The sequence below is a fragment of the Haemaphysalis longicornis genome, unplaced genomic scaffold, assembly GCF_048455015.1.
Source record: "Haemaphysalis longicornis isolate Haplotype H1 unplaced genomic scaffold, Haemaphysalis longicornis Haplotype H1 scaffold_7, whole genome shotgun sequence".
NCBI classification, from domain to species: Eukaryota; Metazoa; Arthropoda; class Arachnida; order Ixodida; family Ixodidae; genus Haemaphysalis; species Haemaphysalis longicornis.
Genome location: NW_027526422.1, coordinates 70,767,131 through 70,837,990, shown reverse-complemented (window position 1 = coordinate 70,837,990; position 70,860 = coordinate 70,767,131). Strand labels below are relative to the sequence as shown.

The 70,860-nt window shown below is 49.1% G+C and overlaps 2 protein-coding genes and 1 pseudogene across 8 annotated transcripts; 2 read left to right on the top strand and 1 right to left on the bottom strand.

Moving 5' to 3' along the window:
- Positions 1-8,712: 8,712 nt before the first annotated feature.
- Positions 8,713-10,925, bottom strand: LOC144145910 (heat shock protein 68-like). The gene has a single exon (XM_077677749.1). It carries the CDS (start codon positions 10,723-10,725, stop codon positions 8,800-8,802), a length of 1,926 nt encoding a protein of 641 aa, XP_077533875.1. The 5' UTR covers positions 10,726-10,925; the 3' UTR covers positions 8,713-8,799.
- Positions 10,926-11,698: 773 nt separating this feature from the next.
- Positions 11,699-13,932, top strand: LOC144145911 (heat shock protein 68-like; annotated as a pseudogene).
- A 28,903-nt stretch (positions 13,933-42,835) lies between these two features.
- LOC144145909 (uncharacterized) lies at positions 42,836-69,059 on the top strand. 7 transcript variants are annotated; one of them, XM_077677741.1, is made up of 8 exons: positions 42,836-43,187; positions 54,107-54,295; positions 56,364-57,526; positions 59,433-59,639; positions 61,342-61,443; positions 61,518-61,618; positions 63,917-64,039; positions 64,837-69,059. In XM_077677741.1, exons 1-3 carry the CDS (start codon positions 42,926-42,928, stop codon positions 56,912-56,914), a joined length of 1,002 nt encoding a protein of 333 aa, XP_077533867.1. In that variant the 5' UTR covers positions 42,836-42,925; the 3' UTR covers positions 56,915-57,526; positions 59,433-59,639; positions 61,342-61,443; positions 61,518-61,618; positions 63,917-64,039; positions 64,837-69,059. The 7 variants fall into 7 exon arrangements, with proteins under 7 accessions (XP_077533867.1, XP_077533869.1, XP_077533870.1 ...); XM_077677743.1 differs by having other exon boundaries at positions 61,515-61,618; XM_077677745.1 differs by lacking the exon at positions 42,836-43,187 and adding an exon at positions 53,231-53,861.
- The last annotated feature ends 1,801 nt before the right edge of the window (positions 69,060-70,860 follow it).

Here is a 70,860-nt window from a genome sequence, read left to right as displayed (position 1 = left end):
GTGCTGGCGCAGCGCCGTCATGTATGCGTTGCGAGCAGCTGTCCTTGCAGTTTTCCTTCTACAATTCTTCAAAGTCAAAAGCATACATAATGTTTTCATGTTTAGTCTTGAACCCGCGTCATCCTATCTTAGTCGCGAGCGCGCGGTCGCGATAAATGCAAGCACGCGCAGCTTGCCTGCCAAGGTCAGTTGCTGCCGTGCCTAGTCAGAGGGTAAGATAACGGCGCCGTTCCTGCCACAAGCGAGGGGGGCTTCCAACCGCCTAGCAGCTATCTGCAAGTAATCAGCTTGGTGGAAACACCTTGTTGTACAGCAATACGCTTTGAAAGCCTGCATTTCTTCATTTCTTCACCTCTCACCTCCTCCCTAGTATTGCGCTCTTTGCGTGCTGGCAAAAAAAACAGATAACCATTGGTATGTTTGTTATCAGAATAAACACGACGTTACTGCGCGTCACTCCTTTTTCTAAACATTGTACTATGCTGCCAATGATGCGGAAATATCCGGGGCTATTTTTCTTGCCCTTCTGTGCTGTGTTGGGGCAGATTTTGGCTCAACAAATTTTCGCTTCAACGAAATTTTTTGCACGTCCCGTCAATTTCGTTGTAGCAGGATTCGACTGTACTATCATGCAGTCAATGCCTGCAAGCATAGGCGTGCGCACAGGGGGGGCAGGGGGGGGGGGGGGGGGGGGGCGGCCGCCCGCCCTAATTATTTGAAGGGGGGCTCCAAATTTGCCCCATACCTTGCCGATGTAACATATGAAAGTAAAAATGTCTGCTCAGAAATATTTTGTATTGCAATTCCATCGCACTGAAATAAAAATTTTATAACCATCCCTTTTTGCACTGCGTTCGGACCGCTAGGCCTTCAGTGGGAAGATGTCGGGAGTTGCTGTGGGAGGTGGGGGCGCCGCGGTAAGACTTTGCCCCCCCCCCCAAATCGAGAACTCTGCGCATGCCTATGCCTGCAAGCACTGCAAAAAGACAATCTGTGTGGATCGGAATGACTTTGTGAACCAGAATGATTGCAATCTTTCTTTGCAATCTGGAATACAGCATAGAGTTCAGTATTCGTTAAAAAAACCACAAAACAAGCATCGAAACCGCACGATAGACTATAAGGCAGCTGTGAACAATAGGACCCCCTATGTGTTCCTGGTAAAGACTAGGTTGTCAGCTGCTTGCAAAAAGGGGTCATTCGAGGTCATTCGAGGGTGAGCGCATGCGTGAGGCTTTGCCACCAGAGAAGCTGAGTGCAAGTGACTAGCCCAGCGAGACGGCGTGGAACATTTCATACCCTCACACATCAGCATGTGTAGTGGTTTACAAGAGCTTCGCTGGGCACCCAGTTTCGCAGGGCGGGATGGCGGCCACTTTTTTATTTCATGCGTCAGCGTATTTTCCCATGATTGTGAAGCCAGCAAGCGTAGTAGTCTAACAATGTAAAAAGAGAGCATAAAAATGTGTTATTGTTACAGTGTTTACAGGACCAAGGATAGCACCGTTTCTTTTGGCCGTTGACTGAGCGTCTTCTCTACTACCAGTGGTTTGATATACACAACTCTTTTTTTATCATTTTTTTCGACAACTTGACAAAAACTTTGATTTTGATATTTTTTTTTTCACAACTATGATATATGAGAACATTTAAAAAAACTGGTGTTATTGTAAAGGCCATTAAATAATCTGCATTTTGTGTTCCTGCAATTAGTGCCTAACCAATTTTTTTTAGCAGGAAAAAAAATGTTTTCTTGGACCCCTAAAATTGGTCAATTTTCCGGCGGTAGCGAAAGAGTTAAGCAACCCACCTGAACTTCAACTTTCCCATTCTACGCACGTGGATGTTATCGGTGAAGGGTGCCTGCACTTGGTTCGAACCTTGTCACGCGTGAAATGTACTCACTGCGGGTGGTTAGCTGATCAGTAAGAACTTGTTCTCTTCCGTTCGCCTTGAGCCGCTGTTGGTAATCCGCAAAGCGTGCGTCACCCTGCCTTTGTTGTTATGGTTAGACCATGGGGAGCGTGGGCAGCGACAACTACTTGACACAGCTGCTGTGGAGAGCGTGTTTATTTCACGCTAGGTTCGCGTGAGAGAAGATAATATGAGGTGGCTGTGATCGCGAAATGAGGTGAGGTGAAGCCCGCTGCCTGAACGGAGCTAGCCGAGACGAATGCCGAGCTTGATTTTTGAAACGCGCCTGTCGCCTCAGAAGAGGTTTCGCTTGCAGCTGGCTCGATGGGGTCTGGGAGGCCGGTATAGGTGGGCACACGGGCCGCTTGATCATTTCAAAACATTTCTCGTTCCGTCGGTGAAAAATCATAAAAGTGCTAGCCAGCCTCGTCGGCCAGCTAGAGAAACGTTGTTGGGGTCGGCCATGGATTGGAGACATAAAAGCTACCATTTCCATTGTGAGAGTGTCTAGCGTTTGCCGTTTACGCTCTCGACCGCACTGGTGCTTCACTCTTTGTGACACGGTGGGTTACGTCGTGAAAATATGAACGGGAAGTGGGAGAAAGAATGCCAGCTTTATGAACTTATTTATTGGCAAATAACGCATCATTGCTCGTTGAACAAAAGCAGAGAGCTGGGAAACGTACAATCCTTCAATTAAAGTAAAATTTCATCCTGCCTTCAGTGACCCTTTAATAACCTATGCAGGTTGAATGCATCGGTGGCCTACACTGGACGAGATGACTTCGGGACAAAGCCAACCAGCCAACTGCATTCGTCATACGGAATATGCTGTAAGCACTTCACGCCACAGGATTTCATGGATCCTGCCCACACACGACTCACAAAAGTAACCGCGCCAACTGTTCTGCCAGTGTTATTGAGTTACATCAGTGGCTCCCTGCAGTGCTTCTTGCTGCCTTATTGGTGCTCCTGGTGGGTGCGGAAAATGTAGCCCATCTTTTGAACCTTGCCATCAGCACCCGGAAATAGAATGCAAGTCTCGGCCATCAGCAAGGCGTGACAACTGAAAAACCTGGCTTCGACGCAAGGGGCAAGGGTATTTTTTTATCTCTCACAAGCCTCATCCTGTTAAAACCACTCACAACAATGTGCAGCCTTCCAAATCTACTCGCAGATTACCATTGCTGTTGGCCCTAAAACTGTGAGGAAATACATCCGTCGGGCACATTTTTTCACCGCAAAGGTTGCCAAAGTGAGAAGTTGTGCTAAAAGCCCTTGCTTGACACCACATGTGTCGCCTGTTGTTGCAGCGACTTAGGTGGAAGAGAACCGTGGCGGGACCTATGGTGTCAAATGCTCTCATTACGTCCTCGACAAGGATGGCTCTATCACTGTGCCTTAGAAGTTTGTCAATACCTAGTGTAATACCTCAAAAGGCAAAACTGTAGTCGGGTGGGTTTTTTTTCTGGCCAAATGTACTCGCACTGTGGTAAATAGATGCACCTATTGTAAATGCAGTGTACTACGCCGACTGTGCTGTGTGGTAGTCCTTTTTTGTGCTTTTTGCTTTCAGGTGAAGCACAGCTCGCAAATATATGCAGTGTGCCCATGATGTGCCTCTTAAAGGAGTACTGACACGAAATTTTTATGTTATGTTTTTTTCGCTGCTATGCGTGCCTACCAGCCCACTAATTATAGAATGACAGATTAGACGGTCGAGCGCAGCTTAAACATTCATTTACGGCGTCGTTTATTCATGCCAGTTTCGGTTTCGACAAAAAAAAACGCCGAGCGGCCGCCATGACAGCATGTATCACATGGCGTCACCATTCTTGCCGTATCGCTGCCTCTCTGGAAGCGCGCGCGAGCGAGCGCACGCGCGCGCCCAGACCGACCGAGGTCTTCGCCGTCCCCACAGGCCCGGGCAGCATGACGTCAGTCCCAAAACCATGACGTGTACACACGCTCGAGCAGCGCGCGCCAACCACAGCCAGCGCGTCGGCTTCGTCACGGGAGCCCCGACGTCGGCAGTTTGGGGCACGTAGCAGATGATGTCACGTCGGCCCGCTCTGGGCTTTCTCGTGCGGGTGAAGATTAAAATGGATTTTAAATATGTTTCGCTGAACGGTTGCTGTTGAAACTTGCTGGGAGATATCTCGTGATAAAAAGGAAGCGTTTTACATAGTTATCTCAACTTTGAAATTTCGTGTCAGTACTCCTTTAAAAACAAATTGTGTTGTAATTCTTGTTGCTGTGATCGAGCAGATAAAAAGTTTATGCCATGTTGCATACACATTGGTGGTGAAGTCCACAAGCATATAGGCTAAGGCGGCATAAACATTTTTAACCTCTCTCATGGGACCTAGTGAATTGCCTGATGCGAAGTATACTCTAGTGACGTTCCTCATTGCTTGTGGCCAGGTTGTGAAAGGTTTGGACGTAAAGCACAGTAATGTCAAGATCAGTTATGCATCTGTGCGCGAAATGGTCAGAACGGGGCACGGGCACCCCAATTGTTGTCGTGTTACCTTATGGGACTATGTAATGTGTTCGCCATTATGCCGTAAACTGCATGCCTGCTTCTTACATTGAGTGTTCACATTGACTGTGGAAGACGCAAATTTGTGGGCCTTGGTGAAGCCTGAAATGTCTTGGTTCAGTGTGTACGTGAAACCTCCCTACTTGGGCCTTGGCCTTTACTGGGAAGGTAACACTTAGGGAAGCTGATCCGGCTTCTTCATTAAGAAATTGCACCCTTGGCAAAGGCCATTCTTTTTTCTTTTTTTCTGCTTGAGGGTTTTTGCATTTACGTGTTCACACAGATGTGATGTCTGTTCAATTACCACGACTGATGAGTAGTTTCCAAGAGACACTAGACCTCATTGGAGTTCATTAATTAAGCAACACCATCAAAACCTGTTCGGTGAACAGGGTGCAAGTGTTTCCCTTCTTTCACATCCCTACGGGAGAAATTTCCGCAGTAAAAAAAATTTTATCTGCAGAAATTGTGGTCATAAACCCAGTGGCCCATTGTGTATATTTTGTTATGATTGATATTTGTGTAGGACTGCAACTTCATGTATAGTCTTATTAAGATACCGTAGGTAGAAATGAAACTACAGATGGCTGATTCATTTGAATTCCCGGCGGTTTTGATTACTACGGAGGATAAATCCTTTGTGTGGTTGTGGTTCGTTTACTCGTTGCACGTTTTTTTATTTCTGGAAACCTGTTTTTCCTCTCACTACTCTCTATTGTTTCCCCGTTGTGCTATATTACTCGCTGTTTATTATTATGCATGTATTGCCGAGAATGGCGACACTTTATGTTTGTTGTTACATCTAGTACCATGCAATAAATAATTCTTCATTTATGAGGTGTCTCTTTTATGTGACTTGAAAAAATGTTGAACGCGCAATAGAACTTAAAGTCGTAACCTTCTGTAAACGGCACCTTTAAATTGCAATTTCACACTTCAAAGGCTTATTTTCTTCCTCTCAAAAAAAGCATGCAGTCACCAAGCTGGGAATGATATACGTATGCAAATAAATACTCCAACAATGGCATAAAAGGATCAGAATACCATTCCTAGGCCCGTCGCCATGAGCAGCGCTCTCGGGCCATTCAAACTACCCACTCAAATCGGTATCCGCAAAACCCAAACTGAAAGTTAGCAGTTAGTTCGGGTGGAGATGGCATTTAAAACTGCGAGCATATTTTGAAAATGCATAACTTAACTTTTCGTTTTCAGGCAGCACCAATGAACCGAAACCACAGATAGCAGTGGAGTAGCGCGACTACACGGTGACAAACAGGCCTAGCACCTAACCAGCACCGCACTCGCGTGAAAACGCACGGTAGTTTGAGGTGCGGGCAAAATTTGGATAAATTGGTACATTTCCCCAGCGGATTTTTCATAAAAAGCGCAAAAAACGAGATTCAAGCGCAGTGCATTCGTTACATCGAGGTCGCAAGCACATGGGCTTCAATGGGGCTGGCAATGGGGAATTGAAAAACTTCGTTTTAATCCAGGAATTCATCACATAAAGGTTCGTTACATCCAGGTTTAACTGTACTACTACTCTTTGTCACATTCCATGTTAAAATGGCACTTTTAACTTTCATGAAAAAGAACTCCCAGCTATGTTACACACTACTTCAATTAAAAAAAAAACTATTCAGTGGGCTTCTGAGAATCCTCATCTCTCTTTTTCGCCCCCTGCGCTTTAATTTTTTGCTTTGCAAGAGTTGACTCGTCCCACAAATCTTGAGTGGAAGCCATGGGTTGTGACTTCTGCATTTTCTATCCTTGCCATAGAGACAGTCTTTGCTGACCTGAACCACCTTAACTGTGATTTGAGTCATGACACTGCTCTACCGATTCTATGTCTGTCTTGCCAGAAGTGTAACCTGGTGTCCCTTTCGATTACATTGAAAACTAAGCTTTTTAAAGTGGACTCGGGGTTTGAGCCTGCAGGCACTATTTATCCAGGGCGCACGCTGTATTGACATATAGGTCAGACTGTTTCGTTTACATCATTAGGTTGCATTTCAGGTGCTTGCCACCTCTTTTGCAGAAGCTTATTCGGCCTTCGAGGATTTCTCTCAAATGTTACCGAGTTAAACTATCAGTACTTCGCAATAATTCGCAGTAATAACAAATGCTTGCAACACTATAAAGTTTTTGCATGGGGGTGTAGAACTGGATGTCTATCAAATGGCTCTTCAGATTCCCAACTTACTGATTCCTCGCCCATGTAAGCTAAATTTTCTTGACCAAAATACGAACAGACGCATTTTAAAATAGGTAAAACGCATTTCAGGGAAAACTTGAGCTACTTAAGTTCCGCAACAGGACAGGCGCACGTAGTACAAGAAAAATGTACTTTTGGTTCTTGAAAGCGGCTTTTTTTTTTTTTTTTTTTGAGACCTAAGTTGTGTAAAGTGAATTAAAGAAGAGTGGATACTATTTACTACTACATTTTTTTTTCTTTGTGGGATACCAAGTCTGCTTTTTTTTTAATCCCGCCGAAGTTTCAACCCTCCGTTAAAGTACAAGATGCCTGCTACTGGGGATGACTACTGATGTTAACAAAACTTCAGACAGTAATGATGAAGGGGAACCTAGGCTATTGAGGGAATCACTGTGTCCTTCATGTTGTATTGTGCTGTGAGTTAAGTAATGATCCAAAATACTACATGGACTACCATAATGCAAGTTAAAATCCCGGGGGGTGGGTGTGGAGGGGGGCAGTTTATTTCAGTATCGTCTGAAAGCATACAAAAAACGTGTACACAATAAGTGCACAATAGTATAAAATATGGAAAGCATCATGAATTGATGCATTAATTACCCCAAATTAATGGTAACTCAAACAACTGACATGCCTTTTCAGGGTCTACGGCACCCCTTTGACTACTTTTGGTATCAGTGCAAGGCTGATACTTTTTTCCATAGCATGCTCGCATGATTGGTAAAGCACAGATTGAAGGCACAAAGTCGCTATAGCTTGCTTCACTGTCTTGGAACGTGCAGAATCGTTCCGTGGCTGTTTGAGGTGAATATCCCCAACAAACGTGGCTGTCTGAAAAATCAAGATTGTCTAAAACCCGAAGACTACTGTAAACAGGTAGCTCGTGTAAAAGTTAGACCCTTCTCATTCGAATTAAAAAGGCCGAAAATTTCAGTCGCTGTGTTGGGGTAGGCTGCTTAGGTAGAATTCCAGAAGAACCAGAAGGTTGCTGACTGATGGTATTGGTAATCAGCACAACAATGAGAAATAAAAAGAATAACGTGGATGCGCAGTCAGCTTTTCACGTTCTTTTTTTCGTGCTTCTTGCTTCATCAACCTCAATTCTACCAATTAATAAGCTGGTAGCCTTAGATCTTGATGCCCAGTTACAGGTTGGAACTTCTTGATAATTCCATCCAATACGTCATGGTGAACAGTTTCAATTGTCAGCCTAATGATGTAATCCCTGGTGTGCCTCAAGGTTCACTTCTAGGTCTCTTTCTTTTCCCAATATGATTTACCTAACCATGTGCCTTGTTCAATGCATCTTTGTGCGGATGATTGCATCATTTGTCAGCAAATTAGGTTTTATGACAACTGCAGGCTACAGTGTGACTTAAATATCGTTGAATCTTCCTATAGAACATCGAAACTGGATCCTGACCATCTAAAGTGCAAAGTTATTTGTACTTCTTGGCAAGAGGCATTCGACAGAATACACACGCTAAATCATCTGCCACTGGTAATCGTGCCCTATTGTTCTCAGCATAATCTTAACATCAGACCTAACCTAGAATTTGCACATTTATTCCATCATATCATGCGCTAGGCTGTCTATGACGACCCTGCAGAACTTTAATATCTTTGAAATTAGAATACGTTGCATCTATTTGGGATCCTAGCCATACTAACTTAATTCAGCTTTTTGAACTACAAAGTCCGAATAACAGATTGCTTCATTTTCTACACCCATCTACAAGCAGCCAGTCTTACGTTATTAAGCCCAGCTCATTATTGCCACTTTTATGCCAGCACAGAATTTTTTTTTGCCTTTGCCTTAATCATCATTGGCCACACAACTGGCTAACCAGGCTGCACAAAGGAACTTACCCTGAATACTGTGGCCACACACTGTGCCTTCCTTAACATGCATTGTGTGCAAAAGCCAAATCAATGAAGACGCTTTGGGCGTTGCCGCCGATCGGGAAGAGAAGCCCGGGGCCTCAAATCTTCCACGAAAGACGCGAAACAGAGAGAGCACATTAGAAAAAAAAAACACAGTTTATTCGGACAACACAATCAAGGGGTGACGATGGCATTGTACAGTGAGTGATTTATAAATTAGTTGACTAGCTATCTCTAGGGTAGTTCAGTCCACTTCCTCCACCGTGGGTCCCGCCTGGTGCGGCGCTGAGCCGGCGTGCTTGTGTGGTGCCCCCTGCTGTTGGTGGAGCTTGCTCATGGCTGGCGAGCAGGCCTGCTGGAGCTCCCGGAGCCGGTGCTCGTACTCGTCCTTCTCGGCCAGGCCGTTGGCGTCGATCCAGGACAGGGTCTCCCGGCACTTGGAGAGCACAGACTCCTTCTCGTCGGGGGAGAGCCGGCCCGCGGGGGCCTCTTCGGCCGCCTGCTTGACCCCGTAGACGTAGGCCTCGAGCGAGTTCCTCGCGGCCACCCTCTGGCGCTGCGCCTCGTCCTCCTGCTTGAAGCGCTCAGCCTCGGCCAGCATGCGCTCGATCTCCTCCGCGGAGAGTCGGCCCTTGTCGTTGGTGATGCGGATGCTCTCCTGCTTTCCCGTGCTCGAGTCCCGTGCAGACACCTGCAGGATGCCGTTGGCGTCCAGGTCGAAGGTCACCTCGATCTGGGGCACGCCCCTCGGGGCCGGCGGGATGCCGTTCAGGTTGAACGTGCCCAGCAGGTGGTTGTCCTTGGTCAGGGCCCGCTCGCCCTCGAACACCTGGATGGTGACGGCGGGCTGGTTGTCGGCGTACGTGGTGAACGTCTTTGACGTCTTGCACGGGATGCGCGAGTTGCGCTCCACCAGGCGGGTCATGACCCCGCCCGCAGTCTCGATGCCCAGCGACAGCGGTGCCACGTCCACCAGCAGCACGTCGCGAATGGCGTCGCTCGAGTCGCCGCTCAGCACGGCCGCCTGCACCGCAGCGCCGTACGCGACCGCCTCGTCCGGATTGATGCCCATCGAGAGCTCCTTGCCGTTGAAGAAGTCGCGCAGCATCTTCTGCACGCGCGGGATCCGCGTCGATCCGCCCACGAGCACCACGTCGTGGATCTGCGACTTGTCCATCTTGGCGTCGCGCAGGGCGCGCTCCACGGGCTCCAGCGTGCTGCGGAACAGGTCCATGCACAGCTCCTCGAAGCGGGCGCGCGTCAGCTTGCTGTAGAAGTCGATGCCCTCGAACAGCGCGTCGATCTCGACGCTCGCCTCACTCGAGCTCGACAGGGTCCGCTTGGCGCGCTCGCACGCCGTGCGCAGCCGCCGCACGGCCCGGGGGTTGGCGCGCAGGTCCTTGCGGTGCTTGCGTTGAAACTCGGCCACGAAGTGCTCCACCATCCGGCTGTCAAAGTCCTCCCCGCCCAGGTGCGTGTCCCCCGCCGTGGCGCGCACCTCGAACATGGAGCCCTCGTCGATGGTCAGCACGGATACGTCGAAAGTGCCGCCGCCCAGGTCGAAGATGAGCACGTTCTTCTCGCCGCGCAGGTTCTTGTCCAGCCCGTAGGCCAGCGCGGCCGCCGTCGGCTCGTTGACGATGCGCAGCACGTTGAGGCCCGCGATGGCGCCGGCGTCCTTGGTGGCCTGCCGCTGCGAGTCGTTGAAGTAGGCCGGAACCGTGATGACCGCGTCGCGCACCGGCGCGCCCAGGTACGCCTCGGCCGTCTCCTTCATCTTGGCCAGCACCATGGCCGAGATCTCCTCCGGGTTGAAGCGCTTCCGCTCGCCCTTGAACTCGACGCTGATCTTGGGCTTGCCCGCCTCGTTCTCCACGCGGAAGGGCCAGTGGCGCAGGTCGCTCTGGATCTTGGGGTCGTCGAAGCGGCGTCCGATCAGCCGCTTGGCGTCGAACACCGTGTTCTCCGGGTTCATGGCCGCCTGCGCCTTGGCCGCGTCGCCGACCAGCCGCTCCGTGTCGGTGAAGGCCACGTAGCTGGGCGTGGTGCGGTTGCCCTGGTCGTTGGCGATGATCTCGACGCGGCCGTGCTGGAAGACACCCACGCACGAGTACGTGGTGCCCAGGTCGATGCCGATGGCCGGCACGTCAGACTTCGTTCGGCTTGGCATGATAGCTTAGTTGTCGAACTTGCGTTCTGTATGAACAGCTTTCTGTTTTGGGTCAGAAAATCTGCAGCGCTCGGCCGCGGCGCGGCATTTATACCGTTCGCGCGCTTTTCTCGACGCGCCCAGAAGCGTCGAGAACGCCACTGGCCAATGGGATTAAAGCGGGTCGGTGACGTCACGGCTCCCGCTTCGCGATTGGTCTCTTTCGGGTCGAAAGCACGAGAAAGCTCTGGCGTCGTCTGCTACGGCGACCGCAAGAAACAAAAAACAATAAAACTCGGAACTTTTGCTCATTTAATCAGTTTTTCATTGGTATCACGTTCTTTTGCGGCCGTATATTTTTCCCTTGCTAACGAACAAATATCTCTGCAAGAACAAACTTCATGCAAGGCTGCGGCAACTCCTGTTATGCACCAAAACGGGCGTGATCAAATCGAACCGTCTCAGCCGGCACATGTGCCTAGCAATCGTCTCAAGTTCCCATTCGCACCTGAGTCTCCCAAGTGCGTCTCAAGTGCGAAAGTACAGGAACCTTGAAAAGCAAATGCCGGCGCGAAGGGGAAATTTCTCCTGATATCGATGGGCTAGCTAAACAGCAGTTTTGCATGTATGATTTGGACATATTCTTTTCGCTGCGCAGTAGTTGCCCGCAGCCTTGCAAGCAAATTGACCCTTTCGGGTCAATCGTCTCAAGTTCCCCTAAGCACTTGAGGTGCGATGGGGAACTTGAGACGATTGCTAGGCACATGTGCCGGCTGAGACGGTTCGATTTGATCACGCCCGTTTTGGTGCGTAACAGGAGTTGCCGCAGCCTTGCATGAAGTTTGTTCTTGCAGAGATATTTGTTCGTTAGCAAGGGAAAAATATACGGCCGCAAAAGAACGTGATACCAATGAAAAACTGATTAAATGAGCAAAAGTTCCGAGTTTTATTGTTTTTTGTTTCTTGCGGTCGCCGTAGCAGACGACGCCAGAGCTTTCTCGTGCTTTCGACCCGAAAGAGACCAATCGCGAAGCGGGAGCCGTGACGTCACCGACCCGCTTTAATCCCATTGGCCAGTGGCGTTCTCGACGCTTCTGGGCGCGTCGAGAAAAGCGCGCGAACGGTATAAATGCCGCGCCGCGGCCGAGCGCTGCAGATTTTCTGACCCAAAACAGAAAGCTGTTCATACAGAACGCAAGTTCGACAACTAAGCTATCATGCCAAGCCGAACGAAGTCTGACGTGCCGGCCATCGGCATCGACCTGGGCACCACGTACTCGTGCGTGGGTGTCTTCCAGCACGGCCGCGTCGAGATCATCGCCAACGACCAGGGCAACCGCACCACGCCCAGCTACGTGGCCTTCACCGACACGGGCGGCTGGTCGGCGACGCGGCCAAGGCGCAGGCGGCCATGAACCCGGAGAACACGGTGTTCGACGCCAAGCGGCTGATCGGACGCCGCTTCGACGACCCCAAGATCCAGAGCGACCTGCGCCACTGGCCCTTCCGCGTGGAGAACGAGGCGGGCAAGCCCAAGATCAGCGTCGAGTTCAAGGGCGAGCGGAAGCGCTTCAACCCGGAGGAGATCTCGGCCATGGTGCTGGCCAAGATGAAGGAGACGGCCGAGGCGTACCTGGGCGCGCCGGTGCGCGACGCGGTCATCACGGTTCCGGCCTACTTCAACGACTCGCAGCGGCAGGCCACCAAGGACGCCGGCGCCATCGCGGGCCTCAACGTGCTGCGCATCGTCAACGAGCCGACGGCGGCCGCGCTGGCCTACGGGCTGGACAAGAACCTGCGCGGCGAGAAGAACGTGCTCATCTTCGACCTGGGCGGCGGCACTTTCGACGTATCCGTGCTGACCATCGACGAGGGCTCCATGTTCGAGGTGCGCGCCACGGCGGGGGACACGCACCTGGGCGGGGAGGACTTTGACAGCCGGATGGTGGAGCACTTCGTGGCCGAGTTTCAACGCAAGCACCGCAAGGACCTGCGCGCCAACCCCCGGGCCGTGCGGCGGCTGCGCACGGCGTGCGAGCGCGCCAAGCGGACCCTGTCGAGCTCGAGTGAGGCGAGCGTCGAGATCGACGCGCTGTTCGAGGGCATCGACTTCTACAGCAAGCTGACGCGCGCCCGCTTCGAGGAGCTGTGCATGGACCTGTTCCGCAGCACGCTGGAGCCCGTGGAGCGCGCCCTGCGCGACGCCAAGATGGACAAGTCGCAGATCCACGACGTGGTGCTCGTGGGCGGATCGACGCGGATCCCGCGCGTGCAGAAGATGCTGCGCGACTTCTTCAACGGCAAGGAGCTCTCGATGGGCATCAATCCGGACGAGGCGGTCGCGTACGGCGCTGCGGTGCAGGCGGCCGTGCTGAGCGGCGACTCGAGCGACGCCATTCGCGACGTGCTGCTGGTGGACGTGGCACCGCTGTCGCTGGGCATCGAGACTGCGGGCGGGGTCATGACCCGCCTGGTGGAGCGCAACTCGCGCATCCCGTGCAAGACGTCAAAGACGTTCACCACGTACGCCGACAACCAGCCCGCCGTCACCATCCAGGTGTTCGAGGGCGAGCGGGCCCTGACCAAGGACAACCACCTGCTGGGCACGTTCAACCTGAACGGCATCCCGCCGGCCCCGAGGGGCGTGCCCCAGATCGAGGTGACCTTCGACCTGGACGCCAACGGCATCCTGCAGGTGTCTGCACGGGACTCGAGCACGGGAAAGCAGGAGAGCATCCGCATCACCAACGACAAGGGCCGACTCTCCGCGGAGGAGATCGAGCGCATGCTGGCCGAGGCTGAGCGCTTCAAGCAGGAGGACGAGGCGCAGCGCCAGAGGGTGGCCGCGAGGAACTCGCTCGAGGCCTACGTCTACGGGGTCAAGCAGGCGGCCGAAGAGGCCCCCGCGGGCCGGCTCTCCCCCGACGAGAAGGAGTCTGTGCTCTCCAAGTGCCGGGAGACCCTGTCCTGGATCGACGCCAACGGCCTGGCCGAGAAGGACGAGTACGAGCACCGGCTCCGGGAGCTCCAGCAGGCCTGCTCGCCAGCCATGAGCAAGCTCCACCAACAGCAGGGGGCACCACACAAGCACGCCGGCTCAGCGCCGCACCAGGCGGGACCCACGGTGGAGGAAGTGGACTGAACTACCCTAGAGATAGCTAGTCAACTAATTTATAAATCACTCACTGTACAATGCCATCGTCACCCCTTGATTGTGTTGTCCGAATAAACTGTGTTTTTTTTTTTTTTCTAATGTGCTCTCTCTGTTTCGCGTCTTTCGTGGAAGATTTGAGGCCCCGGGCTTCTCTTCCCGATCGGCGGCAACGCCCAAAGCGTCTTCATTGATTTGGCCTTTGCACACAATGCATTTTAAAGGCACAGGGGGTTTAGTGTTCAAGGTAAGTTTTAGTTTGTAAACAAGACTGGTTGTGCCGTAGCCCTGAGTATCAGTGCGATCGTGCCTTGCAAACTATGCAGGATTGCTTCCTGTTCAGCAGACTGACCCGCTATGAGAGAATCCATGTCCAAATGTGTGCAGACGGAGAAATGGCTGTGTACAAAACAACACAGGTTGGACACATCATTGTCTGGATGGATAAGAAGTCGCGAAGTGAGAAATGTGAACAGCTTTATCTGACACAGCTTTTTGAGATAGCACTCTTGTGGTTTCTCGCAAAAATCAGCGACACGAACAAGTGCAAACACCAGTTGCAACAGCATTGGTCTTTTGAAACCGCCCACTTGAAGTGTTTTGACTGCCGTCATGGAGAGGGAAAGGACAATTACTGTGCAGCTGTGTTGTAGGATGGAGGCAATGGCATATGGAATGAAGGCAGAACCTGGTGGCTGGATTAGTTTTATGCAGAAATTATTATAGTCGGGGGTTGTCGTGCGTCCCTTGGCCGGCGTCCGCAGCGCGTCTGATGATGATTGTGGCATGATGCCCCTAGGGATTGGCCAACCAAACAATCCATCACGAGATAGCTTCGCGTTCAACCACCATCGTCATCTTCCCGTAGGGGAACCGCTGAAGAAGAAGAAGGAGAAGAAGACAAAGCTGCGAAGAGGAGGTCTGCGTGAGTTTTGGCTACCGTTATCGTCCCTTGGCCGGCGTCCGCAGCGCGTCTGATGATGATTGTGGCACGACGCCCCTAGGGATTGGCCAACCAAACAATCCATCACGAGATAGCTTCTTGTTCAACCACCATCATCATCTTCCCGTAGGGGAACCGCTGAAGAAGAAGGAGAAGAAGACAAAGCTGCGAAGAGGAGGGCTGCGTGAGTTTTGGCTACCGTTATCCTCCTCGGCCGGCGCATCTTCCCGATCTGAACCCGGTCGAAGAGCGGCTCATCGCGCCTCGACTCCCCTTCATGAGCATCAGGCGGCTGACTCGAGGAAACGGGCAGTTTGGAATCAAGGGACAGGCGGTGAACGTGCCCATCGACGTATCGAAGGTTGTGCGTTGCCTTCCTCGCATGGTACCCGAGGACGTTGCGTTCGACGTTCGCATTTCTGCATCCTCACAATCCCCCTCGGGGAGGTGGGGGGGATGATGATGATGAATAAACTTTATTGGAGACCAGGTGGGGGGGAATTTTTTTTTTTAAGATCAGTATAGTGAACTCCAAAGTAACGATGGACAGGCAAGCAGCTGCCTTCAGCTTACGTAGTGCAATAGTACAGGTTATTTGGACAGGCCTTCTGATGTTGTCAGTGCTAGTTCAAACGACGAGAAGAAAACCAGGAGTGATATTTGTATGCGCTGGAGTGCACTGGATGCACAGTCCGGTGTAATAAGAACAGTGGTGCACCTATAGCTCTGTCACTTGAAAGAAAGGTATATGCGGCACCCCCTAAAAACTAAACATCGCAAAAGAAGAGGACGAAAGAAAGTTTATCTGAAAGAACCACAGGAGGTTGGATTAAAGCGCAAACCTAGGGTGGAAGACAAATTAAGAGGGAGCGGCGGTGTTTGGATGGTCATGTAATTTGGAAAACTGACAATTACGAAGATACGGGAATACAGAAGGAGGGGAAAGCCTATAACTCGTTTGAGCGCTGTGAGATGAGAAAAGTCGTGAGACAAGAAATAATATATTGGTACAGCACTGGATTAGAGCACGAGTCTACGAGAGAGGCCTTCAGCTTCATGTTGCAGTGATGAGGAAGGGTGCGGAAATCACTCGCGAAGTTGGATGGTAGAAAAATGTCAGTTCTCTTTACCATTATTCGCGAACTATTTTGCAGAGAAGGAAACGTACTCCTTAATTTTCATCCTGAAAGCTTGTTGCTGAGCTAGTTTTCATTTTAACTTCCTGAAAAAAGGGTTAAGGTACTAAAGAGATGTAGACAAAGTGGGACACAAATAACATGTAAATCATTTGACTTGCTTCTTCCAACTCTGCTCAGTGCCCTAACCCATTTCCCCTTATTTCAATGCATATATCCGGCAAATATTTGTTAATTCATTAAAGGGTGGCAGTTGCCAATGTTTATTTTTTAATTGGCATATATATCAATTGCCAATCAGAAAAAACACCACTTGAAGGATCACTTCTAAAATGTACATGAAATACCATAGCAGAGAAAAGGATCCATAGACGTTCACTCAAATTGACGGGCGATGTGGTTGTGTGCAGAGAGTGCGCTGGTGCATACATTTTCGTTGATGAACTAAGCAGTGCAAGGACGAAACACGGAAAGCCGGTGGCATCTCTTCCCGTCCTCTTACCCGATCCCATCTTTGCACTGTTCTAGCAATTTCGCAAAGTAGAAGGTTTGTGAAGGAACTTGCGAGGCATTAGACCAAAAAAATAAGAATTGGCCAATAAAGATGTGGAAAAATTATTGCTGCTGACTTAATGAATACTTGGGCAATTAAAATGCTGGAAAAACCCTCTCCATGGTTGCAAATACGGTGAGGCCACCATGCTGAGAGAAATTTGACGCACATTTTCCACCGCAACGGTTCAAACATCATTAGCTCGGAAGGAGAGACGCCCACTCACGCATGCAAGCTAAATTTTCCCCCTTTATGAATGTACACAAGCACGAGCAGGCGAAATGGCCTTGTTACTGCTAAAGAAATAGTTGACTGGCTTCATGTGCATGCTTACCTAGCTCTCTGTTAACAAGCTTTCCACTGGGATTAGTGCATCGTGCTGTGTCTTCGTCTGTTCCCGCTTTCCTTAAGAACACCCCAAGAAAGCTGCAATCACTATCCTCAGGCTAGGTCACTCAAGGCATGGACACAAATGCCCAGTATTGACGGCACTGGAAGGCAATTTTTTTATTCTCTTCTGGCACATGTTAGGACGGAGGCCTGGCCAGCCTTTTGTAGTGTGGTCTCTCTACCTCGCAATATGCATAACGCTAGCTTTGAACAAGGCAGGCATTCATGCACACCGCGAGGAACCACCGTGGGGTCGAGCTAGTTGAGCACGCTCACGAAACTGAAACGCCGTCGCGCCAACTTAACACCGCCTCTGTTGGGAAGGTGGAGACAGGGGCGACAAAGGAATATGCCCAGGGTACGGAGGGAAGACGTTTATTTTATACTAACATTCTAGTCACATATGTTACAGTCCCAATTACACAATTTACAGTACAGGTACGTACTTCCCGTTAGGTGAAAGGGGCGATGGGGCGCCACGCGCAAGTGCACGCGTTTCGTCGGCGCAGAGCCAGTGGGCTCTCGGTCAGGGCAAATTCCGGGGTGCACGCACGTTGTGCGCGCGCGCATTGCTGTGCTGGCCAGATCGGCTCGCAGCAGCGAGGGAGACGGGGCCCATTCGCTCACAGGCGCGTACTGCACGGCGTGATCGTCGAGTGGTAGGTACGGCCTTACTATATGCAAGCGTAGGGACAACAGGAGCAGCCTTAGGCACGGGCCGCAGCCGGAAGGGCTGGTGGGCTTTCGCCGGCGCCACAGAGTGGCAGCCGGCTGGTAAAGAAAGCGTCACATACCTTCGGCCAACGCCTTCGGCGTCCTGGAAGCGTCTCCCCCGAACGGACCCCCGCGCAGGGCGCGCGTTCGCCTCCCCGGCGAGAGTCGGGTTCGGGCCTCGTTCAAACGGACCAATGAGGTGAGGTTAGCTCCGCTAACAGGGCGGAGCGCCCGCTGCGTGACAGTGTTTTATCGCCGCAACGGTCTCTGCAGGCTTCACCACGGCCGGACTGGAGCAGCGGCGAGCGCGCACTTTCATACGGCCTGCGCACCCAAGAAGGAACCAATACAGCAGATTCTTTACAGTGGGGGCGCTTCGAACCAACCCTCTGCCCTTCCAACCCGCCTTTCTGTTAGTCGACGCATCGCCTCTGGCCGAGCAGCTGTGTGTTTTTGACAGTGCGCTTCGCTGCCGGCGGGCCGCTCAGCCCGACCGGAGCGTGAATAGCAGAATCACGTTTAGCTAAGCGATAACCCTATCTCCCTCGACGGGAAATCATTCGCGTCACTGGTCGTGCCCTGTGCGCGTGCAAACCAAGGCATCATCCGAAAGGAAAAATAAAAAATAAGAAATGAAATTTCAGTCACGGAAAGTGCCGTGTTTATTTGCCTGTCTCACCATTTTCATATAATACAGTCGCTGATAAGATATGAAGGCCTCGCATATTTTTCTTCATGTGCCCCGAGTTAAAATGTTTCTTTCAATTTTTTGATTAGGCGCTTCCGAGTGATAATGTTAGGCTGTTTGACCCAATTAGACCGAAAATTCAGAAGGGGGGAGGAGTCGCCTATTTTAATGACGCACATGTAAATTTACACGGACAGGTATCGCGTGTAGCCACGGCAGGGCTAGAGCAGTGGCAAGTGCGCGCGCGCCGCCGCTCTACCTACCCCGCGCGTGCTGTAGGTCAACCGGCGAGGGTTAGGGTGCCTGAATGTTCCTCCTCGCCCGGGGCGGCGAGGAGGAACATTCAGGCACCCTAGCGAGGGTTAGAGTTCCTGTATATAGCTCCCGCAGCTCCCTGCGGGAGCTATATACAGGAACTCTAGCGAGGGTTAAGGTCCCTAAAATTACTAAGGTAGCGCCATCTTTAGATCTCGCCGCCTTTCGCCCTCGCCCGCGCTCCTCTCTTACTTCGTTTTTTGCCATTTTCTTTTTCGCCGGCGAACGCCGCGCGCCATTGGCCAAGGGAAAAGTCACGTGGTTTTGTTTTTTTTTGCACCGCCGCCGGGTCGCCTCTCCGATGCCTCGCCGGCTGGGACATTGCGCAATTCCGCCGCTGCGACGCCATTGCTGGCTTCCGAGCCACCGTCGCCACCGTGCTTCAGTACCGGCTTTATCGTAGGCGCCAGCTAATAGCAAAGTAAGAATTAGCTGCTCGTTTCGAAAAAATGTCGCACCGGTGTCGTTTTAGGTTGCTTCTCGGTGTCGATGTGTTGTGCCTTAGGCAGCGCGAATATCGTCAGGCAGGGCACAAGACTTCGTTATTCCGTCCGGGAAACGCGACGCAGAAAGGAGAAAAGTTTGGTTGCATAGATTTGAACGGGCATACTTCAGGCCGACGCTACCATCACTCTTTTGCGAGGTAAGTTTCTGAATGCTTGTTCTTGCTCTGTTAAATTCTGCGCGAGCTTGAGCGGTCACTTACGAAGAAATGCGTATTCCCTTCGCGACCGTCGTCCACGCTTTGTTCTGAGTAGGCATTGCGCGCAGCGCCGAGTTCGTCCCGTCGTAAGCTTTGGTTTGGATAAGAGGCCGTGTATTTGTCATGTGCGCGCTTAACTTCCAGCATCAATATCAGCGGCGTAGCATGTTCAGTCAGTTGTCGTAAGGTTTTCGTGACGCGAGAATTGTTCACCTGAATTCATGCTTGTTTTGGCCGACGGCAGCTTGCGTCTGACCATGTATCGTGTGCGTTCCGAGTGCGTGTACGCTCTTTTTGGCGTGAAGTCATGTTTTGTGTGTTAGCTACCCGGGTGGTATTATAATCCCGTTGTTATGACATCGGAGTGATTTGCTGCGTAATATGGGCTTGGTCGGTGCGGCGCAAATTGAGGCTGTTGCGAGAAAAAAAAATTGCGGCTAGCTAATATAGTGACCGCGCCGTTGACGTACGTTTGATGCGCAATATCTGTTATCGCTTTATTAAATTCGCGCACGTTTGAATGAGCACTTCAAATGCATATTCGCACCGTAACGGCTGTACGCCCTTTCTTCCGTGTATGCACAGAGGAACGTTAATTACGACTTACGTTTGCATTACACGTGATGCCGTACATTTGCAGTGTGCGCGCTTACTTCATCTTAGTAGTCAATGGCGCAGCGTATCCAGTCATTGCGATTTGAACCAAAACAAACTGGGCGACTATATTATTTTCAGCAGACGTATTTTTGTCCAGCAAAGCGCTTGCTAAACGGGTTTAGTGTAGCGAGTTGAGCGGACGCGGCACTGAGCAGATGCGCGAACACGAATTTGACCATGCTACGGTAGAACAGTCACTAACTCCCTTCTGCAATGCATTATTGCCTATATTTGCGGAGTGTTTGTGGCGCATCTCAAACTCGGTGGCGACATTTTTTTTTCCCTTCTCAATAGGATTATTTCACGGATCAATTTGAGCAACGGATATTGGAGAAGCTTGGCGTTAAAAAAACTAAACCCAAATGCCACTCCCAACATTTTTTCTCACGGGAAGCCACGTCAGCAGCACAAGCCACCTGCACGACGTCATTACGGACGTTTGTTCCAATAAAATATCTATTTGCTGGCACCAATTCATTTTTTTGATTTATTGTTTTCTCTTGATAATCATCGTGACATTGGTCCTCTTTCGAATTTCTTTCGGGTTTATCCCTGTGTTAGTGCAATGTACAAATCTGCCAGAATATATCCCAGCACAAAACAATTCTGTCCAGGCGCCTCCATTAATAACGGCTGTAAACGACCGCGCCCGGTGAAAAAACGTATTGCATGATTAATTAACTGCAGTAACTAGTTACATAATTTGTACCTAGAGGGACTCGATCTCTGGTTCGTATGAGAAATAAGAGGCCACAAATCTGTAATTTCAGTTTACCCGATCGATTGATCGCAGTCTTCTCTGGCGCGTATTCCCAGAATTACAAGTCTGCGTTTTTCACTAGGTTCGCACATGAACGTACGGCCGCGAGTGTAGTTTAGTGTATCCGGCTGCGAAGTCGGGGAAGCAGGGGCTTTTCACGTCGCTGTACGTGCACACACGCACAACAGCATGTGTATGTTTTTAGTCTACTCACAGCAGCCTATAACGACATGAAGGTGAAGGAAACATTTCTACAAAAACGGCAAAGCACTCTAAACTGCGCGGAATTAAGGTAGGCTGTAGGTCGTTAGTAAAAGCGGGCGCAGAGTGAACGCCGCTGAGGATACACAATTATCGCAAGAAAGGCGAGTGCAAGGACGCCAGCGCAGCGCTCGAACTACGGCATTTGCGAATGAAGCGCACTGTATACTGCCGCGAACCGTGCGCAAGACCTCTGTGCAGTGATTGCACGACCACAGTCACGCGAATGCAAGAACGGAACTACCGTAACAGAGCAGTTTGAAATGTCCACGCTCGATCCTTTCGCATTCACGAGCTATCCTGAGGTGTTACAGAATGCCGCACACGTAAACAAAAACCGCGCTGTGCGTATGCGCCAGCGGCATCCGCCCCGCAAATATCCCCTTGTAGACGAAAATATAAAACAAAACACTATCACTCAGTGCGTGTTGGTAAAACGGGGCTCTAGAAATCCTATAAATGCTACCAAAGAGCGATTTCGGCGCGAAAACAAGAGCAAACTGCAGCGAGCGCCCTGAAGCGTAGCGAGGGCGTCTGCTCTCAAGTGGCCAACAAATATGGCGGCCCCGCCGCGGAGTTAAAGGGACGGCGGCGCCGCGGGTGAGGGGAGAGAAAAAAGAGGAGGGCAGCGGAGAAGGAGGGAGCAGTTGGCGCTACCTTAGTTCTTTCAGGGACCTTAGCGAGGGTTGGTCCGCAGCGACACGAACTAGCGGCGGTCAAAGGTGGGAACTATACCCGAAGCGCAGGCCGTATGAAAGTGTGCGCCCGCCGCTCCTCCAGCCCGGCCGTGGCTTCACCTCACGCAAGAGTTTGAGAGACGGCTCGGCTCTACACAGAGGCGCCAAGACGAGCCGGAATTTCGGAGGAGAGAGGGGAAAAGCGCCGCGTGATGGCACAAACCCAGTGATCGCGCAATGGCCTGGGCGTCAGGATCCCCACACTCCCCTCTCCTTAAATGCCCTCGCCGGTCTGAGAAGAGTTGACCGGCCATCGCCCAGGCATGCAAAAGACGGCAAAGAGTAGAAAAGAATGCATGCACACGGAGGTTTCAGTCCCCAGCCCATTCAAAATGTTTACAAACTCTACCAACACTACCCCCCTCCAGCACGAATGATACATACAGCAAAACTACACGCGACACTGAGCTAGATAATACATAGTAATGGGTTACACATGCAAACACAAAATGAAGCTATTGATATTTACAATGATTACAGTTATCGCGATACTATAATAAGAACAATAATGCTAATAATATATACATGCGGTGCGATACTATGCTACATAGGGTTACAAAAAGAGAGTACACTACGACTATAAAGAATCAGGGCTAAAGAAAAGACACAGGCATGCTAGAAACTACGCTGAGCTACGAAAATAATATTTTTACAAATTGAGGAGACGCGGTTCCGCGGGGCTTGTGCAAAGTTCTACGGTTGGGAGCACGAAAGTTTTTTTTAGGGGAAACGTCCGTTGTGGTCAATCAAGAAAGGAGGATGGTGGGCACCAGCGCCGGAACGACCTCACCGTTGCGTCGACATAACAGTTCCACGAAGGGGGGTACCAGTCAGGAGGACATGCGGGTTGGGCAGCCAGCCGGCAGGTATGACGACCATGATGGCGCTGCTCAGATGTAGACCTCGCGTGGCACTCGATGGGTGCCCCGCCAAGGAGCGACGAGCGGCGCTGGTGGTGGCTGCCGCCCAGCGCGAGCGAGGCAGCTGCCGGACGGCAGCCGTGGTGCCGATGACGCATGGTGCGGTTCCGATGACACTACCATATTGTCCGCATCTGGAGAGGGCACCTCTTCCGCAGCTCGCAACTGGCCGCCAGTCCCATTCTCGTCGGCGCAGGGCAGCCCGGCTACGTTCGCCCGCCGTAGGCGGTGCACAGCAGGGGGGGGGGGGGGGGGGGGGGTGCATATTGTTGGTCCCCCGAATCAGCGCAGCTGTCCAGGGCCCGGTCAAGTTCACGAATCGCAGAGTTCAAGAAGCGGGCACCTGCGCACCCTCCACCACACCGACGAGACACCACGTGACGGCGGGCGCACCGGGCGAAGCAAAAACCACTCGCGGAAGGCACCTTGGGTTGACTGAAGCCGGCAGAGGCACACACCAAACGCACTCACGAACGCGTCCACAACACGCGCGTCACAGTGTTCGTGCCACCGGGGCCAAGTTCCTTCGCCACAACGCGGTGCGCCCCACTCGTAGCGTACGTCCGGCCCGCGTTTTCCAGGAAAACACAACCTCCCGTTGGCATTCAGTATATGGTCCCCCAAAGTCTGAGGTGCGCGCTGCTGCGTTACGCTCACGACGAACCAATGGCCGGTCATTTAAGTGGCTCCAAAGTTTTTGGGAAACTGAGTCGCTCCGTGACCTGGCCGGGCATGAAGCGGGACATTTTTCGCTATTGCCGATCCTGCCATGTCTGTCAAACGGTGAAGGCGCGCGGAGGAAAGCCGCCTGGAATGATGAAACCAATTGACAGTGTGCGCCCGTGGCAGGTAGCCACTTGCGACTTGATGGGACCTTTGCCAAGAAGCAAGCAGGGCTACACTTACCTGGTGGTAGTCGTCGACCATTTTTCGAAATGGGTCGAACTGTTCCCTCTTCGGAGGGTGACAGCGAGAGCGGTACTAGGGAAACTCCTAGAGGTCTTCAGTCGGTTCGGCTATCCCGATAGGCTGATCACGGACAACGCGTCTTATTTCACCGCTCGAGTGTTTGGAGCAACGTGCCGCTCCCTGGGAATTGAGCACCGCACTACTTCACCCTACCACCCCCAGTCCAATTTGACTGAGCGATTCAACAGAACGCTTAAGCCAATGATCGCGGCCTTCGCCGAGAGACAAAAGGATTGGGCAGACCACTTGAACGAGTTCGCGTTTGCTATCAGAACAGCAGAGAATCGTTCGACTGGTTTCTCTCCTGCCTTTCTGAATTTCGGAAGGGAGCTGGCGTGCCCGTTGACGAACGTCGTTAGCAGCCAACTCGAAGGAGAGAGGACGCGTGCGGACATTTCCGCCTACGCGTCGAAGCTTCAGGAGCGACTAAGTCATGCTGTCAAGTCAGCGAGGAAAAGTTTGGCGACAGCCAGAGCCCAGCAAAAGGCTCAATATGATCGCAAACACCGGCACCTGGAATTCCAGGTAGGCGATCTTGTCCTGAAGCGCAACCACGCTCTTAGCGACGCCAGTAAGGGCTTTTCGGCTGCCCTAGCGCCTAAGTGGCTTGGCCCGTACGTAGTCGAGAAAGTGTTGTCTCGGCTCTCGTACGTGCTGAAACAGCCCCCTTCGGGGAAAACCAGCTGTGCCCATGTCGCCGATTTGAAAGCCTACGTTTCTCGGACTGACGGTTTGGTGCAAGAGCCCACCGGTTCTGCGCGGCGACGACGAGGCATCCCCGCTGATCCAGGCTGCTCTCGGCCGGCTCATCGGTACAATCTCAGGAAGAGGTCACCTCAGTGATCATAGCACACTAAACGGCAGGCGCTTTCGCCCCCGTGCTGACTTCGCTTCTCTCAGTCTCAGTCAGCGCGGCCGCCCCGGCCGCCCCAGCCCAATCTGTGTGGTCAGTTGTCACTCCCCTCCAGGTTCCTCGCGGTGTGCATGAATGCCTGCCTTGTTCAAAGCTAGCGTTATGCATATTGCGAGGTAGAGAGACCACAAACTGGCGCCCAACGTGGGGCCGAGCTAGTTGAGCACGCTCACGAAACTGAAACGCCGTCGCGCCAACTTAACACCGCCTCTGTTGGGAAGGTGGAGACAGGGGCGACAAAGGAATATGCCCAGGGTACGGAGGGAAGACGTTTATTTTATACTAACATTCTAGTCACATATGTTACAGTCCCAATTACACAATTTACAGTACAGGTACGTACTTCCCGTTAGGTGAAAGGGGCGATGGGGCGCCACGCGCAAGTGCACGCGTTTCGTCGGCGCAGAGCCAGTGGGCTCTCGGTCAGGGCAAATTCCGGGGTGCACGCACGTTGTGCGCGCGCGCATTGCTGTGCTGGCCAGATCGGCTCGCAGCAGCGAGGGAGACGGGGCCCATTCGCTCACAGGCGCGTACTGCACGGCGTGATCGTCGAGTGGTAGGTACGGCCTTACTATATGCAAGCGTAGGGACAACAGGAGCAGCCTTAGGCACGGGCCGCAGCCGGAAGGGCTGGTGGGCTTTCGCCGGCGCCACAGAGTGGCAGCCGGCTGGTAAAGAAAGCGTCACATACCTTCGGCCAACGCCTTCGGCGTCCTGGAAGCGTCTCCCCCGAACGGACCCCCGCGCAGGGCGCGCGTTCGCCTCCCCGGCGAGAGTCGGGTTCGGGCCTCGTTCAAACGGACCAATGAGGTGAGGTTAGCTCCGCTAACAGGGCGGAGCGCCCGCTGCGTGACAGTGTTTTATCGCCGCAACGGTCTCTGCAGGCTTCACCTCACGCAAGAGTTTGAGAGACGGCTCGGCTCTACACAGAGGCGCCAAGACGAGCCGGAATTTCGGAGGAGAGAGGGGAAAAGCGCCGCGTGATGGCACAAACCCAGTGATCGCGCAATGGCCTGGGCGTCAGGATCCCCACAGTAGTCATGAACATATTCCCCTCCGTTCAACCCACTTTTCTTCCCCCTTCTTGATGAGGGTTAGAAAAAACGAGGTCAACAACAACAGAACGTTGACTGAAGTTGAAAAGGCAAAGCATGATGCTGCTTGAAGCTTGCAGCACACAATACTGTTCACGGTAAATAATTTTCCTGCTCTCCCTGTGAGATGGTTTCTGCAGGTTTGCAAGAGCTTTACCAATTCTGCTAGTTTAGAAGAAACTTCACAGCAAGAGAACTGCTTTTGTCTAGCTGTAATATCCTTTGAATTATTCTTTGATGCGCATTCATTGGTGTGTGTGAAAGTAACAATTGTCAGAGCTCGCCATTAATCATTCAGAGCCTGATTTAGTGGGGAGGAAACAAGCCTGTGCCATCTGCAATATTATGTGTTTAGCAGTTTCATTGACATTAACAACCTCATTTATGTAAAGAAGAAAAAGAAACTTACCTAAAATGCTACTTTGTGGAACACCAGAGTTCACTGACTTTGTTCCTTACCCATATTCATCAAACTGTGATCAACGTCACGGATGAGTTTGATGAACAAACTTTTCCATTAATGCCATTGATCTAACCTGCAAAGGGGGAATTTATGATTGCCATAATGAAATGCTCTCTTGAAGTCATGCAGAATATATGATATTACAACTTTCGAAGTTCATAATAGGAATTCTTTTTGGTTTAGTAGCATCAGCACCTTTGGGTTATTTTGGTGAAATTCATGTACAGATGAATTTATAATAATTATGGCAGTGAGCAAATGTTATTATGGGTGCAGAAAATCTTTTGGCATGGGAATATAAAATTTTGAAATGCAGGATGAATAGGAATATAAATTACTGTGAATTGAATATTTTCGAATACAAATATCTTTTATTTACTATATATAGAGTTTCTAAAGCCGCTAGGAAAGAAAGAAAAAGGTAGTCAGAACGTAACAGGGTGAGTGTTTATATACCGGTAAAAACATTGCTGCAAGGAATTAAAAATACTCAGCTAGGAAAAAATGGCAAAGCATGCATTGCCATGAAGAAATACCGGTTGTTCAAAATGCTGTGAATACAGGGAGTATATTCGACTGGTCAAAAAAAAAAAAAGGTCTGGGCGTGCTTGGTGGCCACTAAGATGTATTTCTGCAGGCCAACAAGTCATAACTCTTGATTCGTAACTCATGCCACTATGTTGACACGAAGCTCCGGCTTATCACTTTTACACGAGTAGTGTTCCACTTCAGCTAATTGCTATCAAACACCAGGGTTAGCATAGATATTTCGCGCACGGTTTACAAGTGTTGGGCTTTTTTAGGGGCGAAGCTCCTCTTGCTCGGGGCAAGTCCCTCGGCGCGCCGTGTCCACTAGTTCTCGAGGCGACCGCTAGAGGCGCAGCTGTGCAATAGTTCAAAGGTCGCCCGCTAGATGGCGCGCCGCCGCTCAAGGCGGCGCGTCATCTAGCGCGCCATATGGAAGGGAGTAATGGTACCAGCACTCACCTTTTCAAACGCAGTAGTGTGTGTCAAATCACATATTCAATCAGGGCTAGAAGTAAATCAGAGGGCTGTAGGTCGATTGTCATTAGGAGCACACAGTAAAACAACAAATGAGGCAGTGAAGGGAGACATGGGATGGGCATCCTTCGAAGTGAGAGAAGCACAGAGCAAAATATGTTTTGAAGAACGACTTAGAAATATGGATGATCAGAGATGGGTGGCCAAAGTGTTACGTTATCTTTACATGAAAAGCGTTGGACACACAATGGAGGAAAAGAACCAGAAGGCTCAGGACAAAGTATATGAAACCTGGAAGTGCAGGGGAAACGACCAAGACAATAAAAAATGAAGTGAAAGAAACAGAGACAACGACCTGGAAAAAGAGGATTGATGCGAAGAAGTCCTTAGATATCTACAGGATCGGGAAGCAGGAGATAACAAGGGGAAAATTATTCGATAATACCAAAGGGAGTGCATTGCTTTTTGAAGCCCGGGCGGGTTGCTTGCGGACAAAAACGCTTATCCGCAAGCCGGTACAGGAAGAACTATGCGCAGGCTGCTGGAATATTGAGCCAGAATGCATACTCGGGCGCGCGCGCTGCTGGGAGTAGGGCAAGTAGGCGTAATAAAACAGGCAAGTAGGTTGCCGACAACCGACGCTCCGATTCAAAGGGAGAGCCACTAATCATCATCATTATCGTCGTCGTTGTCATCATCATCAGCGCTTTTGGCGCCACGCCGCTAGTCATGAACACCTTGGAAGCGAAGGCAGCGGCGCGGAGAGCTCGCAACGCGGCTGCAATGCGGGCCCGCCGCCAAGACCCCGCGGTGAGAGCTCGCGAGGCCGAAGAAAGACGCCAGCGTCGGCAGCGATCGCAAGCCAGCACCAGCATCGATCCGGAGGCGGCGGCAGCGGCGAGGGCTCGCGCAGCCGAAGCAATGCGGGCTCGTCGACAAGCGGATCCCGAAGTGAGAGCCCGCGAAGCAGAGGCGGCACGCAAGCGGCGGCAAGAGAACCTCGAAGCGGAGCGGGCACGGGAAGCAGCGGTCAAGCGCCGACAGCGGTCGCGCTCTAATCCTGGTAACCCATAACGTAACTTCTAAACGGAAGTAACCTATAGAATAAAGGTTACAATGGAGCTAATCTCATATTTTCTTTATCCCAGTTCATTTCAAGGGTTACAGGCGTGAAGTTAAAAGCGGTGTAAGGGTTACGTCCCCGATTTATAGGTTACTTCAACAAAATCTGACATGTAACCTTTACGTTGTAACCTATAAAACGCCCTGTAACCTATACGCCTCGAGCGCGGCCTGTAGGGGCGCCACTGAAATCCCCCTAGCGGCCCGTTTCGAAAGCAGCCGCGGGAGTCCGCGTCCCGCTCCCCACTGCCGCCACTGCTATTGAGGCACGTTCACGACCGAGATGTACCGCTTGCGGGCGCTTTAAATCCATGTTTATGTGGAGCAGTCACTCTGTTCACAAATGGGGTGTGTTTACGAGAGCCTAAATGTTTCTGACGCGGTCTTAGTGTGTTATATTCGGTCTGTAAAAGCGCTAGGTGTGTGTCACAGGACAGCGTCGCGGAACCGGCGTATAATGGAGCTGATTGTAGTTACACTGCCCTGCGATTTACTAACAGTGTCTCTGTAACCTCCGGTTCCTCAGATGCTCATGGTACGGCTATAAACTACGATGTAAATCAGTTTTGTGCGCTTACATAATCAGCGGAGCACTCATACCTGACAGCACGCCAGTTACGTTTGCCAATATTATACCTCAGATATTGATCACCACCATTTACAAGCCAGTCTGTGTTAATTTCGGGAATATTCAACAAAAGTACGGTGGACAATGCATAATTATACTCGGGGATCAGCACACGACAGAGTCGTCTTGTCGTGAGGTGAGCGCCCGAAAACATTCATCTGCTACATATATCCTTTGCAAGTAGCGGGGAAACAGGCTTAGAATGCAATCCGCGTCTGCGACTAAATGCTTCTTCGAAATATCGTCATATGGCACAGAGAGCCTGCAGAATAAAGCAGAAACTGAAATCAGAGGGCCTTATCACATGCCACACTCTTCCAACAACACATTTCATCGCTTGTTGAACTGTCCTAATATGCGTCCGCCGTACGATCAGCTGTTCGTTGAAGTCGAAAAACAAAAGGAAAGTGAACGCGAGATTTGTGTGTGTGATTATTAAAACGTTCATTGCTTGATTCCGCTCCGCATTTGTACACAGCGTCCCCCCCCACCGATGTCTCGCGAAATAGGAGTGCATTTCGCGTATAGTTGGTCTGGTGAACCCTACCTGGCTTAAGTTTCGACGAACGTCTTTAGCATGGCAGAAGCTGCACTGTTTTTTTTTTTTTTCATTTCCGTTAAAGCTATTATGTTTCTTCCGCACTTGCACAGCATTTATTTTTCCGTGGTTTCATTAACTTGCCTTGGTTCTTGCTATAAGGCGTGTGTGAGCAAATATTTAACGACACACAGGCTTGGAATATACTTAACATTTTCGCGTGGTTTATATTCTCACATAAGTTATTGTCCGGGATTGGGTAATCACATCCCCGAAACATATTTTTCTGCGGCGTATATATTCGAAACGAAGCCGCATTCGTTGTCCACGCTGCAAAATGAAGCTAACCTCTCACTGTGCCAGTATCAGGTCTAAACGAGGCGACAGTAGAATTCATTTCTGCTTGACGTATTTGGAGGTGACAGTGGTGATATGCTGCTACCGTCGCCGACGCCCGGAAGAGCGGCGACGAAGTGCGCAGAACCGCGTCCCCCGGTAGTTCTTGCAGGCGATCGCGTACTATACGAAGACGCAGCTGCTTTTTAAGCGACCTAAACGTACTCTTTGCTTACAGACGTTACCATAAAAAAGTTTTTTTTATGGCGCGGAAAGGCGAAAAGAAGCAAAACCGAACCAAAACACTGCACGAACCCCTATCAGCCACGCAGCGCAAATCCCTTCAACGCCGAGGAGAAGCGGCGGCAGGCGGCGCAGCGATCGCGAAGCTCGAGAATCACCCCTGTAACAACGTGTCGAGTCTTTATATGATGTGTGGGCGAATGTTTCACGGTTTTACCGATAAGCATTGGAGCTTCACCCCACTCATCATCATTCACTTCGTGGAGATGACAGTTGTTTTTTTTTTTTTTTTGCATAGCTTCGGTGCCATGCGAAAAAGCCAACCTTGTAGGGCCTGCCGTGTGATGAGACCTGGAAGTTTAAATGTGCAGCAGAGCCAAATTCTATTGCTCTATTATTCGTAAATGTGGAACAGCCGAAAACTTCCACTACTCTGAACGATAAAACTGCACTGCGAATAGAATAGCAAACACTATTCCCCAAGTGTTCAAAGTTTGGAACTGCTCTGCGTGCATTAAAGGGATCCTGCAACACTCTTTGAGCAGCTGGTGCAATAAACCTGGGCGACGTTTTGATTACATTGCCAGGAATACCTGAGCCAAATACTACACGTGCACGTGAAGCGGTGAGCGCGCAAATCGCTGTGAAGGACGCGGAAAAACCAACTTCGCTCTCTTCAGTTCTCCTCATTATGCACCCCTGGCATGTCCTAAGCGACGTCACTGAGGCCATGGCTGCCCGATCGGCTGTCACTGGTCAACTTCGCGGCTAATTTCTCCCATTTCCGCCGTCGTCATCGCTGTGTACGAACCTCTTCTATGCCTGAATCTGTAGGCACAGTTTTGCTGTTTCTTTTGTGTTTTGAGTGCGCGCGGAGTTTGAGTGATGAGCTCAATACTCCCTTTCAACGGTACCACTCGCCTACACACGCTTATTGCTTCAAAAACGCCCTACCAGCCCGTGCGCGCGCTTGCGAATAGGCACCCATGCCTGCTTTTTTGTGGCACCAGACCGGAAATAGGCGCCGCCAGGTTGCGCGGAGAAAAGGAGAAAATTCCCCGGCGGAGAGAACGCTGCGAGTCGCCCCCCTCTCCGGGAGAGAGCGCGCAGCTTTCGTCGCGTTGTCCGCGGTCGAGTTGAGAGGGAACGATTATGCGTGATTTCTCATCGCGCGTAGTTTCGGATTTTCATAATTCTTGCGGGAGGAGATTGCTGGGACAATAGACTTTACCCCAAAATACAATCCTAGCAGTCGATGGTAACTGTTTCAGGGTCCTTATAACGCGCACCGCCAGTACTTCGGTAGTGCTCGAGAGTTCGACCGCGATGTCTGCCCTCTTCACGCCGACGAAGGAGCCGTAGGCGCTGTCGACAGGACGGAACAGGGCCGTTCCAGCTTATCTCTATGGTTCCAGCCACGATGCTGGTCGGCAGGTTCAGCAGGTCTTTCGGTCGGGACGTCCCCAATGCGTCCCACGGCGTCCACCGGCACGCCCTCTTGTGCCAGGATCGTAGCGCCGAGGCTGTTCACCTTTGGATTCGACGTGCGGTTTCTGACGCAGAGGCAGCTGTTCTACGATGCCTTGCTCGGTGATAGCCGGCTAGCAAATCTTCCCTGTTCTGTGGTGTAGTCGTGTAGTGGCGCCGCCGCGGATGGGGTATCATATGGTGTCGCTAGTATCGCCTCCGATGCTTGTGCACGTGGTGGGCTGTCTAGTATATTATCTCTATGCTATCCGCACTCCTAGTGCTCGTAGCACGAATGAACTGAATGAACTGTGCGCTGAGGCCGCCGAGGCCGAGCACATCTTTCACACTCCCATGGGTCGGCCGAAGAAGTATGTAACTCCCGAGGAAGAAAAAGCACAGCGCGAACGCCGTCGTGTCGCTGCTCGAGAACATGCGAAACGGCTACGATCAAACCGCGAGTATCGTGCCGAAGCCGCCGCGGCTACTACGGCAGCGAAGCGCGGAAGATCGCGAGTATCGCGCTCGTGATGTGTAGTACGCCCGGAATCGCCGCCGAAACGACCCCGGACTTCGAGTAATGGAGAACTACCAACGTCAAGCCCGCAGATCAGTGGGTGGGTGGACAACCTAGTCTAGCAAGAACATCGCAAGAAGCTAGGTCGACTCCCAGCTCCGCTGTTTCTCCAGCCTCGTACCGTGCACTTGTGCAAGCTGCGCTTTTATATTTCACCCGTCGTGTTGGTAAGCTGCTCGTGCGCTTCTAGCCTTCTCTTGAAGCAGGGGGTTTCGGCAGTTTCAGTATTCGCTGAGAGATCGACCTTTAGGTGGCGACAGCTGCTAACGGCGCTCTTGTCGGCGCCGTTCATATATGAAATGCGCAGACAAGATCGTAGTATGCTGTAGCGGCTGTTGCATAACGCGCGCTGCCAGAGACGGCGAAGTGAGCAGGTCGGTCGTGGTTTACACTGCCGTAAAAACTGGCTCAGTAGAAGAAGTTTCGAACTCCCGAGGCTCCCGAGGAAGAAGCAGCGCGGCGCGAACGCAATCGTGTCGCTGCCCGAGAACGTATGAGACGGCTACGATCCGACCGTGAGTATCGCGCCGAAGCCGCCGCGCGCAAACGGCAGCGAAGAGCGGAAGCTCTCGAGTACCGCGCTCGTGCTGTGGAGTACGGGCGGAATTGCCGGCGAAACGAGCCCGGTCTGCGAGTAGTGGAGAATCTCCAACGTGCCCGCGATTCCACGGGTGGGTGGATAGCCTAGCGTAACAAGAACCTCGCAAAATTTAACTGAAATTAGCCAAGCCGGAAGAAGCTAGGTCTATCCCCCAGCTTCGCTGTGCTGCAGCCTTGCACCCCTAGTGCAAGCTGTGCCTTTTTTTTTTTTTTTTTGGAAGTGGATATTCTGTGCTTCGTGTAAGGATACCTGTCGTGTTGGTAAAGCTGCTCATGCGCCTTTCTAAAAGGAGTACTGACATGAAATTTTGGTGTTACGTTTATTATTCGCTGCTATGCGTGCCCACCAGCCCACTAATCACAGAATGACAGATTAGACGGTCGAGCGCAGCGTGAACATTCATTTACGGCGTCGTTTTTCGTGTCAGTTTCGGTTTCGACAAAAAGTACGCCGAGCGGCTGCCATGACAGGAGGTATCACGTGACGTCACCATTCTTGCCGTATCGCTGCAGCTCTTGAAGCGCGAGCGCACGCGCGCGCCCAGACCGACCGAGGTGTTCGCCGTCCCCACAGGCCCGGGCAGCATGACGTCAGTCCCAAAACCATGACGTGTACACACGCCCGAGCAGCGCGCGCCAACCACAGGCAGCGCGTCGGCTTCGTCACGGGAGCCCCGACGTCGGCAGATATGTCATGTCGGTCCGCTCTGGGCTTTCTCGTGCGGGAGAAGATTAAAATGGATTTTAAATATGTTTCGCTGAACGGTTGCTCTTGAAACTTGCTGGGAGATATCTCCTGGTAAAAAGGAAGCGTTCTACATAGTTATCTCAGCTTTGAAATGACACGAAATTTCAAAGCTGAGATAACTATGTAGAACGCTTCCTTTTTACCAGGAGATATCTCCCAGCAAGTTTCAAGAGCAACCGTTCAGCGAAACATATTTAAAATCCATTTTAATCTTGTCAGTACTCCTTTAAAGCAAGGGGTTTCGGTATATGCTGTGTCTAAAGGTACATCGTCCCCTGATCGCAGTATCTAAAGGTGCGTTATCCCGATCCCAGAATCTAAAGTACGGAGGCCGACCCCAAAAAGCATATACGCCTAAGCCAGCACTTCCATCGTTTTGATGACTTTGGTGAACGTTTCACCTCATGGTGGTCTTTCCCTCTTCCGATGACACTGCAAGGAGAGCTGTGCTGACAGCACAGCTCTTCTTGTATATAAAAGTATCTATAAAGTATAAGTGTATATGCCTAAGCCAACGTTCTCTATGATGATGATCGTGGGTGGAAGCTTTCTCTGGGCGAAGCCCAATGTTTGCAGGAAAGTCGAGTTTGTCTTACGATGATGATTGTGGGTGACGTGAAAGATAATTGAAGCGCGAAGTTTCCTCTGATCGAAAGCCAATGTCTTCAAAGTCAATATCCAAACCGTTGCTCCCAAAATGCACTGCATGAAAGCCAACTTACTTACAATGGGATTGTACAAAGGCACATCAAGCGCTTCAAGGAAAATACGCTACCGGTGGTCGGAATCGAACCTGAGTCCCTCGCATTATGCATCCGACATCTACCTGGTTGCGCCATTCAGACATGGTCGAAGCAGTCTGGATTTCCGACTTTGAATTGGCTTGCACATGAAAAGGCTTAGCGTTTTAACCATGTGTCTCTCAAAAGAAGGGTTTCGGATTTGCTTTGATTTTCTTTTTTTAGTGTTGCATCGTGGTTTAGTGTTGAGCAGAATTAGCTTTTGGTCCACTGTCAACCAGCTTCTGTCATGCGTTGTAGGCTTTTAATAATATAGTAATCATGTATGATCGGCACACATTCCCATGCTTTCATGCATAGTTTGTACATAATAGGGTTTCTTTACATTTCTCGTTTCAGGCTCACGAGTGGAGTCCGCTTCTGCTGCAGACCGTGCTAGCAGCAAAACTTGGCCATCACTCTTGGCCGGAAAATGTGATTCACAAACGCAGTGCGCAGTGCCGCTGATGTTGAAATCGTCGCAGGCAACACTGAAGACTGTGTTAGTAAGTGTCAAAGTGCAAACACCAGTGATAAGGAAGAGAAGAGCAGGTGTGAAGTGAACTCGTTTTGTAGCAATAACAAAACAGACTTCTCTCTTTCCGTGCACTGGTGAAGTCCCATCTGATGACGCTTCTAGGCCACTGTACCAAATCAAGTGCCAAGTATGTATTCAAGGACCATACAGTTGATGAGGATGCTGGCTAACGGACAGAGGTGCCTCACTGTTATGCGTGTTTTTTTTTTTTGTCATAGTAGATCATTATTAGTCATGGCATACTGATTGAATGAAATTTCACTCGGTTGGGTTATGTATCAAACGCTTAGCCAACGCAGTAAAGCCTTGTTTTTAATTTCTGGGAACTGAGGAATAAAAATGTACAACCGAAATGCACATTAGGTGAACACGTGTTGTACTAAAAGTGTTCACCCGCCGCAGTGGCTCGGTGGCTAAGGTGTGTGCTGCTGAGCACAAGGTCGCGGGTTCGATTCCTGGCCGCGGCGGCCGCTTTTCTGTTGGAGGCGAAAAGCAAAAACACCCGTGTGTACGAGATTTCGGCAAACGTTAAAGATCCCCGGGTGGTCAAAATTAATCTGGAGCCCTCCACTACGGCGCGCCTCATCGCCTGCATTGCGTCGGCGCGTTAAACCCTGCAATCAATCAACTAAAAGTGTTCAAGACAAAACGCAATCATCTTAAAAATATTTTATTTGGTAAATGCGACAAAACTGTGGCTGCCTCCTGTTGCAAATGTTAATGGTGCTGCAAGTGATATCAGCCGCAAGAAAGAAGGGCCAGAAATGCTGCAGCGGTTCTACGAATAAATGAGCAGAATGTCAGTGCTGCTTGCCATATTCTACGACATCTGGGAAGAGAATCATTCACGCCATAAACAAACTAAGCAAAATTAAAACATTTATCACTAGGCCTAAAGTTAGCATTAATTAAAAAGTTTTTTTAATTAAAATAAAATTAAAAAGGTCTTTTAGCATTAATTAAAAAGACCCATGCCCTACAAGTTCTGCATTTTTCTGTACCAAGAACAAGAAATGACATACATTGCGGTGGCAGACACTCGATGGGGACATAAGCTACGAGTAGGGTTGCCACCTGCCCGGTTTTGGACCGGCCCGACCGGTTTTTTAAACAGTGGGCCGGTTGCCGGTCCATACTTAAAACCGGCCGTCATTGGCCGGTTTTTTGGCCCTCGTGCAGTGATTGTGTCCATTTTGGCGTTTTATAAGCGTCAATTCAACAACTAAGACGATAAATATGTGTCGACAAGCTGCGCAAAGACACGCGAGCAGAGAAAATACGTGTGCGAGCGCGCTGCCTGAGATGGAGGGGGACCTAAGGGAGGAACAAAACAACGAAACGCTGCCGCCGCGGTCAGCAATTGCGATTACCTTGCAGTGAAGCACATCTCTAAGAAAGCGCGATAATAAATGGCAGTGCATGTCAAAACCATGGTGCGTTTTTTCAACACAAATTAAACATTCTTCGTACCACGCCCCCCCCCCCCCCCCCCCCCCCCGCGAAGGGCCGGTTTTTTGGGGGGGCAAAGGTGGCAACCCTAGCTACGAGAGGCGACTCGATCAAAAAGATCTGCATAATGCTAAACACAAAAATGTCACGGTTCCTTTAGAAAGTCATGCCGTGCACAATAGATTGCAAAAATGAACATTCAGAGTAGTGAGAAAAAGCGGGCAAATGAGTCTGTACTTGCATCAAGCGGTTAACCATTACTGGCCCATTGCTATGCGGCCACATGTGCACATGCGACAGACGGCATTTTTATTTTGATTCCTTGATTTCATTGGCAAAAAAAAAATCCACAAGTGATGATTAAGTTTTCTTCATCTTAATATATAACTGTTTTATACAGAACTTTTATGGCCTGTTTTACTTTGTTATCAGTGCCCCAGTTGGCCTTGCACCATTATTAAAATCCCACCGCCATCATCCTCAGCAGAGTTGCGATACAGTAACTACGCTGCCCACGTACGGCACAATAGGGGCTTGCCTTGTCATCGTAGCTCACTCGGTGGACCTAAGTAGAGCCACACGGCGTTCCGTCGTAGCAGCTGTCGTCGCGGCGTAACCCATAGGCTTCGGAAGTCAAGGGGATTATATAGTCATAACAGTTTGAAACTCGTGAACCACTGGCGCTTGTCATACATCTCCCCGTTGTTTAGCGCAAAGAAAACTTTAGGTACGTTTGAGGAAAAATATACGTAATAAACCGGCACCGCCTGCGTTTATTTAGTTAGGAACGCTCGTTCGGTTGGATTTTCTGACAGTAAGTGAAAAAAAGTGGCAGTGCAACGCCGGCACGTGCGGGAGGAAAAGCAAGCACAAAAAGAACAGAACTCCCGCTGGTGCAGTTTCAGGCAGGGGGCGCGCGAGCACTACGAAGGCGGGAAATTTGGATCACATTGGATGGTAGCAGTGAGCGGATAACGGCGCTACGGCCCATTATGGCGAATCACTGCTCTGAACTTCCGACAGCTTTCACATTGAGTGTAACGGCTTTGATTTTTTGTTTTCATATCTGCTCTAAAGCTGTCCATGTGTGCACGCACAAAGATTTGATTGTGGGCACTGTTCAACGTGCACTCCTGGCGTAAAATTCGGCAGTCAATTACAGATGGTGCACTGCAAGCTCAGTCAGTTGCCTGGGTAACATTGACCGAACGTGAAATTGAGTGCCAAATAATGAGCAGCGCAACACGGTATGTTGCGACATGATGCTAAACTCTGCACACACAGCTTATGAGCTCTTTCTGGCAAGCAAGCAGTGACGCTCCGCTTTGTCAGCACTTGCCAAATCGAACTTTCCTTTACAAAGATTAGGCCAAATCCCCTAGCCACATGGAGATGTTGAAACTGCTGCAAGCATACTGAACATCCCCTTGATCCATTTTTCCTGCAAGTTCTGCAAAGCAAAATGGTTCTGAGCCTATCACGTGCGAGTGAGCTACACTTTGATCTCCCGCCAACAATAAGCTTCCTAATAACCCTTCTGCATCAGTGAAAGCGGCAGTGACGACTACTTTCATTACTAATTGGTTTTTCCAGTGCTGAGGAAGATGGCAGAGGGCGATTATGATAGTCAACAGTTGTAATTTCTTGGCAAAGTTTCACAGCAGGTTCACCATGCACATCTGACGAGGTGTTTCACTCCTCTACAGCGGTACTGCGTTCCACTGTCCAAATTTTGGTTCCTACTTTTTTCTGCTCAGTGCGAATAGAATGCTATAAGGGAAGAATATGCAGACTGCAGTATACCCCAGTTAGTCGCAGTCACTACACAAATGGAGGAACTTCTTCGGATACACATGCCAGGAATCAACCAAGATTAGTGTGTGCATGCTGCAAATACTTTTGTCTTCTTGCTGCCTAGCTGAACATTATTAAAAATTGCTCAACAGTATAGAGGTCAGCTTTCAGTCTTCAAGACAGTTTTGCAAAAGTGAAGCCAATGCAGCTCCATATCTTATCATTGGACTTTGCAGATGAACGAGAAAAAACCCTGATTCGTCGATAATTTGTTGTGGTACACAACTCTAGGGTATTTAGAAGCTTTATGAGTTCATTGTGTAATTGAATTAAGGCAACATTGCTTCTTGTTGCAGTCAAGGATCAAAATGGATAAGCAGGGGCGTGGCCAGAAATTTTGCTGGGGGGGGGGTAAGCGGGCTGAGATTGCACTGCGACCTCCTTACAATTTTTTAAGAGATTAAAATATGTATAATAAATACATGACTGATAGCAACGTACTTTACTTCTTGTGCACGAATTCTTGAACCCCGCGTACTGTCAAGAACAAGAAAAATAAAATATTTATTGTCTCATCTACCCCTCTCATCCATCTCTCAACACCAACGACGCACGCCTTGGGCGACCACTACAAACCCAGACATACTACAACGTATTGCTACAATGTCACCAACCATGTAACCAGGCCCATGGAACGCCCATCCTGTAAGATTCCCAACACCACACACCACCCTATCTAGGCTTGCCCCTACCACCCAAACCCCATCCCTTCCCCCTTCTTGGAGCAGTGGGAGTGCGAGCTGACCAGCTGTCTGCTAGAGATGTAGGTTAGCCTTGTGTCTTGGGCAAGAGCAGCTGCCACGACTCGCGGCTATGCGGACTATGAAGGCCACCCACAACAGCATTTTCCGCTCCAATAAAAGTTTCTCTCCTCCTCCTTCATAAAAAATGTATTCGTATGTTTCAAGAATTGTTGCTATTACTGCTTGCAATTTTCTGTTCTGTCTACATAAAAAATGAGGCAGCAGTCAGCGCACAGCAGGAAAAATACATTTGCACGAAGATATTTAGCTTATTCAGTAAAATCTCGTCAATACCGTTAAAATCGGAAATTCCAGTAATTGGGCGTTCCCCTTCAAGTAACTTCGTTATTTCGCCTTCTCAAAATGTGAGCTGCAACACTGCTTCAGGAATAGCGGATTTGTTCGGCGGCCCAAAACATGTTAAAGTCTGGAGTTTAGAAGAGGGTGACGATGGGACATTCCTTATATTCTCCCCTCCGAAGTTCACGATGAAATCGTCACCAATGCCCTTGATGCGGCAAATTAAGTATTATTAACTCTATGCTATGAAAAGGGCCGTGCGGTGTCGTGCTCCCGGCGGGTCATATACTGCAAAAGAAGCTGCGGGTGCTCTCGCTGTTCTAGAAGAATTCTGCAACGATGGATTGTCGATCGCCCGAAAACTTTGTCTTTCCGCCCAGCTACCCGCCAAAAAACAAACCAGCATCATAGACCTCTTCGCAAAGTAAAGGTACGCATAAAAGAATTGTAAATGGGCTGTTCCTGTCGTTCATTCAATAATTTGACATTAGGATAATTCGTACACTCAGTTTACTCCCTTTCACTGTATACTCTCAGAAATTGCGCGTTACAGACTGTGCAAAGCACAACGGGCTGTGTTGGAGTGTACTTACTAGTGGTACTAGCTTATTGAGTTTCTTAGTATACTCTATGGTACTAGCTGAAAGCTGCGCCGTGTGTAAACTACCGAAGCTGATGAATGATAAGGCCTGTGAAGGGGTGGGCCACGTTAGGTTTCTTTCAGGGGATCTGAGACAGGGAGTCGGGCATAGGTACTACACGCAGGGGATTATATTAGGAAGCGAAACGAACGGACATGGATTTTACACAAGGAACAATAACATGGCACTGGACGGTTCACTCAACACTAAAGCTAAAACACACGGAAAGACGAAACGTCCTACATGGGATTTGCGACGCGGCCGGGTGCTGTCGACGCGGCGGCATCGCCTCGTAGGTCGTAGCGCGATCCCTCGTCGCCCTCGCCAGTGGGAGTGATGCGGGCCCAGGCTCCGGTTGCTGCCCCGGAGCTACATACATGGACCACAGGGCACCGGCAAACTCGCACTGAAAGTCACGCCCACACCGGACGCCGAGCGGGATGCCGAGCCTCTTGTGCTGTGTCCAGAACTCGTCGTTTCGCCCGGCACTGGAGTCTTCTCTGCCAGGACCGTTCACAGCGACAGACGTTCCACCGCAGACCTTCCGCCAGATCCACGTACCAGACTTCTTTCTCTTACTCGGGCACACCGGCACATACCCCGCTCGGGATTGTCCGTGGGTCCCTCTGGTAGCTGGTACTCCTTTCCAAATGTTCGCCGGACGGCCACATCACCACAGGTCTCTTCGATCTGGCCTGCACTCTGCACGAGTTCAGAATTAGTTCAGCCAGTTCAGCGAAGGCGCCGCCACGTTGCAGAACCATTCATGCACTTTTGCCGTCTGCTTCTGCATCTCCTCCCTGGAAAGTGCAGGTAAGGTAAGGTAAGTGATTTACTGAAATAGAAAGTGGGAAAGAAGTGGACTGGAGATATTTTGAACTTATCTGGGAGTTCGGCACCATACAACCCAGTCAGGGGGAAGGGGACTCTGGGGAATGAAAGGGGATAGGTGAGAACAAATGGGGACAGAGAAAGAAAGAGATAAGGAGTTAATGCTGGCCGGTAGGCATTGGGTTACAGCCGTTTGATGAGGTCGGTCTCCTCTAGGAAGGCTGCAATACAAGTCGGAAGGCTTGCCGCCGGATGGAGTTGGGGCCCGTCAGGAAAAGTAGGTCCATCAGGGTGTGGATGGGCAGCCCGAGACGCTGCTCTCGGGGCATCGTGCTGGCGGCAGAAGCAGAGCAGGTGCTCCAGGGTCCCGGGCTCTGAGCAGTCGGCACATGTGGGCGATGACCGGCGGCCTTGTCGGTGCAAGCGGTCTGCCACTGAACTCATCGTGCACTCTCTGCACCGTCGGTAAATCCAAGAGAAAAGTGCAGGCGCCGCGCGCTGCATTCGAAAATCGAAGAGGCGAGTGCTGCACTACCTGAATGAGTGCTGCGAGTGCAGCCGTGCAGCTCTATTTTGGCGGTACCCTTTGAATCAGGTGGACGTGCACAACATACGTACTGTACACTAGCCAAGACGAAAAGCGACAGCAGTGCATGATTAACATCACAACATATAACAACTTGCAACAGTGAACTAGAATATTCTAGTTTACTGATTACATGCGCCACCTGACGGGAGTGCAAAAGATTGAGACGCGTATGCGCTGGCTGCCGTAGCCGTAGTCGCCGTAGTGGCCGTAGCTTTCCTCCATGGAGGAAAAAAAAGCTTAGGAGAGGCCCCCAGCTACCCCCGCGCATTGGCAAAAGTGTGGAGGAAGTCACGTGTTTTCGGCGGCCATTGGAAGTCCCGTTAGCAACGGCGTCCTAGCAACAGCCCGCCCGCCGTTCGCCAGTCATGGAGGAAAGGCAGCGCCTGCCTTGTCGTCCGATTGCGAAGATTGCTGCTTCGCTTTGCTGCGCTGTGGTCTTGCGGAACTCGAAAAGGATGCTGCGAGTTGCTACAGCTGCGCCGATGTGAATATGTCATTTAATTTCTACTTGCAAGTGCACCTTGTACCGCGTCAAGCTTTTGCTCCGGTCGCGATGACGACGCGCCTATTGAAGTGCAGATATCGTGAACGCGCCATCCCGTCGTACGCGCGGACACCCGTCAGGTAGATTTTCGGGAAGTGATACACGGTGTGCAGTACGTAGGCGACTTGCAACCAAACGATTCGCAACTCAATTTTTTGGTTATCGCCGCTGCAATATATGCTAGGCCGGCAATGCGCGGCAGTGCCTTTGCAACTGTTACAAGGCAGATTCCCAGTTGATATAATTCCATCGTCCTAATACCTTAGTAGGTGTCCGTCTGTTGACTGGAAGAGTGCTGGATCTGGAATCTGGATCTTTTTGTGGTCTCGCTCTGGATTTCGCTTTTCAACGCTTCATACTGCGAGGTTAGTGTATGAACGTTTTCAACTGATATCACCTTGAATTTATTGACACTGAGACAAGTTGAAACTTGGCGAAAAAACGTTTATTGACGCCACCCACCCTCTCATTTTTTTACTCAATAAAACGTTTTGCCTCCTCCTCCTCCTTCGCAAAAAATTCTATCGAAGGCACGCGAACAACGGTAAAAACATTCCACAATTTTTTAGCGTGAAATCTGCATGAAGTACTGCTTACCTATATATATATAGAACGGCCGTTTAATTGACTAGTCATCTCTGGGATTGCAGTGAAACTGCAACGCAAACTTGGGCACTTTCCAGTCCGGTAGCCGCACGGCGTTCGCCCACTGTTTGCGGCGTTCTCCATCGCTTGGGAACCTATAAACGGCGGCGACTGCAAACAAAGGATGAATGCACACCAATGTACAGCAATACTTGTCAGCGGAATGATGCACTAACCGGTGGAAAGTGACGCCCAATTCCTTGGGTACCGATCGCGACTTGCAGCCTGGCACCGAGCATTGCGGCATTGTTAGAGCGAGCCGCTTCGCAAACCTGCTGCGGCCACACTGAAGACGTCTAACAGTGTAACCGCGCGTTTAGGTTCACGGTTACGCGCTGCAAAACGGCCTTCTACCTGCCTATCAGCTGATTTCCGCCGGCTCGGCGCTGGCAGATGCAGACGACGAGAGGCGATACAGGGCGGAGGAGGCGGAGAAGGTGCACCGAGAGAGAGAGGCAAAAAGAGTCCGCCAATGGCATGGAGGGCCAATGGTCCGCCATTCGACTTACAGAAATGGCGTTTCCGGCTGCGCTGGGTGTGACGTCAGGGCCTCTCCTAAGCTTTTCTTTCCTCCATGCTTTCCTCCATGGCCGTAGGGTCCTCCCTGTTCTGTTAGGGTCCCTAGAAATACTGGTCAATGGTCATTGTCTTTACACCTGTTGTTTGCACTGCCGCTCAGCATGGCTCCGCCGATAAAGTATGTAACTCCCGAGGATCGAGAAGCGCAGCGCGAGCTCTATCGTGTCGCTGCCCGAGAACGTATGAGGCGGCTACGGTCCGACCCCGAGTATCGCGCCAAAGCCACCGCGCGTAAACGGCAGCGAAGAGTGGAAGCTCTCGAGTGCCGCGCTCGTGCTGTGGAGTACCAGAGAAACCGCCAGCGAAACGACACCGGACTTCTAGTAGTGGAGAACCTCCAACGTCATGCCCGCGAATCAACGGGTGGGTGGATAGCCTGCAGCCTAGCAACATCGCAACACGTAACAAAACTTAGCAAAGCCTAGCAAAACCTGAAGAAGTTCCACTTTTTCTCCAGCCTTGCACCACTAGTGCAAGATGTCCCAATTTTTATTATTATTATTACGCGTTCTTCTAGCTGTATTGCACGCGCCCACACTCTGCTAGCCTCGTGTCCACTCCAGGGTAGGGTGAGTGCAAATCCTCACCCCTTTCGGTGAAAGCACTCGCGGTGGAGACGCAGCGCGTTCTTTCTGGAGATCGTGATTGTGCCTACATGCAGGGGCGGATCCAGGTGCCCACTTTGTGTGTGTGTGTGTGTGTGTGTGTGTGTGTGTGTGTGTGTGTGTGTGTGTGTGCAAAAATACAGGAGGCGATGGTGTGTGTGTGTGTGTGTGGGGGGGTTCGATAATGCTGATGGGAGGGGAGGGGGAGGAGGATGCAACAAACAAAATGTCATGATTTGTTCTCAGTTGCACACGAAGTGCTTTTTATTCCAGACAACCATGTGACCAGTTGTGCTACACAGTGTTTCGAAGGCCTTCGAGTTGAATGTCATTTGACTCAAATGACACCTTTTGAGCTTTGGTTAAAATGGAATTTGAGTCGAAGGAGCACGACAACTGACCTTTGAGAGTCTCGAAGCACTCAAAGGCCTTTAGGCCTTTGAAACACGAACGGTCGTACCCTCGGGCTGCAAGCCGTAATAACAAAAGCAATTATTTACGAGTAAAACTTGGTGTTTGAAGTGCAAGATCTTAATTTTTCTCTTGTTTTCGTTCTCTGTCACTCGCTCTACGATTACGAGCTAAATTGGTACTTTAAAGTTTCAACACCGGTGGTGCGAAAAAAGACAAAAAGGAACTGGCTGCCTTGTGCATGTTTTGTGCACGCTTGTAGATCGTTATCAATTTGAGCACTAATAATTGCTATTTTGCCCATTTTAACTCTAAAATTAAATTTTCGCCAAGAATGAAACATGGAAGCAGTGGCGACACCAAAACATGGCAGGCGAACGCGGAAAATTTCAACTGCCTTTGGGAATCATCATGTAGATCGACAGAACTCCTTCCAGTTTGAATGACATTTGAAATTTGGAAGGTAATTCGACTGAAATGTCCTTCCAAACGCTCGTGTAGCACAGGTATAATAAAGGCCGACGACTGCCTTATTTGACCGACCAACGCATATGCTCCCACTTAGTGTCAATAAATAAGTGACACTACTCCCATTAAGTGAACTCCCATTAAGACGAACTCGAAGGGACCATGACGGTTTGTTCGTCTTATCAGAAGCCCTCCCCAAAAATGAATCGCGCCAACACGCCCAAGTGCATGCAAATATCTTGCTTCAAGCTGGTGAATGTAGACCTACAATGGAGCAAAAAGACAAAAACTCATTTATTTGAGTGTACAACTTGAGAGAACACTGTCTTCAAGTGCTCTTGCCTGGTTTTATCCAGTCCAAGTGGCGACGGGTAGCGTACACCCGCTACCTCAAGCAACAGCGCAGCGGAAACAGAGAGGGAACTCCTTGCTTTCTTTCCATGGAGGAAGAAAAATTTTTCTTTCCTCCATGTTTCTTTCTCGGCGGTGACGCGATGGGACTTGCGACGCGAACCGACGCAAACTCACATGGTCCCACTGAGAAACGTCATTGGTCAGGAGAGCTGCTATATTCGCAACAGGAAGTCTCCGTCGTTGCGTTTCTTTACTTTTTTATCCTCCTAGTTTTGCGCCTCTCTCCTCTAGAGCAGAGCGGTCACAAAACTCGCCCTCACTCTTTTTTTTCTTTTCTTTGCCGCTGGCTCCGCGGGTTGAAGGGTAGGAGAAGTGGTAGCTTTGATCGCGTGTCTTTTTTTCTCGCTCCCTGCCTTCCTTCCTGGCATGAATTCACTTCGAGCTGTAATTTTCTTTTAATTTTCTTTCCCTCTGGTTGCATAAATGCCCTGCTGCACCCCGCCAAGACTGCCATATTCGCAACCCAGAACTGCCAGCAGTGGTGGCCACCCCGAAAGTTGTTCCTCTTAACTGAAGAGCTCGTGCAAGGCTGTTCGTCTTAAGCGGATATTTCTTGCATTTGGTTTAAGAAAAACCAACCAAACGTTCCTACATTGTTCGGAATAAGCAAGAATTTTGCTTAACCGAGTCTGTCTTCACAGGAGTTCACTGCGATTCTTAGTTCAACAAACATTGCCGCCAGTCCAGCATCTTCGCTTTACCGCATTCCTGTCAAGTTACCCAAACACCGCAGTGCACCAGACATGTGTCTGTTGTGCCGTTTTAGATGGTGTCAGCCATGGTGCCTTTTCTTGCCGTCGGATTGCACTTGCAATCTTTTAAAACTAACTTTCCTTTAACCTATGCTTCTTGTCCCCGCTGATATACCCTCACTTGCACGCATTGAGGAGACCCGTTTCCTCATCAGAAGAACAAAACACCCTTTCGTGTAAACGTTTTCCTTTTAATAACCACATATATCAATCCACGCAGACCATGCAGCGGTGTGGGAGCGTAAAAGGCGAAACGTAGCTGGGCCGTCAAAGCCGCCACAAAGCAACCCCAGCTTGGTGTCGGTGCACCCCGACAACTGTGCAACAGCTGACGAGTTCAATCAACGGTTTTGGTACAGTCGCGACCTTCAAGACGCCAGCAGGAAGGTTATTTAATTGGCAGCAGGATGGTCAGTGCATTGGCCAAAGTTCCCCGTGGTGAGGATGTCACCTTTAACGTTTGCTATTTATACAGAGAAATCACAACGTGGTTACCTCTTAAAGGTACCTCTTTAATGTGGTTACCTCTTAAAGGTAACCACATGCAGCGACGAGCGAAGCGAAAAATGTAACTGAATGGTACAGCCAACAGGTAATGTGGGTTGCAGCGACGAGTGAAAAAATTTTTACACAGGCCGCCGTGGTGATGACAGCAACAGCAACGAACCATCGCCGTCGCTTGCGTTTGGCTGGCCAGCAGCAGCCCACAAGCGAACGACAGCGACAGAGGCTCTGAGCAGCAGTGTATAGATTTTTTTGGCTCCCCACTGTCACCCAAACTACCTGTTGGCTCTACCCATTGAGTTATGTTTTTCGCGACTGTCTTCACTATTGCTGCACGTTGAAACATACCCCAATCCCTATGGCTAAAGGCACATCAGATGGGCGTAGTGTCAGAACCCCCCCCCCCTCCCCCCCCCTTCCCTCCCAAATTTTCAACTTTTCTACATTGTGACCAGGATATTGTTAGGTGCAGGCTCTCTTTCTTTTTATTTTCTTACTGGCTGCGTATAACACCTCCAAAAAACATTTCTGGCTAGGCCGCTGACGTTGAAGGTACCCAAAACTGGGATTCTGTTGCTGTGCTTAGATACATCGGATGTACCAGGTTCAGAAAGCTAAAAGGTATGCCAGAGCAAAGAATAGAATATTAAGTCATTAACCGGTACTCTAGCTGGCTAGTCAGTGAGCAAAAGCAGTTGCCAGTTGGGTAAATATTGAAGCACAGTGCTCTCACCGTAAGTTGTTAAATGGACTGCATAGATAAATTCATACTGCCAGTCCTGGGTATGGCCAATATTCTCTGTGATCCATGTAGGCCTGATGTACCTTTCGCCCCTGGTATCCTCATACATTCACCATACATTTAGGTACAGCGATAGAATCCCGGTACCGGGTACGTCTGATGTACCTTTAGCCTCTGGGATTGGGGTACACCAGACGTACATTAATTAAGGCACAGCGCTTATACAAAGCCTTTGGTATTTGGCCACCCTTTTTTGGCTGCTCTACTGAAAAAAAGAAACCATTGTGGGGATTTCACCTGAAGTAGGAGGTTGAGAGCTCGACAAAAAAAAAAAAAAAAAAAAGGAAAGGATGACTATCCTTGAAAATGTCAGAAACAGGTTTTTGTACATTCAATGATTCTCTGGTATGCTTTTTTTAAAGAAACACTAAAGTGCGAAAGCTGGTTGGCCTGTATCGGCAGATTGGTGCGTCGCGAGTACAAATGTACCGCTCGCCGCAGCAGCAGCAGTTTTCCCATGCTACATTTTGGGACTTCAAAAACAACAACAACGATTAGACTAAAAATCAAGCCTCTTAGACTAAAAATCAGAGATTATTAGTCTAATCGACTTGAAACGGGGTGACCGAAAACTGCACTTCGCAATTTCTTGCGTATTTTCTGCACCTGCTCCCTGGCGGCAGCACGTCTTTAGAAATCTTCACTGGGATCAAGTTCCATCCATAGGCGTCCGGTCCTGGCGATAACATCACCAAGGTGCCAGCATGCCAAGTTGGCATCAAAAAACAACCGCTTTCTGATTGGCTACCAGTCTGTGCTATAAAAGTGAAAGCCAACAAGAACAAGCGCTTGGGAAGATAGCGACAGTTGAGTAAAATTGAAAATATGGCCCCGGCTTGTGCTGGGCACTTTGTGACGTGCTTTCAGTGTGATGGAAAAAAAAAATGGAAGGGTAACGAGAGTGAACCGCCTTAACTATCTATTTCTCTGGGAACTAAACATTGTTGGTAATACAACAAAGGGCAGAGAGCTACATCGTCTTTCAGTCAGAACAAAAAGTTATTCAGTCTTTAGCATCGCTTTTAAAGGCTGTTTTGTTTGCACGGCATTAGTATAGCACATGCTTTGCACCTATGCCAATGATTTTTTTTGCCAACATGTAGGTAGGGTACGACAAAACATTACAACTTCCCAATCTCATGTCCAGCACCACTTCCTTTTCATATTCAACAAAACCCTATTGACTTGGCTGCCCTACAATAGGGAAAAGGAGTTTCAAATTTTAAGCAGAGTTGTGAGGTAATTGAAAGCCCAAAATTTTGTGCGCTCGGGTAGCACAAAGATTTTGAACGTAGTACCATATCATAAAGATTTTGAACGCGTACCACGATATAATAAAGATTTAGACCGTGGCACCATATCATAAAGATTTCGAGCATCATTGTTAAAATCGTAAGCTATTCCACTCTCTGGAGGTGAATAACCAGCGAGGTGTTTAGTGCATGACGTAGAGGTGACAGAATTTAGATGGAAGGTACAATAATCCCTTGTTAACTCGAACTCGGATATCTCGAAATATTGGTTGAGTCAAAACTTTTTCTCGCCGTGCATTTACGTCCCATAGGCACTGTGTATTTGCCCCCCCCTTATCTCGAAACAGTTTTTCGGAGGACCACAGATGTCTCGAAATGTTGACAGAGGGCACGAGGCAAATTCTGCAACGGGCTGCTGATAAGGTCTCGGTTCGAGCGCTTAGCCCCCACTACGCACCAAACGTGGTCGTGACGGCAAGTTTACATGAAGAACACACTGTACAAGGCCGATGTCCCCATTGCCGGAATACTGTCCGAAACATAGATCCTTGCAATTGCTGTGGACGATGCAGCTGGTCATGCGGACGACGAGGAGCCTCGAGAAGTGCCTACAACGGCAGAAACAGGAAACATCCTGTACCTGCTTTGCAACTAGGTAGAATTTAGTGGTGGCGACCAAAATTTATGCGATGTATTCAGCAGCTTGAGAATGTTTTCCTGGGACCAGATGCGAAAGCGAAACAGGCGAGCACAACACAGTTATTTCTTGTGAAATAATAAAAATTAGTTTTTCCTAATTATTTTGCCTTTATCACGAAAGCTCCCCTGTGTAGTGGAGCTTTTGTTACCAGCGTTAGCTGTCAGTTAATTGTGACCTGGCCGCCATGCATATTTCCAGTAATTCAGTTATTTTTGCCAGCTGAATTCTGATACCTCTGAATAATTTCAAGCTGTATCCCGCACAAGTTCGCAACACACAAGGAGAGAGAGAGCAACTTTCTTCAGAAGAGCATCGGTCAGATGATTGTGTGTAACTGGTCCCTTCTAGCTTATTTGCGAGGTTCAGTGCTCAGAGCTCCTCTATAAGTATTCAAAATGTGTAGGCTTCCCGAAAGTATTTTTGAGGTTCTCTTATAATGACTCAACAGTCTAATGCTAAGAATACAGCAGCGCACACCAAGCACATAGCACAGCAGGAAATAAAGCAGCTGTTCTCTATTTCTTTCGTCGTCATTGACTTGTATCAGATTAACGTTTTTTTATGCACCGTCAAAAATGTCATACTAGGAGGTTTGGGGATGTTTGGGAGGCTCACAAAGTTCGTGTGGATATTTTCTTCAGGTTGTAAGGCATACAGCACCTTCTTCATAATTGGCCTGCCATCAGTTCTGAAGGAGGTGTAGGTGTTACATGTGATACAATAAGTGGATAAAATTATTCGCGCTTGTGCGGGAGCTCACAAGCCTTGGTCGTGGGCATGGAAGTATATGTGGCGACGAGCAATTGCTGACCAGTTGAGGTGGTTTTGAGGAAGTGCCAGCGCTAATTACTTATTTATAAACAATCAAAACATAGTTTGCCATCGAAAAAAGCCAGAGGAAAATTGAAATGTGTGCTTTTTCAGTTAGAGCGAAAAATTTTAGGGCACCTAAGCTCTCCTTATGGTGTAGTCAGTGCAAAAGCATTAGTATTGAATTGCCGAATGGATATGCTGATATTTCGCGCACCGTCTCGTTGTATTGGGGATGACGACGTGGTGGCATGTTTCACTCGCCTTGAACATGGCACTCGTTGTGCACCATCTGCTGAGGATATTAGCACTATTAGGGGCTAGTGCAATTAGTGGAAATTTGCTTTGCTGGTTGCCTAATTTGTGCTTCTGTAATTAGTGCGTTGAAATTACTCCTGATGATGGCAGTGTTTCTAAGTCAAAGGACACAAACCATTCACTGTGGCCGCCTTTAGCCAGCTGCAATCATCAAGCTGTGGTGTCCAGGGGTTCTGTGCTCGTCTCGCATGATGGAGGGGCCCTGGTCAGAATCTCTCCGAGAATTAAATTTTAGGCTGCGTATAACCTCACAGCAGCTGCGAGAATTACCTCCGGGAAATTCTCACGGCAGTTTCCATAAAAGCTGGCTGGCCTAGCTAAATTTGCTAAATAATATTATGTCCCAACGTAACCTAACGTAACATAACCTCACCAAACCTAGCGTAACCTAACCGAACGCATCCCTACCTAAATCCAACCCTACTGCAACAAACCTAACCTAACGCAGCCCAATGACACAGAACACAACCTATATTAAACGTAATTCAACCCATTCTAGAAGTCCTGTGCATCGAACTCTTGACATAGTAAAAACCAGAGTGAAAAAAGTATTAACAAAATCACGATGACTGAAAAATTCTTAAAGTTAAAAAAAAAAAAAAAACACTGCAATGTCGGACTCGAACCGGAGCCTTCTTGTTTAAGGGCAGCTGCAAACACGGCTTTTTAGGGAGTGTTTATCCCATAGAATCTCCGTGTAGCGTGCTTAACCAATGAGAGGCGACTGCCGTGAGAAATTTCTGACGGTAACCCGCCGCGGTGGCTCAGTGGCTACGGCTATGCGCTGCTGAGTACGAGGACGCGGGTTCGATTCCCAACCGCGGCCGCCGCTTTTCTGATGGAGGTGAAAAGCAAAAACGCCCATGTGTACGAGATTTCGGCACAAGTTAAAGATCCCCAGGTGGTAGAAATTAATCCAGAGCCCTCCACTACGGCGTGCCTCATAGCCTGCGTTGCATCGGCACGTTCCCTACATTCAATCAATTAATCAATCAATTTTCTGATGGTAATTCTCACGGTCGCTGGGATAATTGACACTACCTAGATTTTATTTTCAACTCGGTTAGGTACTCAGTTCACAGGGGAGTGCAGGATTGTTGACTCTACAATTAACTACAACACAGCACAAACGACGATTGACGAAAGTAGTGCACACGGGATGAATGCTGTTAATAGACGTTTTCCTGAGAGGCGTAACGGCAGTCCAAGCATTTTTGACCTGCTTTTTATTCTTTGAGCAGCCTGTTGTTTTGTGCGCCATGGACACAGGACTTTTGGCCTACATATAAAACTCATACTAATGCACGAAAAGTGACTCAGACTTTAGTGAACCTCCATCACAGCTTGTCACCCATCTGTACAAGCCAGCGGACGACGTCACCTAGTGATGCTGTTCAGCTAGTGGGAAGTTCATCCAGGCTATACACATCCCTATAATACAATTTTCCCGATTTACCCTAATTAAATGCAGCTTCCATTAAACTTGGCATCAGTCATTCCATCGTGGCAAGGATTTTATTGAAGTGAAATTGTAAATGAATTTGAAAAGGCCTTATTTGAGGTGGCATTGTGTAGTTTAACCTATGTAATTCATTGTTTGAATATTTCAAAGTCTGGGGCTTGATGAGCTCATCTGTGATAGTTGGCAGAAATATGCGATCACGCTAACAACCGGCATGACATCACGCAGACTTGCGCTAATTAAGAATTTTGTGTTTTTATTCGTTTCTGTTTGCGTGTTTTCTCGCAGCTACATCGTTCATTCATGCGAGCATTCCGCAACGATGATTAAAAGATTCTTTATTTGGGCCTGAAATTGATTGGAGTTCATCGGATCTTGCTGCGGCTCTTGCCCTGGGGCCCTATTCTCGACTCCATAAATTTACCGTGAACTGTGATTTGGCCGGAAGCTTTGTCTGATTGGCTTACAGTTTTGGTCACGTACTTCCAGTTGACAAAGCGGTTGTGTGTGCTTCGTCATTTTGGTGTTTCGTTATGTTTGTTGGCACCAGTTCTAAAGTTTACCTTATTTCACTCTACTGAAAGTGCGTATTTGTTGCCTGGCAATGAAAAACTGGACGAAACTAGACAGCATAGACCTGTCTTTGCACTTCAACAACAATACGGCTTGTATATCACGCCCTCTTTGTGATTGGCTGGGAAGACGTGACGTAATGTAAACAGTTGGCGGGAGTATTTGCGTCACACATTGGCAACTTCAGCCAGCATAAGAGGGGCGTGTTGTATACATAATCGCTTGCAAATGGCAGTTGCCGTCGCCATAAAATAGGGCAAAAAATTTCACCTACCTTCAGCGCCGTGAAACCCCCATGAATTTGCAGCAGGTGCAGTTTCGCATGTTGTGTGATTTAAAAACAGTTCTAAAAAACTGTTTTATAGCGAAAAAAATAATAGTTTTGACTATTTTGAAGTTGGCAATAACGTAGCATAAAAATAACATCCCGTATTTTGTCTTTATGTTTGGCAATGAAATACAAATTTTTGTTTGGCGTAACAGCAACATAAGAGGGCAGTACAAGCCTCTCCATTACAAAGAACCCAACGCATGGCATTTGTCCACACTCCTCCTAGTATAGCTGGGGGCCACATGCTCGAATTCAAGATAAAAATAACATAGAAATCTGACTGCTTAATGCATTACAGCGCAGACTCGAGCCTGAAGAATAAGTGAATCGCCGCCATCTGTACGCTCCGCCGTTATCAGGCGTAGCGTTCCGCTGTTCTTACCGCGTCATACACCAATGGTCAAGGCCGCCTTTCTTTCTGTGCTCACGCCAAATATAACTTGTAACATAGCACTGCTGCAGGTGATAACGCAACAAAGCTTGAATTGAAGCAGAGTGCTCAACTATATGTTAATAAAAGGATTGAAGTAAATAAATAAATACGGTAAAAAAGATTGTGTGATGTTCTTTAGCGCAGCACCCGCCTTTCGCTTGCGTTTGGATCAACGTTACCTTATTGCCTTGCGGTGTTGAACGCCAATTTTAACCTCCAGAAATGTGTTTTTCTTGTCAGCCTCAGCTACCGTCCTAATTTTTAAATAAATACCAAGTGTTTTTATATCTTTTATGCGAAACACTTGGCAGTTTGGGTGTCATCTTTATAAGCTTAGCGTCAAATTACGCTGCATGTTGTGCAGCACGTCACTGATTGCTACGTTTTGCTTACGCAAAAAACATGTTGAATTCACCGTGAATTTGTAAAGTCGAGTCCCCGTTGATCAGCTCAGGCTGAACCTAATTACTTTCGGGTCTACACTGGGTCACCGTTCCGGGTCACCGTTTCGCGCGGCCGGGCCAATTCTAATTTGCCGCGCGAAACGGTGATTGTAGGAGAGAAATGGAGCTTTCGAATGCACCTTTCTCCGTAAAAAATGCCTGTAAATCGTCCGGAAAAACGCAGAGTTTAATCTAGCAATCTAATTTAGAAATATTTACGCAGCTTCGTAGAGCTAGCGAAAGTAAGCTCACCAGACGGATGCCTCGTTTTCGGAGGAGGCGATACCGGAAGTTACCCCCAAAACGAAAACCAAAACGAAAGACGCATCGTGACATGGCGTTCGACAATGTGTTGTTTGTTGTGGTCAGCAAATCGGTGACTGCCAAGTGACTTTTTGTGACTGTCAAACTTTAAAAAAGTCTGTGGTTCAAGGTTGAGCTCAGCCACTCGCTCTTGGTCGGCCCGCAGTTTCATAGTGTCCGCCGTTCTCAGCTAGGCCTCCGCATCGAGATGGGGCGGCCCAGGAACACGCCAGAGCAGGCAGCGGCCACTCGGGAACGCAGGCGACTCCGCGAGAAAGAACGGCGCAGTCGTATGTGTGAAAACGGTGTCACTGTCGGTGCCATGGCTTCGTGCGAGCGACGTAGAGATCCCGAAGTGCGTGCACGCGAAGCGGCAAGGCGACGGGAGCGCTACCGGGAAAAGATGGAACTGGCTCGAGCAGTGGAGAAATTCGCCCTGCGTGCGACTGAACGGAGTAATTGATTCCGTACTATCGCCCAATTCTCGGTTTCGCTGACGCCGCTAATTGGCACGACGTCAGCTTTATTTGTGTGTGTGTGTGCGTGCGTGCGTGCGCGCGTGTTCTGCCAAGTAAAAATTTCAAACAGCTCATGTGGTTATGCATTGAGGGCTTTTAAGCTGAACATCAATCGAACAATCGATTCAAATTCTCGCGGTTCTTTCGAGTTTGATAAGATTTCATTGCATTCCGTGTTCCAGGTTCACGGGTGAAATCAGCATCTGCTGCGCAGTGTGCGAGCAGCAAAACCTGGCCCTCACTTTCGGCGGGAAAATGCGATTCGCAAGCACAGTGCGTGGTGCCACTGATGTTCAAATCGTCGCAGACGAAGACCGTTTTAATCAGTGCCGAAGTGCAGACACGAGCTACAAGGAAGAAACCTGCTGCAGGTTTGTAGGCTTGACTTTTTGGTTGCAGGGACAGACAGACTTCTTATTCATTTCTTCTTTTGTGCGAAAGAAGGCGTTTCTACTCGCCAGAGTGTCATACCACAGAATTGCTAAGTATGCATTTTCGGGCACTACACGTGTATGGTTTCATATAGTTGCACGGTAACTCAATTGCAGCTACTCTATTCTTATTTGGTTAAATCAATGATAATTATAGTAAATTTTTTAAATCCATCTAATTACGCTGAGTTGCGTATTTGAAATGCTGATCTAACAACCTCAGTAGTTTCCAGTGCTTTGTGATAACGTCTCCTCGTATGGATGCAGGCATACAAGGTCCACTCAGTCTTCTCTTTCTTTTGCACATTCAATACTTCCAATTTTAGTATTTGTCACGCTGATGTTTCCATATTATATTCCCCAAGGTTTTTCATGTAATCGAAATTTTGGTTCTCTGTTCCGTGGGTTGTGCTGAAGGGTTGTCGAAGTGGATGTATGGCAAAAGGTATTTCAAGTTGCCCTAACGGCACCTTGGGGTATTTCTGCTGATATTACGTTCAGGCATATGTAATGAGCATGTAAACATGGTGCACCTGATTGGCGGGTAGCAAAGCCACAATTGTTAGCCGAAGCAATCTACAACACAAGGATGTGTTTGTAATCGATCGCTTCCAGAGCTGCAGTGCTGTAAGATGTCAGTCGTAACTCAGCTTCAACTGCTATTAAGTAGCAGTACTACAGCCACACTATGCATTTTTCCCCATCAGTAGCCTGCTGCAGGCGTAGCTGTGAAGCCAGACTGTGGCTCTAGAATGCACATAACTGCTATTTCTGGTAGTCTTAGAAAACCTGACTTGTTTTTCAGTTCACTAGTCTTAAATGCGAAGTTCATTTCACAGTAATGAAGTTCTAATTTTGTACTAATTCCTTTGGTTAAAAGCTGGTTAAAAAATATTCTGTCCAAATACTTCTGTGGGTGCATTTTTCCGCATTTAACTTTTTCGTTACCACATCAATAGAACATGGGTCACCGGTGACCCGGGCGCTCCACAAGCAATTTAAAAATACGAGCACTACCTACCACGGTGGCTCAGTGGCTAAGGTGTTGTGCTGCTGAGCACGAGGATGCGGGTTCGATTCCCGGCCGCGGCAGCCGGTTTTCTGATGGAGGCGAAAAGCAAAGACGCCCGTGTGTACGAGATTTCGGCGCACGTTTAAAGGAGTACTGACACGAAATTTTTATGTTACGTTTTTTTCGCTGCTATGCGTGCCTACCAGCCCACTAATCATAGAATGACAGATTAGACGGTCGAGCGCAGCGTAAACATTCATTTATGGCGTCGTTTATTCGTGCCAGTTTCGGTTTCGACAAAAAAACGCAGAGCGGCCGCCATGACAGCATGTATGACATGGCGTCACCATTCTTGCCGTATCGCTGCCTCTCTGGAAGCGCGCGCTAGCGAGCGCACGAGCGCGCCCAGACAGGCCGAGGTCTTCGCCGTCCCCACAGGCCCGGGCAGCATGACGTCAGTCCCAAAACCATGACGTGTACACGCGCCCGAGCAGCGCGTGCCAACCACAGCCAGCGCGTCAGCTTCGTCACGGGAGCCCCGACGTCGGCAGCTTGGGGCACTAGCAGATGATGTCACGTCGGCCCGCTCTGGGCTTTCTCGTGCGGGCGAAGATTAAAATGGATTTTAAATATGTTTCGCTGAACGGTTGCTGTTGAAACTTGCTGGGAGATATCGCCTGATAAAAAGGAAGCATTTTACATAGTTATCTCAGCTTTGAAATTTCGTGTCAGTACTCCTTTAAGGTCCTCAGGTGGTCAAAAATAATCCAAAGTCCTTCAGTACGGTGCGCCTCATCACCCACGTTGCGTCGGCACGTTAAACCCTACAATAAATAAAAAATACGAGTGCCCCTATGAGCTGGTGGTGCCATGTATCACATTTTCCAGGCACTGATCTCCCATTTCTTGTGTAGTTTGTATTTTTCCCGCGCGGCGTCGATTTTTAATGGTGGTTCAAAATGTGCGGTTTGCTCCGTTTGTTTACAAACATGGCAGACAATCCGGTTGTGGGATCCGCACACATCCAAGCACATCGAAAACAGCATGCTGGAGCACCTGAGCTGATACGACCGTCCAACTGCGACCAGCTGGCTTTCCGAATGGAACTCTCCCAAGACCAAGAGAAGAGGCCACACGTTCGCACACCCCCTCAAACCAAGAAGGTTCTGCACAAACCGCTCAGACTGGAGAAGCGCAAAAGATGCAAGAAGTGCTACGATGAAAAGAAAGTCGACCTCAAGACAAATGTCATTTGTAAAACATGCAATGTGTGTTTGTGCTTTACAACAGCCAGAAACTGTTTTGCCCAGTGGCATGCCAACCTTGTGGACCTAGAGGAGAGGCCACACGTTCACACCCCCCCTAGGACCAAGAGTGTTCTGCACAAACCGTTCAGACTAGAGAAGCGCAAAAGATGCAAGAAATGCTATGATGAAAAGAAAGTCAGCCTCAAGACAAATGTCATCTGTAAAACATGCAATGTGTGTTTGTGCTTTACAACAGCCAGAAACTGTTTTGCCCAGTGGCACACCAACCTTGGGAAGTAATTTTTCCTTGTGTCTGGTAGCTTGGAGAAATGGCTCTTGTTATTTTGTTACTGTTTGACATGGTTGTGTAAACGTTTTTTTTTTTCTAAATTACGCAATTCAAAATATTTTTTTGTCTAGTAAAGTCGCACCTTATGATGTTATGGTGCCGTGTGCAACACTATACAGTTAAACCTGCCTGTAACGAACACCTATGTAACGAATTCCTAGATTTAACGGTTTTAGGGCGCGGCCGTTTCGCGGCCGTCTCTGCGCTGAGCTGCGTGGTCGGCGTAACCGAGTGAACGGTGGCAAGACTGACGTGTGAAAGAAAAAGCGAACGATGAAAGAAAGCAAAGGAGGAGAGTGTCGCGAGATTGGGAGGGGAGGGCGGTTCGCCGTGGCGGCGTGAGTAAGCACTCTCCAAAAATGTGCAGTGGGGGAGGGGAGGGGGCAGTATGCTGTGCCTGCACGAGACACTTGGTGGCGCGAAGCTTGGCAAAAACTTGAGGGGGACTTGCACGTGACTATGATGTGCGTTCGCTCAAAACGCAGTTCGCGGTCCCTTCCACAGACTCGCTTCACGCCGCTGATGCAGAGGCTCACCATAGTTGCAGTCGAGAGAACCCATGAGTGAGTGCTGCCGCAGCGCACTGCTGCTGCGCCCAAATATCGCATTAGGGAGTATTCTAATAGCTAGCCAACTTTTTTCAATTCCCCTTTGAAGCCTGTGTGTTTGCGCCCTCTGTGTAACGAAAGGTTGCGGCGGCTAACCTTGATGAAACGAAGTTGGGAAGCTGTTCAGTCATTGTTCTTAAAAATTGGCAGGAGAAATGAACTAATTTTGCGAATACTAGCACTACTGTAAGGAGGAAGCAGCAACAAAAACGTCTGAAATTACATACGTTCGAAATTCGTCATGATGATGATGATGACGAATGGAGCAGCTTGTGCTATCCTGTGGCTAACGTAGCATCCACTTTTGGTTTCGCTTGCATAGCGTGGCACCAAACCAGAATTTTTTTGTTTTGCCCGCACCGCAATCTACGGCGCGTTTCAATGTGTGAGTGCGGTTTCGTTTCGAGTCAAGTTTGAGGTGCTAGGTGGTCCCATTGGCATGTCGTCACGCGTCCCCACTGATGTCTGTGGTATCTGTTTGTTGTTGATGAGTTAATTTGGCAAAAAGCGAAAAAGTGTGTCTTTTCACGACGCTCTTGCACAATTTGAAATGCCGGCGAGAAAGAAAAATGTCGCCGCCTGGTACAGTATCCCCGCTAGCACCCTCATAACCATTTTGAGAGCGGTTAATTAAGAGCATCAAGTTCTCAAAAGGCACTCTTTCAGCGTAAGTTTAGTTCTTGAAACGCGTTTAGGCGGCGAAATGTGTCAAAAGGCAAAAGCGATACTTAAGTTATGTTTGGTAATAGGGAGTAAGTGACCTCGTTTTTTTTTAACCGCCGTGTAGTGCCTAAGCCCGTGCAAAAGTTTTTCGCAGTGAAATAAATTCATGAGGAGTGAGTTCACTTTCACTGATATCCAGCATTTTGGCTTCGTTTCTGCTTCATTCCCACGATCTCAACTCCAAACCTGCATGCAACAAAAACCTGCACGTAATAAAAAATTGCGAACTTTTGTCAACTTCTTTACATCCAGGTTTAACTGCACTTTTGCAGTCAATATTTTTTTCTTGAGCAACAATGCGACAGAAATTGTCCGTATATGTGTGGTTCAATAGCCTATTTCTTTCTCTTTTTACTCACATTTACTGTGTTTCTGTGTACGGCAAGCTTTTACAATACATAGATAAAACCGTGACACCTGGCCAAACAAGGCAGTTTCTACTGGGCAGGAAAAAAACAAAAACAAACGTGCGACTCATATTTTTTGCGCTAGGTCATTGAAACTTCCCTGTTATGTAAACGGCTGCTGTAATCAGAATATTTTTTCACTTTTACTCCTTTTATGTACTGAGCACCATTACAGATATTCTATGAAATTTCCAGTAAATGTCTTAGAATTTTTTTCGCATAATACGTTAGGATTTGTTTCAAAAGCTGACACATTTCAAAAGTATGTAACTTATATTTCAACTGATATTTATCATTACACTGTAACCATTATGTTACTTACAAAAAATGCTCACTAAAACCTACGAAAAGTCGTCTAATTTCCCACTGTAATGAAAGAGTTAAGATCGAGAGAGCTGTGAAGGTACCTTTGTGCTTGTAGCATTCGCACGACCGCAGTTGTATTTCCAGTCTTTTTTAGCCCCATCTTATGGCCTTATTGCAATCCCTGACTTTACAGCTTCCTAAGGAACGAAATATATTTGCCACAGTGTAATGAGTAGCAGGCCAACGATATTAACTAAAATAATGCCTCCTTCAGTAATGCTGTCCAGGCTGTGAGTGTTTTCGGAACAAATAAACAAACAAAATACGTTCACCATTAGCTGTCACAAAAGAAAGGGAGTACATTGCATGTGACGGGTATAAGTACTGCTCTTTGATTGCCGTACTTGTTGCATTTCTGTTGCCAGGTCTGCGGAATCGCCCAGGGGCGGAATCTGTTTCCGCATCGGACAGTGGAACGAGGAAAACTGGGGTCCGCTCACTTACAGCTGGGAAATGTGACTCCGAGACACAGTGCGTGGTGCTGCTAACGTTCAAGTCTTCGCAAGCAGCCTTGAGGGCCAAGTTGAGAAGTGTCGAAGTGCAGACGGAAGATACCAGGAAGATGCGTGCAGGTGTGCAGGCTTGACTTTTTTGGTGTCTTCGATTTGACTGCACTTGCTGTACTCATGCAGGTAGTGCAGCACTCGTTTCTCTGATTTTTGAGTGCAGCGCGTGGCACCTGCACTTTTCTCTTCGATTTACCGACAGTGCAGGGAGTGCGGGGTGAGTTCACGGCTTTTCCTGCACTTCCCATGGGGGAGGTGCAGGAGCAGACGACAAAAAAGTGCAGGACCGGTTGTGCAGTGGTGGCCCCTGCACCGAACTAATCAGGAACGCGTGCAAAAAGTGCAGGACGAATTGAAGAGACCTTTTGGTTGCCACAAGGTGGCTGCGAAAGGCATGGTGGGAGGTGAACTTTGGCTCCAATTTATCAGTGTATGTAAAAGAGGTGGGGAGCAGGCGGGGGCAGGGTCACAATGAAAATTCGACTTAAAACGCCTCCACAATGTCTAGGCTTGGGCGCGAGCTCTTTTTGTATTTTGGGGTCAAAACCACATGGTCGGAGCTCGTCTCTAGGCCTTCATTAAGGCACATCTCATATGTGAAGTGTTGCTTTGATGCATAAAACTCCAATTGCATGGTATTGCTCACCTACACAGTAATGCAGGGGTTGGCAACCTGCGGCCTGCGGGGCAATATTATGTGGCCCCAGAACGTCGTCAGAACCCCCACCTGTCACTTCCTATCTGAAGGCCGGCACACCAGTTTCGACCTCAAATGGGGTTAAACTAGGGAGACAAGAACAGAGAATTGATCGCTTCCAGTTTGCACTTAACCACATTATTGTCAATTAGTGTCGGTTTGCTGATTTGCAAAGCCCCCCTCCCCCCCCCCCCTCTCCTCATTTTCCGCCTGTCCCTCCGCTGTGTCGGCCCCTTGCAACTTGGCCCTCTACCTCAAAAAAAAAAAAAAAAAAAAAAGGTTGCCGACCCCTTCTGTAAGGGAACCTGTGCTGGACAGAGCATTTGCACAACTAAATTGGGCCTGCAGTGCTCTCTCGTGCCCTGATTAATCGCAAGACTGCTGCTTGGCCAATCAGAGACCTGTTTATGTTCTGCCATCAATCGGTGGATCCCAGGCCTGACATCCCTGCTGTTGTTAGCCAGGGCACAACCCTCAAAGAACCTCCTTCCTGGGTGAGGGTTTGCGAGCTTGGCCCCTGCCTGACGAAGCAGCGACGGCATGCAAGGAACAGAAATCACCGGTTTATTCTGGGGTAACAAATAAAAACGGCATGTGTGGAAAGATCATGCAACCCTCAATAACGCGGTGCACCGGTGGTGCAGAAAGTAATAGGTCGCTTACCTGAACACTCACGACAATGTCTGAGCCCATTGTCTCAAGCCGCACCGTGCGCACCCACCACATGTGTTGGTTAGTCAAAGCTGGGCGAAAGTTGTGGTTGCGGTTTTCTGCCCCTTGCTGGTCTCATCCTGGCCATCCGCTGCGACTGGGTTGTTTTTTCGACCCCCCCCCACACTCGTGAAAGCCGCTTTTGTGTCAGATTTAGTGGTTTTGTGCATGTTCCAGGCTTGATGTGGGCCACACACATGGCCGTTGGGCACTCACTGTTGATCACTCACACGAGGCACACGACCCTGAGAGGGCTGGCGTCCCTAGTTTGTTGAGCACTCACTGCACTGCCACACCAAACTTTGGGGCTGCGTCCCTACAACTTTCACTGTCAGTTCACCTGACTGTGTCCATGTGCAGGTGACCACCGGCTCTCTGGCGGCCATCACTTTGAAGTGCCATGATTGATCCTTGGATGCGTACCGTGGCGAGGCAAAATGGCGACTGTGGACCCTTGCAAAGGTTTGTCCAATTTCTCCTCTGGAAATCTGCAGAGACTTGACACCTCCTGTGGCTCTGTCCCTCTCCCTCAGCAGCTCTGCCTGGACACCGTACTTGAGACCGTGACACTCATTCCAGGACATTGACGACATCTATCAAGAAATGGCCATGCTGCTGCTCCTAACGAGGCCTTCAGGTATGTGGTTTTAAGAGCGAAGCACTTTAGCAAATCGTAATTTTTCATGTCGCAATCGCAATCAACGACCACACGCAGTCCGACATTTCCCCTGTATCTTTGTAGTGTTTGGCTGCGCCTGCTTAAATGCTTTTCTTGTTGAGTGGTTCATTCTAAATGATTTGGATTTGCGTTCCACTTGTTTGCTTCCCTGTGTGATCTGCATGTTCATTTGATGTTATGCCGAGTGACAAAGTTGTCGCCTTTGAAGTTCCCCGTTCTTGCATTCGTTATTGCAGTTTTATTTTGCCTTGCGAACAAAATGTGTTCCTTTGTTTGTTCTTGCACGTCATTTCCTGCAGTTGTCTAAAACTACTCCTGTTTCCCTGTTTTTGTATCGATTATGTTTGTCCGCTCCTGCCTAGGGCTTCTTAAGTGAAGCTGGCAGTACCCTGCAAATAAATAATTTTAAGCCATAATTTTGATCCTCCTGCTTAAATTGTGTTTTTTGTGACATCCATGATGACATTATCTAGAGCAGGTGTTCAAGTGAACAGTAGTGCGCTGTTCAGTCTGCAGCGAACTGCGCGACGCTTTACCGTCAGTCCTCGTAGAAGGCGCCACCATTTTGTGCAAGACTTCTGTACACCCTCGATTTGTTTCTGAATGTATTTGCACCTGGCTTGTTTTTGTTGCGGTAGGTAGTAATTGTTTCGTAAAATTGTTATGGCCGTGCCTCAGTTTCTGAACTGACAGTCAAGGCTGGTTTATTGAACATTGCGGACAGAAATAAATTATGGCGCCTACGCTTTCTTTTTAAAATTGTGAAGAACCTTCTCAAAAGTGATACTCATCAATACTTAACGTATTTTTTTTTGGGGGTCATTCATCCCGCCACAGTCACTCGCTGAACTTAACCCCATTCCAGCTGAAAAACAATGTCTTTAAGTATTTTTTTTTTTCCTAGAACAGTGAATGAATGGAATAACCTTGAGTGTCATGTTGTTGAACAAACTGATATTAACAAATTTGAAAGCCTACTTGACTCTTAAACTTTTATTTCTCGTTCACAATTGATATGTGCATAACGTGTTCTGGTTCTCGGTGTATATTGTGTGCGCTGGGCATTGATGGGTACTCTTCTTTTTGTAGTGTGTGTTGTTTCATTGCGTGTATCAGTTTCTTTTTTCTTTCTTTGTGGCCTTTGCCAGATCTTATCCACGCGCCACTGTGAATTGGCAATCAGTTCAGTCTTGTTTTTTCGCTTGTGTTATGCGTTCTTTTTGTCTGCTTTATTGTGAAATGTATCACTCTTCTTTCCACCCTACTACGACCCCTAAACTGGGGTCAGCAGTATTGTAAATAAATACTAATGGGGTATGTTTGACAGACAGGGTCACTTAAGACAATGTTGCTTATGCCATTTGGCCAGTGCCATGTGAGACAACCACAAAGCACCGCACTGCTGTGCAGCTACAACAAGCATAGTGCGCACAGTACCAACAGAAGTATGTTTACATGTACTTTCGTAACTTCCATTGTTTATTCCACCATTGTTACTGCTGTAAAACGAATGTGCACTACACTGAAGCACAAAGAGCTCGTTCTGCAAGCGTATGGCCCAGCTGCCCATAATACGTCATAGTGGGCCGCATGACCCACTAGCTCATTTTTTTCTAATTATATAGCCTATTTGAGTAAAGTTTGTGTTAAAAGTAGTGTCAGTATTATTCCAACAAGGTAATCTTTCGTATCAACCAAACTTCCATTTTGTCTGCTTGGCCCCTTTAAATCCTGAGAAAGCAGTAGGCTTCTTGAGGCTCAAGGGAAGCATGCGGAACGTGTTAACGATGGACATCTTTATGTAGATTGCGTTGGTTTTAGTAGCAGACTTCGGACTGTATACAGCATTCAGTTAAAATGGTGCACCGTGCTTAGTGCCGTTCGAGAACAAAACGTGTGGCCGTGGAAAGAGCACAAAAGCAGAGGACATGTGTGCAAGGGTGGTAAAGGTTTGCTGCCGCGTGAAAGTAGCAAAAAAAAAAAAAAGCCGGCTGGCTGGGCCAGAACAAATCTGAGGCTAATGGCATCACTCAGCCAAGTGACTACAAGTGTTGGATCTGAGCTCACCAGATGCGCTTCCCTATGTGGCCTATGCCTGTTGTAGCTTTCCTAGTGCTCCACAATATTTGTGAGGTGAAGTATGTCTATGGCAAAGAAGACTAACAGTGCTTTTATTGTGTTCATTTTTTTTCCTCTCATGCATTGCTTAACATATGCTTTTCCTTACGTTGTATGGTACGTTCTTTGCCATTTCAGGTTTGAGATGAAGGAGATGAAGAGTGCGAAGGCTAGGGTGTTCGTCTGCACACCATGAAAAGTGCCACCACTTTCGTGCTGAGAACTTCCATCATTGTGATCACCAATGTTCAGCTTCTGCAGGTAACAAGGCATGCCTAAAGCTATGTTGAGATTTGTGCTGTTGCTACTGTTTCAAGTGAAGGGCCCTCAAATATCTGCATTGAAGTTTGTGAACTCAGAAGAGGCATCCTTGAAGTTGCGATTAGTGGCTTAACTGGTGTGCAGCATGGCTGGGCTATGTATGCTCGTGTTCTGGGAAAGACCAGGACGACACAAAATATTACTATGTGAAAAGTTGCTCTAAAAACATTGCTCTAAAAAGTGCAAAACTACATTTGCAAGGGTGAACGTCAGTGGAAAATGAACATGCACAAGTGGGCAATGGCAAATCAACGAACGAGAATCTTGCGTCTAAGTCAGCCTTGTACTACACTAATTTTCACTCAATTCGCTGCCTGTATAGGTAGTTAGTTGGCAGCGAATGTGATTGAAAGGTTCTTACGTCGCTCTTTTTTTTTTTTTTTTTTTTTTTTTTATGGGCAAGTTAAAAAGCACAATGAAAGCTAGAGTTCCTGACATTCCCTCCCCTCTGCTCGCGTAAAAAAAAAAAAAAAAAACATTGTGCCTCATCTGCACAAAATTAAGGTTCTTTAATACAGAATAATCAAGCACATCTCCCCCCAAGCTTATTAGAATATGGTTGTTGCTAACCATGTAATACGTGCAGCCATTTGAGGCCTCATAAAAGCCTAATTTTTTTTACTCTTTATTTAGAGTTACAGAATTTAGTGTGTTAAAGCGTGTTCATGTTTGGGTGCCCTTTCAACACCGAACTGTTGAATCAAATTTAATGATGTGCACACACATTGTCGATGCAGGCCACCAAGGTAACAGCCCTGGTGCAAGCATTCATCGGCTGTTGCTGCTGTACCGTCAAGCTGCCGGGCACCTTTCAAGCACATGCAAGGCAGCTGCGATTAATGGGTCACCCGGTAATCTATGTTCGAAGTACAGCTAACGCAACTCCCCAACCAGGCTTCACACATGCTAGAACTTGCCAGTGCTTGTCACTTCTGCGCTCGTACTTTAAGTGTGTTTGATTTTCAACTCTAGACTGTCGCAAGCAGCTTGAGAGGCAGTTCAAATGGCAAGGGCGGTCCTTCGATTGCTTGAATACTACCTTTGACTGGTATATTGAAGATGCCACTGATTGATAGCTGCCTGACGGCTGCCGTGTATCCCAAGAGTCGTCCGTGGTTCACGAGAAATCATCACCATTAGCTAAGGGAAAAGGCACGGGATTGGCTGGGAGTCCTCTCACCAAAGTATCAGTAGTACAGTGGTGGGAATGCCCTCCAGCATTTTGGAGCAGGCAAAATCTGCTTTTGGAGCAGCCACCTCTGTATTTGGAGCAGGCACGGGCTTTTCATGAAACACACAGAGGAAGAAAATTTACTTTAATGGTCTCTCAGTTTGCATAGCAATTTCTACATAGGCAGCAAGCCCACAAAGTAAGCACAAAAATATACAAAAGTAGGGTTACGTGCAGAAGTGATGGCTCAAAAGTGAAGGATACTATGCAAACAAGCTGGGTGCAGCATGAAAACTGTTCATAGTCACAAATGCACAAGTATATAATATATATGAAAGCCCAAAATATATCACTAAGTGCTGTGAGTTTCGCACCAGCACAGCCCAAACTGAACATTATTGCACTAACAAAGACTGACCAAATGAAAAATCACTGTTTTTGAGTTATGCTCGCTTTTTCTTAGTCTTACTCATAGCCTCTAGCCATTTCAAACTAGCTGCCATTTTCTCTCTCACTTGCATCAGCAGAACTTGTCCACTTTGGATGTTACCGAAATCTTTGTTTCGCTCCACGCTCAATTAGTAGTTCCACATTTTTCAACATGCGCTCTGCATCCACAGCTTCATTTTGTGTGTCTGCTTCAGATTTTGTCGGTGCTGATTGTTCAGCGTCAGTTCGGAGCCGTTTAAGAGCCTGCTTTTCCTGTTGAATGCGTCGAGAGTATCACTTCGAAGCATTTCTCACAGCTTTTACAACATCTCTTCCAATTTAAAACTTGCAATGGTCGCAGCCATATCATTGTGCAAACGACAGGGTGTGACGAATGCCATTTATACTTTAAAGAGAGAGATACTGGACCTATCAAGGAGCGCTCTGCCATTCTGGCTGAACCCACGCTCCACATCCACATTTTCATGCGGTAAGCTGAGAAGAGCCTTCACAAGCTTTGTCAACAGGGGGTATTTTGTTTGATTCTCTGCATTCTTTCGCTCAAACACATTTTGCCAGTAGCTATCCAGCTGCCCATCTGAAGCAGCAGGTAAGGGCTCCAAGCAGAACTCTGTCACTTCACCCGAGAGAGACGACACGTCACTTGAGGGGATAATGCATATTCAGCAAGCTGCCTGAATGGGTATCCGAAATGGAAGCATGAGGCTCCAAGCATAAAAGGTGCATGAGAGCAGAGTTTTTCAGGGGAAGCTGTTTCTGAAGGTACCTGGCACACTTCATGTAGAATGTTCGTGCCCCACACCTGAATGCTTCTCTCTCTTCTCCCCTCCATGACACCATGGCTGCCTCAGTGTCTGTCCCAAGCTCGACGTTTGCCTTCCAGTTCTGAGCAGATTCTATGTTGAGCGTGACCAGTTGATGCCCGGACATGTTTTGAAAGGCATCCAACCTCGGGAACCTTCCCAAGACTTTTTTTAGTAGCGTCACACACTCTGAATGAAGAATGTGAATGCGTGGCTCACTCTTGTGGAATAATGTAAGGGACTTTGCAAAACTCTCAGCTGCGTTCTTCACAAAGAGAGCCTTCGCGTGAAATTCCTTGTTGTTCTTCTTCAAGCACTCCTTGATGCCCCCGCTACTGCGCACTGGTGCTTCGGCAGCCAAGACACTTTTGAGTGCAGGCAACTGTTCAAGCAGCCACTCCAGAGCTGGCATAAGTGACAGCCAGCGATTGCTGACGTGACACAGAAATGCAGTTTCAGGCAGTCCCAGAATGTTCTGCTGTTATTTCAGGTGACTGCTCTGTACCGATGAGTGTTTAAAGAAATAGTGTGCATTAGCTACTGCACTCTCAACTTCAACAGCAAAAGAATCTAGACCATGTGAGAAGGCATATGGAGCCAGCATTCTCCTACATCCATAAGGGAAAGATTATCATCCGCAAGTTCCTTCTTCAGTGATTTCATCATGTTTGGACCATCACTGAAGAAAGGAAAAAAAGCCCGCCCGAGGAATGTTCACAAGTGCCTCGTTAACACATTTAAAAAGTACATCTGAAGTTGCACTTCCTAAGCAAAACGAGCGCAAATGCCCCACAATGACTTCCTTTTGCACATCCGAAAAATAGCGCACAAGGACGTCGAGCTGCTGACAGCGCAGCTCAGGCAGCGGTGTTTTGTCCACAACTACACTGTAAAAAACAGCAGACTGATTCAGTTCTTTTGATACAAGGCCTTCAAAATAAGGACCAAGCACGTCTGAGACAATGTAGGATGTTTTTTTCCGACTGCATGAAAAATCCTGGGCAATATTAGAGTCTGGAAACATCGCATGGTACAAAGGTGTCGCTGTGTCCGCCCAGCAGTATGACGGTTAACACAATGTAAGAGCCAGAGCAAAACGTGCTTTGCTGGCCGTCACAGTGTCAGCATGAGACATGCTGTTGCTTGCTCTAGTGAAGTCCAGAACAGCCTGGACAGTCGGTGGCCACTTCAATGTGCCATCAGGCCCACGTAAAGCTCTGCAAAGCTCTATGTGCTTCTGGTTGCGAGAATGTCGTTTGACGGCTGCTGCTCCACGATGCAAGCAATGTATGGTTGTGCAGCACATGATCCAATAGGAATCTTCTTCTTTGTCACCTGGCCTGCACCAAAGCTCAGTGCAGTCACAATTTTCATGTTCTCGGCTTAATGTGTCTTGATTGAATTTGCTGCAACTGCCAGGAAGAAACAGGAGACTAATTACTTCATTTTGTTGCTTAGCTACTCAATCTTACAGCAGTTACGTTAACACACAGAGAAAGAAAATTATAAATATTTGAACTTGTATGCTTTTCTGGGAAACTGCTGCATGGAGGCGGTCTCATAAACTCTATAGAAACGACTTTCAAACAATGATTATGCAGTAATGCAATTTTTAGAAAAGTGTGCCCCTAAATAAGGCCAAATAGGGGATATTCAAAATATACTAATACCCTTTGAAAACCGAAAAATCGCGAAAGAATCGATTTTCGAAAAAGCCGTGTATTTCGGTTGTATATGTAATAAACTACCTTTTCTGAAATTATCAGCTCTAATTCATCGTAAAAATGGTAAAAAAAAAAAAAAAAAACTACTACATACTCAGCTGGAGCACCTCCAGAGGGGTAGACCAAACGTGAAATATACCCAAATTTCGCGAACGCCGCTGCCATGCCGTCTTCCGTAGAGCCGCCATTTTGGTCTGTTTTTGTTAGTGGATTCTCGCGCCTTCTTTTCCTGCCATTATTTTTAGTGGCCGTGGTGTGGCCGAGGCATGGTTCACTTGTGATTGGTGGGCGCACAGGGCTTTCGAGTTTCCTGCGTACCGTGTGCGAAGCCACGATTGGACCTTGCGCACGTTCCTCGAGCGAGCAAGGTGATCGGACACGACGCATTCTCAAAGCCCAATACTAAGCATAACCAAAAATTTTCTTCAAGGTAGTTTTGCAGTGCAATGAATACTACTGCAAGCAAGCAAAACAAATAGGCCTCGCTTATCTTTCTGGAGCGCGGTCACGCATCGGCAGTTGTCAGTGAATGCAGCCACCGCAAGAAACGGCCGTGGGGAACGCACGAAGAGTTGCGAGAGAGAAAGAATAGACTTTATTGGGTTCCAGCATGCGGGATTCCCTCCTGCCGCGCAGGGCGCGGGGTTCACCCTATCTCACGTTACACTAGAAGTCCTAATGTCACGCGGGCCTAGACCTCAAGGCCTTCGTGCCCCGGCACCGCTCGGGTTACTGAGGGTGTCCCCCTTTCGCCTTTGCAGCGCCAGTGCGACCTCGAGCTGCCGGACGGCCCTTCGCTGGTCTTCTGGGTCCGTAGACCCCACACGCTGTTCTACTTGCGGTGGTAACACCGGACCGTCCGCGCTGTCTGCGTCACATCCCCAGAGTATGTGAGTCAGGGTGGCTCTCGCGCTCGCGCACACACTGCACATTTCACTCACGTAGAGTTCGGGGCACACGTGTCGCGCTAGCGATGGGGTCAGCACAGTCTCGGTTTGGAGCTGGCGCAACCTCACCGCCTCCCACCGGGTAAGATCCCTGTGCGGAGGCGGGAAGCCACGCCGTTGCTCCCTGTACCACGCGAGGATGTCGCCGTAATCGAGCAGCTGCTCCTCGCCTTCTTCTTCGGTCGCCGTCGCGTCTTCGGAGGCGGGCGCGGCCGCGGTCCGGCACGTGGCGAGACCACGGGCCGCGGCATCCGCCTCCTCGTTGCGGTTCGGAGATCCTGGTATCAGGTCCCTACCCATGTGGGCCGGGAACCATTTTAGTGTCAGCCTCGACTTGGACTCGTCGCTTGCCAACGCCCTAGCAGCCGCCCCGCACACGGCTCCGCGCGAGAAGCTACGGATGGCCGTCTTGCTGTCACTGAGTATTGTCCGCACGCCCGGGGAGCGCGCCGCCAAGGCTATCGCCATCTCCTCGGCCTGGCTCGCGCTCCGCGTACGCACTCTGCATGACGTGCCGATCTTGCCCGTCGTTGCGGCGACCGCCGCCGCCACGTAGGCGTCCTTGTTCCTGACTTTGGCCACGTCCACGTAGACGGCGCCCTCGTCGTTCTGATGTTGCAGCAGCAGCGCCCTGGCTCGCGCCGCTCATCGTCCCTCGCTTTCGCCGGGACCCATGTTCTTTGGCAGCAGATACACCACCAGTCTTCGCATGGTTGACTCCGTGAGTGGAGACGTTTCGTGGTCTTGTTCCTCGGGGGAGGACAGGCCCACTCGTTCCAGCAGTCGCCTGTCGACCGCGGTGCGGCCCAGGCGTGTCAATTGAGCAGTACGTTGGGCCTCGCCGATCTCCGAGAGCATGTTGTGCGCTCCCAGAGATAGCAAGGCCGTCGTCTTGGTGCCATTGAGCAGGCCCATGGCACCCGCATACGCCTTGCGGTTGACCGCGTCGATTCGCTTCCTCTCCGCTTCCGTCCACTTGTGAAAGGCCCCCGCGTATGCTGCGTGGCTAACTGCAAAGGCCTGCAGCAGTCGCAGGAGGCTCGCTTCTCGGATTCCTCGGGACCTCGACGTGACCCTCTTGACGAGTCTCGTCGCTATCCCGATCTTCGTTACTATGTGGTTGGCTGCCGTCCCGTTCGTGCGGTGGGCGTCCACGTACATGCCCAGTACTCGGAGGCTCTGGACGTGCGGGACCGGCGTGCCGTCGCTGGCTCGGACGACTATGTTGTATTCCGCTTCTTCCGCGGCCCGCTTTCTCCATCTTCCCGGTGGTGGGAGCACCAATAACTGGGACTTCTGTGGCGAGCACTTCAGCCCCGTGTCTCTCAGCGTGGTCTCCACGGCGTCGATCGCTGCCTGCAGTCCGGCCTCGATGTCGCCGTCGCTGCCGCCCATATCGTGACGTCGTCGGCATAGATGCAGTACCGGATCTTCGGTCCAAGCGCGTCAAGGCTCTTGGCGACGTCGATCATCACGATGTTGAATAGAAGCGGGGATATCACGGACCCTTGCGGGGTTCCGACGCTTTGCGAGGAGGCGCCATCAACAAATACAGCAGCGCAGTGTACAAGACGGCAGCTATGACGTACTCCCGCTCACGAAGTGCGCTGTCCACGAAACATTAGTTTATGTTCCGAAACAACGTTGTGGCACAGCAATGGCGCAA

What these genes read in the sequence shown, in the direction of transcription:
- LOC144145910 (XM_077677749.1), bottom strand. Translation starts at nt 10,725, where the DNA reads ATGCCAAGCCGAACGAAGTCTGACGTGCCGGCCATCGGCATCGACCTG.
- LOC144145909 (XM_077677741.1), top strand. Translation starts at nt 42,926, where the DNA reads ATGGCTCCGCCGATAAAGTATGTAACTCCCGAGGATCGAGAAGCGCAG. An exon ending in TCATGCCCGCGAATCAACGG is followed by an intron (nt 43,188 to 54,106) that starts GTGGGTGGATAG and finishes TCCGTGTTCCAG; the next exon opens with GTTCACGGGTGAAATCAGCA. An exon ending in AAGGAAGAAACCTGCTGCAG is followed by an intron (nt 54,296 to 56,363) that starts GTTTGTAGGCTT and finishes CAAACATGGCAG; the next exon opens with ACAATCCGGTTGTGGGATCC.